We start from the raw sequence: 72,089 nt of genomic DNA on the forward strand, positions 1-72,089 counted from the left end.
TGACAACAGGCACTCTGTCATACAGCAATATTTCCAGTGACACACAGGTGAGAACAATTTTTTACTATTACATTTACTTTCACACTTCTACCTCTATCCTGTCTGTCAATTTGAAGCAGTATTTGCTAACTGAGTGGTACATTTCCATTACGGTTTCACAGGTGTGGTTACCAACGTGTGTCATCTGCTTGCATCCTTCATGGGCTTGTGATGTGTGTCATAGGTATGTTGACATTACATTTTCGAACGGATTTTGTCATTGTCATAGATAATACACATTTTCAAAATCACAGATTGATTTGTGGGTCAAGGGTGTTTATTGAAGTGCTAATTATTGGAGGGGTGGCAAAATGGTGATGGTGGAGGAATGTCCATGGCAGAGTCCAGTCTATTAGTCTCATAGGTTCACTGCCCATATGGGCATAGGAAGTGGAGCTGGGGCAGTTCCAATCTGGACAGGGTAACAAAGTGGGACAGTGGGATGACAATCAGGGTGGTCTCATTTCCTGGCGGGGTCTTGCCATCTTGCTCTGTCCTGTTCCTGGATCTCAGGGACCGCTTGCTGGGTGGTTCTCCGTCTGCAGGGGGTGGGGTGCTGGTGTGGTGGTCCTGTGGCGGGGCATCCTGTCCACTAGTGCCAGCGGAGGTGGTGGGCAGTTCATCGTCCAGGCTAGTGTCAGGGGCCCCTTGGAGTGCCACGGTGTCCCTCATGGTGTTCTGTATGTCCTTCAGCACCCCTACGATGGTGCCCAGGGCGGAGCTGTTGGTTCTGAGCTCCTCCCTGAATCCCAAATACTGTTCCTCCTGCAGGCGCTGGGTCTCCTGAAACTTGGCCAGTACTGTAGCCATCGTCTCCTGGGAGTGGTGGTATGCTCCCATGATGGAGGAGAGGGCCTCGTGAAGAGTGGGTTCCCTTGGCCTGTCCGCCCCCTGTTGCACAGCAGCCCTCCCAGTTCCCCTGTGTTCCTGGTCCTCCGTCCCCTGGACCGTGTGCCCACTACCACTGCCCCCAGGTCTCTGTTGTTGTTGGGGTGGTGGGTTATCCTGGGTTCCCTGTAGTGGTGGACACACAGCTGATTGACGTGTCCTGGGTACGGAGGTATGGGCCCACTGGGTGGGTGCTGTGCTGGTATTACCAGAGGGTGGAAGGTCAGTGTTGGGCTGTGCCTGTGCGAGTGGAAGCGACTGTCCTGAGGCCCACGATGGTCCGGGCTGGTCATCTGGATCCAGTTGGCCAGAGCTGCTGTCATCACTGTGGGCCTCTTCTGTGGGTGGGGCAGAGATATCTGGACCCTCCTGTCTGGTGACGTTACGTAGTGGTCCTGCAGGGGTATAAAAGCATGATTATTGCATGTGTGTGTCATGGTGTGCAATGGGCGTGTACCCCAGGGCTAGCATTCCTGTGTGGTGGCTTGTGTGATGATGGTTAGGGGTTGTTATGGGTATGTGCAGTGGGCATGTTTTAGTGATAGGTGTCCATGCTTTGTTGTGTCATGCAGGGCTTGGTGTTGGGATGGGTGGTTTGTGTTATTAGTACATTAGTGAGGAATTGGAGTGATAGGGGAGGGGGTGAGGGTGGGGTGTGTGATAGCATGCAGGTAGGGTGGGGGATATGATAGTTAAGATTTGACTTACCAGTGTCCATTCCTCCACCGACTCCTCCGAGGCCCTCTGGATGCATAATGGTCAAGACCTGCTCCTCCCATGTTGTTAGTTGTGGGGGAGGAGGTGGGGGTCCGCCGCCAGTCCGCTGAATCGCGATGTTGTGCCTGGAGACCACGGAACGCACCTTTCCCCGTAGGTCGTTCCACCTCTTCCTGATGTCGTCCCTATTTATTGGGTGCTGTCCCACTGCGTTGACCCTGTCGACTATTCTTCACCATAGCTCCATCTTCCTAGCTATAGAGGTGTGCTGCACCTGTGATCCAAATAGCTGTGGCTCTACCCGTGAGATTTCCTCCACCATAACCCTGACCTCCTCCTCCGAAAACCTGGGGTGTCTTTGGCGTGCCATGGGGTGGTGTAGGTGATGTGTGGGGTGGTGTATGTGGTGATGAGTGTGGTGATGTGTAGTGGTGTGGGGTGTTTTGTGCATGGATGTTGTGTGGGTGATGATGTTGTGTGCCTCTGTGTGGTGGGGTTGTCTATTGCTGTGCTCTCTCTCTGTCGCCTTCGTCTCTAGTTTTTGGTCGTAGGGGTTTGTGGGTGATGTGGGTGTGTGTTTTATATTGTGTTGGGTGTGTGGGAGTGGTGTTTGTATGTGTATCAGGTGTGTGTATTTGGAATTGTCCAATGTGGCGGTGTTTTGGAGATGTGTGTGTATTTTGAGTGCGGCGGTGTGTACCGCCAATGGAATACCGCGGTTGAAAGACCGCTGCATGGATTCGTGGGTCGTAATAACATGGACGTGTTTCTGTTGGCGTGACGGTGGAGGATTTGTTTTCGCCAGTTTATCACTGACCTTTGGTGTGGCGGACTTGTGTGGGTGTCTGAATTTCGACGGATTCCGAGATGTGGGTCATAATAGCTGTGGCGGAATTCCGCAGCCGCGGCGGTGTATTGGCGGTCTTCTGCACGGGAGTAAGCGGCTTTTACTGCCAATGTTGTAATGACGCCCTTTATCTCTACAAGAAGGACTCCTTGTGATGCGAAAATCGACACACAGCCTGCCAGAAATGACGCACATCCTGCACCACAGTGAAAAATTCACCTCATGCCGAACCGGAACGATGCAGCCCAACTCCGCAACAAGAAGATTGATGCAGTATAGCGACTGGAAATTCGATGCACGGCCCAGTGGATCAACGCACAGCTAAGCCGGACTAACGCCGCCTGACTTCCATAGAGGAATCGACGCAGCGCCTGCCGTGCGGAGAAATTTCCACGCAACTCCCACCGGATTGATGCAGCCCCTCTGACTTCGTCCTGTCAGCACCGGAATCCCATAGATCATCCCCAGGGCATCCGAAAACCCTGCAACCCAAAGAGGATCCATGACCGAGCACTGGAAATCGACGCACAACCATTCCTGCGTGAAAACTAAAAGACGCATTGCCGTGTGCGGCCTGAGAAATTGATGCACACACCCTTGTTTTCCACGCATCTCCTCCTCTGTGGTTCTTTGCAGAGATTTTGAACGCAAACCAGGTACTTGGTGCTTGAAAGAGACATTTATTGCTTTTAAAAGACTAAAGACACTTTCTATCACTTTTACAGTGATATCTCAACTTATAATTTGTGGTGCTATCCTGTGTTATTGCATGATGTATTGCACAAATACTTTACACATTCCCTTCTAAGTTAAGCCTGACTGCCAAGTGTCAAGCTACCAGAGGGTGGGGACAGGATAATTTGGATTGTGTGTGGCTTACCCTGACTAGAGTGAGAGTCCTTGCTTGGACAGGGGGCAACCTGACTGCCAAACAAAGACCACATTTCTAACAGTGCTGTTGCACACCCCAACATTGCCTCTGGCTCGATTACGAGCCCGTATCCATATTATGGTGAGTTTCCCACTGGGCTGGCAGATAGAAATGTTGTTCCCACCCTCTGGCCCAGCTGGAAACTCTTTATAGGGCCCGGGGAGGGACGGCCGCCTAGGTGGTCAACCCAACACTGGACTTTGGTGGGCGGCGTCCGCTTCCTGCCAAAGTCAAAATGAGCCTCTTAGTCTCAGATAATGGAGCCCCTGGCACCTACAAACCATCACTTTCCCTGAGACTCCTGTTGTGCATTTCATTGTGCCATATGTACATGGAATGTTCATGCAGGTGTTTTGTTGCTTTAAACCTCATTGACTATATGGGGCTGCATGACACTGTATTCTGTATCTGAGGGACATGCAATGGTTGTTGCAGTGGCCATCACATAGCTTTTGAGCCTGCCTCAGATTTTGAAGACATCTAACTTATTGTCACCACAAAAAGACGGACAACTGTCCAGAGGTTGTGTGAGTATTCCAAAGTGTTGAGGAATGCTTTGCTACATCCTTGTTTCTAGTTACTAATATGTGTGTACCATTACAAGGCACACACACCTGAGCTATAATGACATGGCAGTGTACTTATGTTTATTTCGTTGTTCTTACCGGCACATTAACTGATTGAAATTATGGATGTGTTGTTAATGCTGTGTCGCCAGCCATTGTTGCCATAGTATTGCATTAATTGTCCAGGAAGAAATACCAACCTTGCACGCAGACATATGCCTCAACACAGACACACTTGCTCTGTGGTCCAAGAGTGCCTGTGTTGGTGCAGGTTTCTGAGTAATGTGGTAGTGCTGGTGAAGATGCAGGCCTGCCCCATACTGCGAGTAAGATGCGGCATGCCTGTGGTGCAAAGCATGACGAGGAGGCTGATTAAAGCGCTCTCTATGAGCACGCACTGGTAATGGGTGATTTGCACCCAACCAAAGCTTGATCATCGCAACTTTGCACCCAAATATTTGTGAAGAAATAAGTTCTTACCAAAGAGAGAAGTGAGGTCGTATTCTTTAATAAGGATTGACTTTCCAACCTGAGAGATTTACTCATATGTTCAACTCATATTGCATGCAGCTACGAATAAAGGCTTATGGAGGAACGGTTGATGTTAACTGGGAATAGAAACAGTTTAAAGAAAGTCACACTAAAATCGTTAGCATTATTTGATCGGTGGGTGCTTCCCAAGAAAAGATTTTCTTAGAAAATTATTGATTTGTTCTTTTATGCCGGGTCGAAACGTCGACATAATTTGCTGTGATTATTGTTGACATGAATAGTGACTTCTAGACACCTGGATTGAAGGGGTCTCTTTGAAGATCATTAACCTTATTAACCACACCGCTGTATGTATTGTATATAACACTTTGGCACTTTATCATGTTATCACTGTCACTACACCGTCACTTTAGGAGCACCTGTATATTTGAGTCTTATTTTTAATTTGTAATTAATATGAAACTGCTAATTTAATTAAAGGTACAAATAATATGATAACCTAATTGAAACAAAAAGGTTTCTAAAATTATTATGTTGTTGCTGTTGAAGTCAAAGGCTACACTTCCCCCTTGGGGCAAAATAGTTTTCCGATTTATATATATATATATATATATATATATATATATATATATATATATATATATATATATACATATATATGTATATATATATATATATATATATATATATATATATATATATATATATATATATATATATATATACTATAAAATCAGGACATGTGTGTGGGGTAATAGACATATTTTGGGGTATATGTTATACACAATGGACAGAAAGATGTTAGTGCTAGTGGTCTGGACCTAGGGAATACTCAAGATCCATTAAATGGTGTTGGCCAATGACATAAAGGGACAGATTAAAGGAAAGTGGTGCTGCACCAAGTACATCACTACAGTTCTTGTGGCCTTTAGTGCACCCCTTTCCTCTGCCAGTACAGTGACAGATACAATACAAATACACTACAAAAGACTAATTAAAAGACTAGCACTCCAAAAACTCCAATCCACCAACAACACCAGCTCTACACACCCTCAAACAGTCACAGAAAATAAGACTGTGAAGTGAAAGTGCAAGTGAACTGATTGTACCATGTATGCAGGCAGTTTGTCATGTTTCATCACTTCCTTGGCCTGTGCATCACATTTTCAGTTATGCGTCTTTTCTTTGATGCATAAAGGTCATGCGTTGATTGTTTCCCATTGTGTCTGTGTAGGAGGTTGGCCTGTTTTGTAGTGGGTACCTTGGGTACTTACACCTTATACCAGGTCCAGTTATCCCTTATTAGTGAAGTAGTAGTGTTCTAGCAGCTTAGGCTGATAGAGGTAGCTATAGCATTGCAGCTTAGGCTGAACTAGGAGACATGCAAATCTTATGCAATACCACTTATAGTGACACAGTACTTATACACAAGTAAAAACAATACTCAGGGCCTGATTCTTACCTTGGCGGGCGGCGGAGGCCGCCCGCCAAAGTACCCCCGCCAGAACACCGCACCGCGGTCGTCAGACCGCTGCGGTGATTCTGGGATTTCCACTGGGCTGGCGGGCGACCGCCAGCCCAGTGGAAATCAACCTTCCCACGAGGACGCTGGCTCTGAATGGAGCCGGCGGAGTGGGAAGGTGCGACGGGTGCTGCAGACACTGAAATACAAAGTGGGGCCCTCTTACGGGGGCCCCTGCAGTGCCCATGCCATTGGGGCCCACGACACCCCATACCGCCATCTAGGATTCTTATGGGCAGCGGAAAACCGGCGGGAGACCGCCGGTTTTCCTCTTCTGACCGCGGCCAAAGCGCTGCGGTCAGAATGCCCTGCGGGGCACCGCCAGCCTGTTGGCGGTGCTCCCGCCAACCCTGGCCCAGGCGGTCCATGACCGCCGGGGTCAGAATGACCCCCTCAGTGTTACCAAAAATATCTTAAAGACAACACTCCTTCTGGAGGTAAGGATTATATACAATATATACACTAAACACCAAATTAGAAAAGTAATTAGTCATAGGATAGTGCAAACAACAGGAAATGCTATAGAATGAAATCAGAGAAAATAGGTCTAGGGGCAACACAAACCATATACTAAGAAAGTGGAATGCGAATCACAAATTCCCCCCTAGACAAGTGTAGTGTGTGCAGAATTGCTGGAAGAGTAAGAATACAGTAAAGGTAAGTAAATTACCCCACCTCAGAGCTCAGAAAAGCAGGAGTAAAGTACTGAAGGTTTCCTTAGGACACACTACACCTCGTGATATGGATTATTGCAGTAACCAACCAAGTCTGCAAACAACAACTGCAGGATTCCTGGACCTGAAGTCCTGCAAAAGAAGGGGACCAAGTCCAGAAGTCGAAAGAAGCTCCAGGAAGGACTGGAGCCCCTGCCAACCTAGAAGAGGGTGCAAAAGAAGATACCCTGGTTAAATGAAGACTTGCAGAAGACTGGCGGAATGCACCCTAGGAAGAGGCCAGTGGGTTGCTGCATGATGCAAAAGATCTCCCACGACGTGAAAATGGATGCAGACGTGATTTTGTCTTGGAAGTTGCCAACAAGCCTTGGGTACGACAAATGTGCGTTTTGCATCAAAATGGTGCTAGTTGGACCCAGGAGGGACCTGGGGGCTACAACTCTGTGTGAGGAGGAAGACGGGCCTCTCAGCACTTTAGAGAGCCCTCAGGATGCCAGACAGCACCCAGGGGAGTCCCAGGACACGGGGACAAAGGAGGTGCAAAACGCTGTTGGTGTAGCACCACAAAGAAGTTTCCCACACTACCGGAGGTCAACAACAGCGAGCTGAGCATTGCAGGATAGAGTGCTGGGGACCTGGGCCAGGATGTGCACAATGGAATTTGCAAACAGTGCACAGTTGCCTCAGGAGGTGAAGAAGACACAGTGCATAGGGGTACTGTGCCTCTCAGGGAAGACAAATTGCATCAGCAGGACCTCAGGACAGTCTATGCCAATGGAGTCCACCCTCTGTGTGTCTAGGAGCAGGCTCGTAGCTGCGAGACGAGTCCAGGTGTACTGGTCGTCGACTTGGAAGGTGCCTGCGTAAGCAGGGGAGTGACTCCATCCCCCCACGGGAGATTTCTTCTGTCCTTCTGGTGCAGGGTGAAGACAGGGAGACCCCAGGGCATGCACACTGTGGATACTGTTGCAGTTGCTGGCTGGAGCTGAAGTTGCAGATGAAAACTATCCCTTGTGGATACACTTTCTCTAAGGCAAGTCGTTGTAATGACTTGAGTGGTAAAGGAATGTGTTATAAAGATGCATTTGTGGTTCAGGACGCGTATAAAGGCAAAACTAAACTTGAGCCGCGTTGCTAAGGGTGTTTCCCCTTTGTTGCTATTACAGCATTTCCTGGAGCAGGCTGCGGTTGATCCGAGGTCAGAGGATGAAGTAGTAGTTGCAGAGGATTCCTCCTGGAAACTTGCAAGTAGAATTTGACGAGAACCTACAGCAAAGACCCTAAATAGCCCTGAGAGGGGGATTGGCTACCTTATCAGGTATGGACCTATCAGGAGGGGTCTCTGACGACACCGGCTGGCACTGGCCGCGCAGAGCCCTCCAAAGTGCACCCACAACTTGCAAAGCAAGATGGCTGAAGTCTGGTGCATACAGGAGGAGCTCTCTGCACCACCCCTAGGGAGGTGATGGACAGGGGAGTGGTCACTCCCCTTTCCTTTGTCCAGTTTCACTCCAGAGCAGAGGACAAGGGGTCCCTGAACTGGTGTAGACTGGCTTATGCAAGGAGGGCACCATCTATGCCCTTCAAAGCATTTTCAGAGACTGGGGGAACTACACCTCCCCAGCCTGTAACACCTATTTCCAAAGGGAGAGGGTGTAACAACCTGCTCCCAAAGGAGAGGGTTCCAGTGTGCCATTTCAAATTGGTAAATGAAGTCACTAGACTTCAGTGACAAATTTAAAAGCATAGAGAGCATAAACAATCAGGTTCTGATTAGCGGACCCTCAGTGACACAGTCGAGCACTATACAGACACACACATTAGGCCATAAACTATGAGCACTGGGGTCCTGACCAGCAGGATCCTAGTGAGACAGGCAAAAACATACTGACATACAGATAAAAATGGGGGTAACATGCCAAGAAAGATGTGTAGTGACTAACTGTGTCACTGAGGCTCTGCTAATCAGAACCTCAGTGCTTGTGCTCTCTCTGCCTTTACATTTGACATTATAGGCTAGTGACTACTTTTACCAATTTCAATTGGCACACTGGAACACCCTTATAATTCCCTAGTATATGGTACCAAGGTACGCAGGGTATTGGGGTTCCAGGAGATCCCTACGGGATGCAGCATTCCTTTTGCCACCCATAGGGAGCTCAGACAAACCTTAACACATGACCGCCACTGCAACCTGAATGAAATAACGCACACGTTATTTCACAGCCATTCTCACTGCACTGAAGTAACTTATAAGTCACCTATATGTCTAACCTTCACTTGCTGAAGGTTAGGTGCAAAGTTACTAAGTGTGAGGGCACCCTTGCACTAGCAAAGGTGTCCTCACATAGTTCAGGGCCAATTCCCCAGACTTTGTGAGTGCGGGGACACCATTACACACGTGCACCACATATATGTCAATACCTATATGTAGCTTCACAATGGTAACCCCGAATATGGCCATGTAACATGTCTAAGATCATGGAATTGTTCCTCCATTCCAAATCTGGTATTGGGGAGCCAATTCCATGTTCCACTATGGACCCCTGGAACTGCCAAAGCAGCTCGCTGGGGTTTTCTCTGCAGCTACCACTGCTGCCACCCCACAGACATGGTTCTGCCATCCTGGGGTCTGGGCAGCCCAGTCCCAGAAGGCAGAACAAAGAATTTACTCTGAGAGAGGGTGTTACACCCTCTCCCTTTGGAAATAGGCGTTAAAGGCTGGGGAGGGGTAGCCTCTCCCAGCATCTCGAAATGCTTTGAAGGGCACAGACGGTGTCCTCCTTGCATAAGCCTGTCTACACTGGTTCAGGGAACACCCAGTCCCTGCTCTGACGCGAAACTGGACAAAGGAAAGGGGAGCGACCTGTCTCCTGTCCATCACCACCTCAGGGGTGGTGAATAGAGCTCCTCCAGTGTCTCTTAGACTTCTGACATCTTGAATCCAGAGGTGTGAGGGCACTCTAGAGGCCTCTGAGTGGCCAGTGCCAACAGGTGACGTCAGAGACCCCTCCTGATAGGTGCTTACCTGACTAGGTGGCCAATCCTCCTCTGAGGGCTATTTAGGGTCTCTCCTGTGGGCTTTTCCTCAGATAACGACTTGCAAGAATTCACCAGAGTTCCTCTGCACCTTTCTCTTCAACTTCTGCCAAGGATCGACCGCTAACTGCTCCAGGATGCCTGCAAAACTGCAAAAAAGTAGCAAGAAGACTACCAGCAACATTGTAGCACCTAATCCTGCCGGCTTTTTCGACTGTTTCCTGGTGGTGCATGCTTTGGGGGCTGCCTGCCTTCATCCTGCACTGGAAGCCATGGAGAAGTCTCCCGTGGGTTGACAGAATCTTCCCCCTGCTCCAGCAGGCACCAATCCAGCGTCACCGGTACTCTGGGACCCCTCTCATCCTGATGAGCGTGGCCCCTGGAACACAGGTAGTGGACCCAAGTGAACCAGACTGTCCAGTGGTCCAACTTTCCAAATTTGGAGGAGGTAAGTCCTTGCCTCCCGTCTCCAGACAGTAATCGTGTGCACCGCATGATCTGCAGCTACGAGGGCTTCTGTGCACATTTCCATGAAATCCTGCATGCACAGCCAAGCCTACGACCCCAGCACTCTGTCCTGCAATGCTCAGCTCCCTGAGTTGATCTCTGTCTTCGTGGGACTCTCTTTTGTAGTGTTGAGATGATCACAGTGTTAAGATTTCTTGAACCCATGTTCAAGGACTTCTGTGGCTGCTTTCTTCTTGTGCGTGGTTTCTCTACGCCCCCTCTGTCTCCTCTCCCAATTGGCGACTTCCTGGTCCTTACTGGGCCCGGACAGCACCCTTTTTCTTCAACCACGGCTCTTGCAGCTAGCTAGGCTTGTTTGCAGTATTTTGCCAAGGAAACAACTCTGTTTCCTCCAGCACTCCGTGGTACATCTTCTGCATGAAGGAGAAGTTCCTAGCACCCTTCGTCGTTGCAGAATCTTCAGCTTTTTCCATCCAGAGGCACCCATTTTGCACCTTCATCCGGGGTTTAGTGGGCTCCTGCCTCCCCTGTACACTTTTGCGACTCTTTGACTTGGTCCCATGCTTTGCAGGTCCTCAGGTCCAGGAATCCATCTTCAGTGCTTTGCAGTCTGTTGTGGTCTTTGCAAAATCCTTTATCACGAATTTAGTGTGTTTCTAGGGAAATAGTAGTACTTTACTCCTACTTTCCAGGGTCTTGGGGTGGGGTATCTTGGACACCCTTAGTGTTTTCCTTCACTCCCAGCGACCTTATATACACTACACTAGCCTAGGGGTCCATTTGTGGTTTGCATTCTACTTTCTTAGTATATGGTTTGTGTTGCCTCTAGGACAATTGCATCATATGGTATTCTACAGTGTTTGCACTACTTTCTGACTGTTTTACTTACCTGATTTTGGTTTGTGTGCATATTTTGTGTATTTTACTTACCTCCTAAGGGAGTATATCCTCTGAGATATTTTTGGCACATTGTCACTAAGATAAAGTACCTTTATTTTTAGTACCTCTGAGTATTGTCTTTCTTATGATACAGGCCCTCATTACAACATTGGCGGTAAATCCTGCTAAATGCCGTGCAGAACACCGCCAACACACCGCTGCAGCGGCGGAATTCCGCTACAGCTATTACGACCCACAACTCGGAATTCGCCAAAATCTAGCCACCCACACAAGTCCGCCACACCAAAGGTCAGTGAAAAACTGGCGATAACAAAACCTCCACAGTCACGCCAACAGGAATACGGCCACACTATCACGACCCACGAATCCACACGGCGGTCTTTCAACCGCGGTATTCCATTGGCGGTACACACCGCTGCACTCAAAATATACACACATTTACAAAACACAACCACATTGGACAAATCGAAATACACACACCTGATACACATACGCACTCCACTCCCACACACCCAATACAATATAAAACACACACCCACAAACCCCTACGACAAAAATTGAGAACGAAGCACAGAGAGAGACACCACCATCAACAAACAAGCATGCACAGGCACACAACACCATCACTCACACAACATCACGCACCTCACACAACAAACACATCCCCTCACACATCACAACACACACCACCTCACACATCACCCACACCACCCCATGGCACTCCAAAGACTCCCCAGGTTCTCTGAGGAGGAGCTCAGGGTCATGGTGGAGGAAATCATCCGGGTAGAGCCATAGCTATTCGGATCACAGGTGCAGCACACCTCCATTGCTAGAAAGATGGAGCTATGGGGCAGAATCGTAGACAGGGTCAACGCAGCATCCAAGAACACGGGATGACATCAGGAAGAGGTGGAACGACCTACGTGGGAAGGTGCGTTCCGTGGTCTCAAGATACCAGATTGCAGTTCAGAGGACTGGCGGTGGACCCCCACCTCCTCCCCCACAACTAACAACATGGGATGTGCAGGTCTTGGCTATACTGCATCCTGAGGGCCTCCCAGGAGTAGTTGGAGGATTGGACTCTGGTAAGTCAAATCTTAACTATTACATCCCCACACTACCTGCATGTTATCACATACCCCCACCCTCACCCCCATCACCCCAACACCTCACATATGTCCCATTATCACAAACCACCCATCCCAACACCAAGCCCTGCATGCAACACCAAAGCATGGACACCCATCACCAAAGCATTTCCACTACAGATACCCACACAGATCCCCAAACCAAATATCACACAAGGTCCTAGACAAGAATGTAAGCACTGGGGTACAGGGTCACCCACCCATTGCACACGATGGCACACACAGATGCAATAATCATGCCTTTACACCCCTGCAGGACCCCTACCCAATGTCATCAGACAGGAGGTTCCAGACATGTCCACCCCCCCACAGAAAAGGCCCACAGTGCTGACTGCAGCTCTGTCCAACTGGATCTAGATGACCAGCCAGGTCCATCTGGGACCTCGGGACAGTCGGTTCCCCACACACTGGCACATGCGACCACGGAGCCTCCCCCCTCATGAAACACCAGCACAGCACCCACCCAGCGGGCCCATACCTCTGTCCCCAGGAAACGTCAAGCAGCAGTGTGTCCACCACTACAGGGAGCCCAGGCAAACCCACAAACCCAAGAACATCAGGGACCTGGGGGCAGTGGCAGTGGGCACATGGTTCAGGGGACAGAGGCACAGAAAAACAGGGGAACTGGGAGGACTGCTGTGCGACAGGGGGAGGACAGGCCCAGGGAACCCACTCTCCACGAGGCCCTCTCCAACATCATGGGAGCTTACCATCATTCCCAGGAGACGATGGCAACGGTACTGGTCAAGTTTCAGGAGACCCAGCAGCTGCAGGAGGAACAGTATTTGGGGATCAGGGAGGAACTCAAGTCCATAACACCACCTTGGTCACCATTGTAGGGGTGCTGAAGGACCTTGTCAATACCAGGAGGGACACTGTGGCACAACAAGGGGCCCCTGACACTAGCCTCGATGGTGAACTGCCCACCACCTCCGCCAGTGCTAGTGGACAGGAGGCACCACCACAGGACCACAACACCAGCACCCCACCCCCTGCAGATGGAGAACCACCCGCAAACAGTCCCTGAGATCCAGGCACAAGACAGAGAACAATGCCAAGACCCCCACCAAGAAATGAGACCATCCTGAATGTCATCCTTCTGTCCCACTTCTTCACCCTGTCGATCCTTAAACTGCCCTAGCTCCACCTCCCATGCCCCTTTGGACAATGCACCTGTGAGACAAATAACTGGACTCTGGCATGGACATTCCTCCACCATCACCCCTGACCATTTTACAACCCCCTCCACTAATTTGCACTTAAATAAACACCCTTGAATCACAAAACAATCTGGAGTCAGTCTGTGCTTTCACAAATGTGTATTTGCAATAACGGAGGAAAATAGCAATGTCCATTGTATTGTCAACATACCCATGTCACACAGCTCTAGTCCATGAGTTAACATAGCAGAGGTCACACAGTGGGACCCACATCTGTGAAATGGAAAGGCAAAGTGACAGGTCAGGGTCCATACACTGGGTGAAAGTGATAGACATATGATAGGTCTAACAATTGTATGAGATGTAGGAGGCAGTGATGTCTTCTTACCTGTGTCTCACTGGAAGTATTGCCGGATCACGTTGTTTCTGTTGTCGATATCCTCTTCTTCTGCCTCCTCTTCTTCAGTGTCCACAGGCTCCACAGCTGCCACAAGACCTCCTTCTGGACCATCCTCCTGCAGAAAAGGCACCTGTCGTCGCAAAGCCAAGTTGTGCAGAATACAGCAGGCCACGATGATCTGGCACACCTTCTTTGGTGAGTAGTGCAGAGAACCACCTGTCATATGGAGGCAACGGAACCTGGCTTTCAGGAGGCCAAAGGTTCTTTCTATAATCCTCCTAGTTCGCCCATGTGCCTCATTGTAGCGTTCCTCTGCCCTTGTCCTGGGATTTCTCACTGGGGTCAGTAGCCATGACAGGTTGGGGTACCCCGAGTCACCTGCAAATGTCGAGGGACAACTGTTAAACACACACTAACCCGTAGGGACAACCCCAGACCCAGACAACTATTCACAGGGTATAGGGTCCTTGACCTCACCTATTAGCCACACACGGTGCCTCTGGAGTTGCCCCATCACATAAGGGATGCTACTATTCCTCAGAATGTAAGCATCATGTGCTGAGCCAGGAAACGTGGCGTTCACATGGGAGATGTACTGGTCGGCCAAACACACCATCTGCACATTCATTGAATGGTAGCTCTTCCGGTTTCTGTACACCTGTTCACTCCTGTAGGGGGGTACCAAGGCCACATGTGTCCCATCAGTGGAACCTATGATGCTGGGGATATGTCCCAGGGCATAGAAGTCACCTTTCACTGTCGGCAAATCCTCCACCTGAGGGAAACCGATGTAGCTGCGCATGTGTTTCAGCAGGGCAGAAAACACTCTGGACAACACGTTTGAGAACATAGGCTGGGACATCCCTGATGCAATGGCCACTGTTGTTTGAAAAGACCCACTTGCCAGGAAATGGAGTACTGACAGGACCTGCACTAGAGGGGGGATTCCTGTGGGATGGCGGATAGCTGAAATCAGGTCTGGCTCCAAGTGGGCACACAGTTCCTGGAAGCCTGTAGGTTACATGTCTCTCTTCCATTATCGACAGGTCCACCAGCGGTCTGTACACCGGAGGATGCCGCCATCTCCTCACCTGCCCCAGCAGACGTGCCCTATGGACGCGAAAAGCGAGCACGGAGTCAGCCAACACTGAGGTAGTAAAAAAAGAATTTATTACACACATTTGTCAATCCGTTATGTGCCTGTCTCTGTGTGTATGCAAGGCCTAGATATGTGTGACGCATTTAAAAATAATGCCATGTGGCCCCCTGAAATGGCGGCTGCCTGACCTGTAATGTGGGACAAGGGGATATGAGGTAACTGCGCTGGCGTTGCACACCGTCGTGGTAGGCGGATGAAGACCGCACCGCAATCCTGCATTGGTTAACATTGGGCCCTATGGGTCCCAGGAGCCAATGACAATGTACGCTGGCGGTGACGGTATGCACCGCCACGGACGTGACCGCCATTTTCTGTCTGTTCACTCACTTGATACCTGACCTTCGACAGTAGAGGACCTACACTGCAAGTGCTGCTGTGACCTGTGTCTCAAAGCGACAATGGCTCATGTGTCTGGGGAAAGGGCCCCTGCCTTCACTACGGAGGAGTTGGGGAAGTTAGTGGATCTGGTCCTCCCCAGTACACGCTACTCTACGGTCCTCCAGACAAACAGGTGAGTACACTGTGAGCATGCTGTATGGGCAATGCCTGTTTGGAGTGGTGTGGATGGAAGATACGGGGGGGACTGAGGCCTGCATGAGTGGAGGGTGAGTGTCTGTGCATCAGGGCAAGGGTGGGAACGTGGGACAATGACTGTGATGGTCCAGATGGTTAAAGTTTTTCCTTTTCCCCTGTACTATTCCTCTAGGTCAGCGCCCACCAGAAGAAGGATGTTTGGCGTGCCATCGCCAAGGACGTCCGGACCCTGGGGGTCCACCACAGACGGAGCACCCACTGTCGTAAAAGATGGGAGGACATTTGCCGCTGGAGCAAGAAGACGGCGGAGGCCCAACTGGGGATGGCCTCATAACGTGGGAGGGGTGCCTGTCGCACCATGACCCCCCTGATGTTCCGGGTCCTGGCGGTGGCATATCCGGAGTTGGATGGGCGCTTGAGGGCATCACAGCAACCAAAAGGGGGTGAGTACAGTCACATCCATCTGACTCTGCACGCATTACGAGGTATCTGGTTGGGGGAGGTGGGCAGTGGGTTACCCTAGGCCAGGGCGAGCTTTGTAGGTAAGGAACCTTTGTGAGGCAGGCTATGTGGCACCCCAATCCCACCAGTGGTGAGAGCCATCTATACCTAGTCAGGCTCCTGTGACCTCCATGTGTGCAGCAATCGGACATAGGCCTTGTACCCCATGTCCCTGTGATTAATTAGGGAACTCTAGGTGCATGGCATAGTGCAGAGGGCTGCTGTGTCTGTAGTGTCCGCCAACGGTAGCGGTACTGCATGCACTGAACATGTCTTTCTTCTTTCTCCACCCCCTTTTTTGTGGTCTCCCTGTTCTTGTGTGCATTAGCATAATCAGGCGGAGAAGCAGTGCCAACAGAGCAGGAGGAAGCTGCATCCCACATGGCCCTGGAGGGCGAGACAACGGAGTCTGAAGTCACCAGTGGGACGGAGGGCCAGGGTAGCTCCACGGTGGGGACAGGAGCAGAGACCAGCGACACCGACTCCTCCTCTGATGGAAGCTCCCTTGCGGTGGCGGTCCCCTCTGTGCCCACCGCATCTACAGGTACAGCCGCCACCCTCCTACCATCACCGCCCTCCCAGCAGCCCCTCAGCGTGTGTCCCGTGGCCGCTCACCCAGGAGGGTGGACATCTCCTTCGCCCCAGGCACCTCAGTGAGGAGGCCATTGACCTCCTGAGATCCCTCACTGTTGGGCAGTCTACCATTCTGAATGCCATCCAGGGTGTAGAGAGGCAGTTGCAACAAACAAATGCATACCTGGAGGGCATTAATTCTGGTCAAGCAGCCCAACAGCGAGGATTTCAGGCACTGATGTCAGCCATTGTCCCTGTGCCCAGCCTCCCCCCTCCAACGTCCTCCACCCAGACCCAATCCCCTGTACCTCAGCCTTTCCCAAGCACACCATCAGACCAGCATGCACACACATCAACACACAAGGGTGGCTCAGGCAAACATAAGCACCACACATCCCACAGGCACTCACACAAGCATCATACCCATGCACACATACCATCATCCACTGCCTCCACTGTGTCCCCCTCCTCCACGTCTCCCTCCTCCCTCCCTGTCTCGTCTTCACTCACACCTGCAGGCACTACATCCTCAGCCACTACCTCCATCATCAGCACGCCCATCACCACACACCAGTCATGTGCACTCACCACCCCCACTACCATTCACACATCCCCTGTGTCCTCTACTAGTGTGTCTGTGAGGCCTCCTCCCAAAGTACACAAATGCAGTCACACACCCACCCAACAGCCATCCACCTCACAACAGCCTACAGCCCATCCACCTTCACCTAAACTCACCAAATGAACACCTCCTACAACCACTACCTCTTCCTCCACTCCCAAACCCCCTCCATCTACCCGTCCCAGGTTGTCTAAAAAACTTTTCCTATCAAATGTTGACCTCTTCCCTACACCTCCCCCCCGTTCGTTCCCTAGGGCCCGCCTTTCCAGGTCCCAACCCAGCACCTCAGCCACCACATCACCGGGCACAGTGGTTCCAGCAAAAGCGGAATTTTGGAGTGCGCCAAGCAATAGGGCTGCCAGTGTCCCAAGGAGCGAGGGCAAGGACATTCCGCCACCTCCAAAACTGAAAAAGTTGCCCACATCCCGGAGGGAGAAGGCGAAAAAACACCTGCCACCAAGGGCTCAGGCAAGGCAAAAGTTGAAAGTGGCAAGACAGCTGTGCCACCATCCAAGGTGGGAAGGGCCTGAAAATCAAAGGCAGGTCCACGTCGATGCCAACCTGCATGACACTGAGCCCTTCACCAGCAGCGCAGACACTCTTCCCTTCACCAGCACCGCAGACACTGTGCCTTTACCTGCACCGCAGTCAGGGAGCCCGCCACCAGCACCGCCGCTACTGACACCGCCGCCAGCACCGCAGTCAGTGAGCCCGCCGCAAACACCGCTGCTATTGACACTGCCGCCAGCACCGCAGTCAGTGAGGCCGCCACCAGCACCGCCGCCACAAAGACCTCCGCCAGCACCAATGCCACAGAGCCTGTCGCAAGCACCGCTGCTACTGACCCTGCCGCCAGCACCACCAGCGGCCCGGCAACATCCTGAGCCAGTGGCACCACCGCAGACATGGCTGCCATCCCCAGTGGTCAGTCGTACAAGGCTGGTGGTCAGTTCCAGGAGCCTGGGAGCTTGCATGTTGCACCACCATCAGTGGAGTGTCAAATCCACTACCTCAGTCCTTGGCAGGATGAAGCACTCTGGGCACCAAGCCCCCTCCAGAACCAGTGGAGAGATACATCCACTACCTCAGTCCTTGGCAGGATGAAGCACTCTGGGCACAAAGTCCCCTCCAGAACCAGTGGAGAGATACATCCACTACCTCAGTCCTTGGCAGGATGAAGCACTCTGGGCACAAAGTCCCCTCCAGACCAGTGGAGAGATACATCCACTACCTCAGTCCTTGGCAGGATGAAGCACTCTGGGCACAACGCCCCCCCACAACCAGTGGAGTGTCACATCCACTACCTCAGTCCTTGGCAGGATGAAGCACTCTGGGCACAAAGCCCCCTCAGAACCAGTGGAGAAAGACATCCACTTGAGAGACTGTGGCTTTGCACTCCCCAGGATAAAGCAGTGGGCAACCCACCCACTGAAAATACTTGAGAGACTGTGCCTTTGCACTCCCCAGGATAAAGCAGTGGGCAACCCACCCACTGAAAACACTTGAGAGACTGTGGCTTTGCACTCCCCAGGACAAAGCAGTGGGCAACCCACTCACTTGAGAGACTTGAGAGACTGCGGTTTTGCACTCCCCAGGATAAAGCAGTGGGCAACCCACCCACTGAAAAAACTTCAGAGACTGTAGCTTTGCACTCCCCAGGATACATCAATGGGCATGAAGCCCCCTCTTGTAGCTGGAGTCGTGCACTCATCCGGCTGAGGTGCCCCCCTTCCCTTCCACCTGAGGTGCCTGTTTAATTTCGATCTGGTGCCCCAGCAGTGTTCTCTCTGTTTCGAGTCTGGTTTTGAGTGTGGGCCTCGCCCATGCATTTTGGGCCTAGTTGTCCACGGACTATGAATGGTGCACTACCCGGACTTGAATAGTTGGTGTACTTAATTGTTTATACTGTATTTAAAGTTTTGACTAATGGATTTTTATTGATTACAATCGTTACAATAATTTCCTTTTGTCCTTGCGTTCTTCCAGGGGAGGTTGAGGGGTGTAAATGTAATGTTGCAGCATGTATTTGTGTGTATGTTGTTTTGGGTGAGAGTGAGGGTGGGGGTGTTGCGTGTTGCGTGTGTGTGTCACTCTCTTTTCCCTCCCCTGTGTTGTAGGTGCAGTACTCACCGTGGTTGTCGCCGCCGTCTTTGGTGCTCCTGGTAGAGGAGCAGGAATACTATCACATGGAGTATTTGGAGTTCTGGCTCCATGTGTCCTGGTTCCTCGTGGGTTGTGTAGAGGTCAGTGTTTCCCCTTCCAAGTCCTGTTTCCGCTGTGTTTTTGTTCACGTTGAATCCGCCCCGGAAAAGGTGGCAGATTGGCCTCTCATAATAGTGTGGGCTGTACATTGTCTTTCGCCTGTCTGTTGGCGGTGACCGCCATGCTGTTTGTTTGTACCACCGTGGCGGTCGGAGTGTTAAAGTGGCTGTCTATGTTGGCAGTTTCCGCCATGGTCGTGATTCCATTTTTTTTACCGCCGGCCTGTTGGCGGTCTTACCGCCGCTTTAATACCGACCGCCAGGGTTGTAATGAGGGCCCTAGTACCTATATGATATAAGTGGTATAGTATGAACTTTGCATGTCTCCTAGTTCAGCCTAAGCTGCTCTACTATAGCTACCTCTATCAGCCTAAGCTGCTAGAACACTACTACTCTACTAATAAGGGATAACTGGACCTAGCACAAGGTGTAAGTATCATTGGTACCTACTATAAGCCAGGCCAGCCTCCTACACTGTCTTTTTCAGGGCCTCTAAAACTTTCCAGAGGTGGACCAGGTGATCATCCCATGCTGGAGCTAAAGACAGCAATATCATCCAAATATGCTTCACTAAAGGTTTCCAAACCTCAGAGGGCTGTATTCACCAGCCTCTCAAAAGTAGCATGTGCATTTTTCAAACCAAAGGGCATAACTGTGAATTGATAATGCCCTCCTATGGTAGAAAATGCAGTTTTTGGTTTAGCATCTTCTGACATTTTGACCTGCCAATTCCCTGCAGTCAAGTCAAAAGTGCTTAGATACTTGGCAGATGCCAGTGTTTCTATTAGCTCATCTGCCCTGGGAATAGGGTGAGCATCTGTTTTGGATACTTTATTGAGACTCCTATAGTCCACATAAAACCGCATTTCTCTCTTTCCTTCTTTGCTATGTGGTTTGGGGACAAGCACCACTGGGCTGGCCCAGGGGCTATGAGAATGCTCAACAACTCCAAGGTCTTAAATTTTCTGAACTTCAGCTTTTATGAAATCTCTGACATGGTCAGGTTGCCTGTAAATTTTACTTTTAACAGATAAACTGTCTCCAGTGTCAATTGTATGTTCCCACCAAGTAGTTGTATCAGGTGTGAGGGAGATGAGGTCAGAAAACCCATCAAAGAGAATTTTACAGTCTTCCTTCTGCTCAGCAGTAAGGCAATCTGCTAAAACTACTCCTTCCACTAAGCCATCAGCTTCAGTGTTGGAGAAGAGATCAGGGAGAGGGGCACTCTCTCCTTCCTGTCCCTCATCTGTAGCCATGAACAGGGTTAAGTCAGGCCTATTACAGTAAGGCTTTAGGCGATTGACATGAAGCACTCTAAGGGGGCTTCTGGCAGTGCCTAGGTCCACCAGATAGGTGACCTCATATTTCTTTTCTACAATTAGATGGGGTCCACTACATTTGTCCTGGAGTGCTTTTGGGGCCACAGGCTCCAATACCCACACCTTCTGTCCTGGATGGTACTCTGTCAGGACAGCCTTCTGGTCAAACCATTGCTTTTTGGGCTCTTGGCTGGCCTGAAGGTTTTTAGTGGCCTTTTTCATGTACTCAACCGTTCTGGATCTTAGGCCACGTACATAGTCCACAGTATCTTGTTTTGGAGCTTTTAAAGGTTGTTCCCAACCCTCCTTAACAAGAGCAAGGGGACCCCTGACAGGGTGACCAAATAGGAGTTCAAAGGGGCTTTAGCCCACTCCTTTTTGGGGTACCTCCCTGTAGGCAAAAAGGAGGCATGGTAATAGGAAATCCCATCTCCTTCTGAGTTTTTCAGAGAGTCCCATAATTATGCCTTTGAGAGTTTTATTAAACCTCTCAACCAATCCATTAGTTTGTGGATGATAAGGGGTGGTGAACTTGTAGGTACCACCACACTCCTTCCACATTGCTTTTAGGTATGCAGACATGAAGTTACTACCTGTCTGACACCTCTTCCTAAGGGAAACGCACCCTGGAAAGGATTCCCAGGAGGGCTTTTTCCACTGCAGGTGCTGTAGTGGTCCTTAAGTGGATAGCTTCTGGATACCTTGTGGCATGGTCCACCACCACAAGGATGAATCTATTGCGAGAAGCTGTTGGAGGGTCAAGGTGGCCAACGATATCAACCCCTACCCTTTCAAAGGGCACCCCAACCTCTGGCAGTGGAATTAAGGGGGCCTTTTGGGAGCCACCAGTCTTGCCACTGGCTTGGCAGGTGACACAGGAGCGACAGAACTCCTTTGTGTCTTCTGACATCACAGGCCAGTGAAAATGTGGAACAAGTCTGTCCCATGTTTTACTCTGGCCTAAATGCCCAGCTAAAGAGATGTCACGAGCCAGAGTTAGGAGGAATTCCCTGTACTGAAGGGGGATGACCAATCTCCTGGTGGCACCAGGTTTAGGGTCCCTTGCTTCAGTATAAAGGAGATTGTTCTCCCAATAAACTCTGTGGGTGTCAGTGACATCACCATTTTGCTGCCTGACAGCTTGCTGTCTGAGGCCCTCCAATGTGGGACAGGTTTGCTGTGCCACACTCAGATCTTCCCTGGCAGCCTCCCTTGCACCCAAAAGCTTAGCTGTATCAGCTTCCAGCTCCTCTGGTGTAGGTTCTGCACAGGGAGAGAATTCCTCTTCCTCAAAAGGAGATTCAGCTGTGGAGGGAATGATAATGGACAAGGGTTTGCCCTTCTTACCCCTAGTTTTTGGGGGCACTTGGTCCATTATTCCAGGATCCAAGTTTCCCTGTCCTCTTTGCTTCTTGGCCTGAGCACTGGTAAGAGCAGAGATATGCCTAGGAATGCCCAGCATTCCTGGGCCTTCAACTGGTCCTCCAACTCCACTTCAGCCCAAGCTGAAGTCTCCAAATCTTTGCCTAGCAGACATTCTACAGGTAAATCAGTGGCTACTACAACTTTCTTTGTACCAGTAACCCCCCCAGTTGAGATTCACAACAGCCAAGGGGTGGCTTACAGTGTTGCTATGGGCATCTGTCACTTGGTACTGGTGACCAAGTAGGTGCTGCTCAGGGGCAACCACTTTGTCTATCGCCATTGTAACACCGACACCTGTGTCCCTGTAGGTCTCAACCTGAACACCATTAATCAGGGGCAGCTGCTTGTAGGTATCCATATTAAGAGGGCAAGCAACTAAAGTTGCTAGGTCAATGCCACCATCAGAGACTAAAACAGCCTCAGTGAGCTCCCTAATTAGACCGACCCCAACTACATTACCAATGGTGAGCCCAGCTACACCCTTTGATTGGCTATTAGTAGTGCTTTTCCCACCACCACTGCTTTTACTAGGGACACTAGTGATTGCAGTTGGGTTGTGGTGGTGGGAGGTTTGGTGTTTCTTTTTGGACAATGACTGCCAGTTGCCCAATGCCTTTGGGTTTACACAAATAACACCAAGGTTTCCTATCTTTGTGAGAAGAGGATTATAACCCACCACCCTCAGAGTTTTTTTGTGGGCCTGATGAATTTTTTGTCTTTGTCCCCACCCTTGTCATGTGACTTACCATCCTTCTTCTTGCCATCCTTGTCACCCCTTGTATGAGCTTTTCTGCTCACCATTGTTCTGACCCATTTGTCTACCTTATTTCTCAATTCTTGGGGAGAGTTCAGATCTGAGTCCACGAGATTCTGATGCAACAAGTCAGACACACAGTTATTCAAAACATGCCCTCTCAGAATCAAGTTATGCAGGCTTTCATAGTCCGTCACCTTACTGCCATTTAACCAAACTTCTAGGGCCTTCACAGAACAGTCTACAAAGTCTGTCCCGTCCTGAGATGATTCCTTTTTGGTCTCTCTGAACTTAAGTCTGTACTGTTTAGTGGTTAAGACCAGACCATCCAAGAGTGCATTTTTAAGAATTTGATAGTTATCTGCATCATCCTCTCTGACAATGAGGAGTCTGTCTCTCCCCTTACCAGAGAAGGAAAATCAAAGTATAGCAGCCACTGTACACGAGGGACACTCTGAACTTTACAGGCCCTCTCAAGTGCAGCAAACAACTTGTAGATGTCATCACCATCCTTGTAAGGAGGGACAACTTTGTGCAGATTTCTACAGTCAAATGAAGGTTCCCTAACATTTGAATTTCTAAAACTGCTGCTGCCACCATGGGGATCTAACCCCAAACCCTGCCTTACTTTTTCCACAGCCAGGGATTCCCTGTCTAAGGCCAAATGTTGCTGCATTAGCCTCAGTCTATCCTCCTCTAACCTCAGCTTTCTGAGTTCCCTATATAGGGACTGGTCCTCAGGGTTAGATGTGTGGGATGCCTCTGAAACAAAGATAACATGTGAATGTGCAAATATAGATCTATCTCTAACAGGGGCCACTCTAGTGACCTGGCCTCTAGGGGTGAAGGGAGCCCTACTTGTGTGTGAACCCTTCCCACTACCAGTTGTATTAAGTGACATTGACAGATAGATCTGTGGAAATACCCTCCCCAGGATTGTCTGTCTGATCTGGACCAGTGCTGAGTCCCTGGTCATCTTGCAAGAGAAGATTTAAGAGGAACTCCTTTTTGGGGTTCTTCCCAATCCCCAAACTTCTTTCAATACAGAGACCCCTCAGACGTATAAAGTTAAGATTCTCATATGTTGTTTTCACATCTCTAGGGGTAGCATCTACAGAAGACATATTGAAAGAGAAAAAAAAAGTTTGGAAAAGTGAGTAAAAAGTTAGCAGAATAACAGAGCTAACATTTTAGAAAAGAAAAGGAGAGAACTTTTAAGAACTTTGTAAAAACATTTGCAAAGTTTAAAGAATGTTTAATAAAGTTAGAAAATTACTTCTATGTACATATTATATATGCTCTAAGTATTGGAGCAAGCTTTTCTTGTGAAAAGCAACAGTAACAAAAGTGGTACAACAATTGCAAGTACTTATTCCACCGCTGCACCACCAATGTAGGAGGCTAGCCTGGTTTGTAGTGGGTACCTTGGGTACTTACACTTATACCAGGCCCAGTTATCCCTTACTAGTAAAGGAGTAGTGTTCCAGCAGCTTAGGCTGATAGAGGTAGCTACAGCAGAGCAGCTGAGACTGAACTAAGAGACATGTAAAGCTTATGCAATACCACTTGTAGTTACACAGTACTTATACACAAGTAAAGACAATACCCAGTGCTACCAAAAGTAAAGGTATTTATTTGGGTGACACAGTACCAAAAATATCTTAGAGACAATACTGAAGGTATTATATACAATATATACACTAGACACCAAATTAGACAAGTAATTAGTCATAGGATAGTGCAAACAATAGGAAATGCTATAGAATGCAAAGTGAGAAAATAGGTTTAGGGGCAACATAAACTATATACTAAGAAAGTGGAATATGAATCACAAATTCCCCCCTAGACAAGTGTAGTGTGTGCAGAATCGCTGGGATAGTAAGAATACAGAAAAGGTAAGTAAATTACCCCACCCTAGAGCCCAGAAAAGCAGGAGTAAAGTACTGCAAGTTTCCTTAGGACACACTACACCTTTTGATATGGATTATTGCAGTAACCAACCAAGTCTGCAAACAACAACTGCAGGATTCCTGGACCTGAAGACCTGCAAAAGAAGGGGACCAAGTCCTGAAGTCAAATGAAGATCCAGAAAGGTCAGGAGCCCCTGCAAACCTAGAAGAGGGTGCAAAAGAAGAGTCCCCAGTTGGATGAAGACTGCAGGAATGCACCCTAGGAAGATGCCAGTGGGTTGTTGCATGATTCAAAAGATGTCCCACGATGTGAAGATGGATGCAGACATGATTTTGTGTTGGAAGTTGCCAACAAGCGTTGGTTACGACAAATGTGCTTTTTTACTTCAAAATGGTGCTGGCTGGACCCAGGACGGACCTGGGGGCCTCAACTCTGTGTGAGAAGAAAGAGGGGGCTCCCAGCACGTTAGAGAGCCCTCAGGATGCCAGGCAGCACCCACGGGAGTCCCAGGACATGGAAACAAAGGAGGTGCAAAATGCAGTTGGTGCAGCACTACAAAGAAGGGTCTCACGCCACTGGAGGTCAACTCAGCGAGTTGAGCATCACAGGATAGAGTGTTGGGCACCTGGCCCAGGATGTGCACAAAGCAATTTTTCAAATAGTGCACAGAGGCCTCAGGAGGTGAAGAAGACATGGTGCACAGGGGTACTGTCGCTCTCATGGAAGGCAAGGTCTTACCTCCTCCAAATTGCGTCAGCCGGACCTCAGGACAGTCTAGGTCATTGGAGTCTACCCTTTGTGTTTCTAGGAGCACGCTTGTCGCTGTGAGAGGAGCCCATGGGTACGAGTCGTCGACTTGGAAGGTGCCTGCATGAGCAGGGGAGTAACTCCATTATGCCACGTGAGATTTCTTCGATCCTTCTGCTGCAGGGTGAAGACAGAGAGTCCCCAGAGTGTGCACACAGTGGAAACTGTTGAAGTTGCTGGCTGGAGCTGAAGTTGCAGGAGAAAAGTATCCCTTGTGGATACTTTGTTGCTGTTACAGCGGTTCCTGTAGCAGACTGGGGTTGATCCGAGGTCAGAGGATGAAGTAGTAGTTGCAGAGGATTCCTGCTGGAAACTTGAAAGTAGAATCTGAAGAGAACCTACAGGAGAGACCCTAAATAGCCCTAAGAGGGGGATTGGCTACCTCATCAGGTATGGACCCATCAGGAGGGGTCTCTGGTGATACTGGGTGGCACTGGCCACTCAGAACCCTCCAGAGTGCCCCCAAACCTTGCAAAACAAGATGGTTGAAGTCTGGGACACACTGGAGGAGCTCTGGGCACCACCCCTAGGGAGGTGATGGACAGGGGAGTGGTCACCCCCTTTCCTTCATCCAGTTTCACTCTAGAGCAGAGAACAAGGGGTCCCTGAACCGGTGTAGACTGGCTTATGCAAGGAGGGCCCTTCAAAGCATTTCCAGAGGCTGCGGTGGCTACCCCTCCCCAGCCTGTAACACATATTTCCAAAGGGAGAGGGTGTAACACCCTGCTCCTAAAGGAAATGCTTTGTTCTGCCTTCCTTTGACTGAGCTGCTCAGAGCCCAGGAGGGCAGAACCCTGTCTGCGGGGTGACAGTAGCTGTAGCTGTAGTGCAAGCCTCAGAGAGTTGGTTTGGCAGTACTGAGTGTCCATGGTGGAGCCCGCAGGATGCATGGAATTGGCTCCCCAAAACCAGATTTGAAATTGGGGGACAATTATATGATCTTAGACACCTTACATGGCCATATTCGGAGTTACCATTGTGAAGCTACATATAGGTATTGACCTATATCTAGTGCACACGTGTAATGGCGTCCTCGCACTCACAAAGTCCCGGGAAATGGCCCTGAACAATGTGGGGGCACCTTTGCTAGTGTAAGGGTGCCCTCACACTTAGTATCTCTGCACCTAAGCTTCAGCAAGTGAAGGTTAGAAAGATAGTTGACTTATAAGTTACTTATGTGCAGTGAAAATGGCTTTGAAATAGTGGGTGCACTATTTCAATCAGGCTGCAAAGGCAAGTCTGTAGAAGTGTTTGTCTGAGCTCCTTGTGGGTGGCAAAAGAAATGCTGCACCCTATAAGGATCTCCTGGAACCTCAATGCCCTGGGTACCTAGGTACCATATACTAGGGACTTATAAGGGGGGTCCAGTGTGCCAAGTGAAATTGGTAAATTAAGTCACTAGCCTACAGTGACAAATTTAAAAGCAGAGAGAGAATAATCACTGAGGTTATGATTAGCAGAGCCTCAGTGACACAGGCAAGCAATATAACAGCAGGATCCCAGCGAGACAGGCAAAAACATACTGAGATACAGGTAGAAATGGTGTAACATGCCAAGAAATAATGTACTTTCCTACAGCCTAACAAGGCCTTTGGACTTGCATTTGACGCTCAGGGGCCAGGTGTCTTTTTCTGTGTAGAAAAGTATCAAGTTTAGACGTTTGCGTCCAAATTTTTGATGCATGATAGCCTGTAACCGTACAACTGAGGCGCAAGGGCCAGGCATCATTTTTCTGGTCTTGTAGAGTATGGAATTTAGTTGTTTGAGTCAAAGAATTTTAGCGCATGAAGAGAATGCTTGGAAATTGATTATGAAGGCTTACAGTGCACCCAGAGTCATATGTCATGTCACAGGGCCTATGTAATTATGTTGTCAGTATGGTATGGCTACATGTGTGTGCATGTCCATTCATACCTTGAGGATGACATTGGTATTTTCAACCAAAATGTGTATGTGTGTGATGCATGCGATGACTGATACCGTGTGCATATGTGCATGTGTAGCTAGACTGTTCCCACATATATGTTAGCACATGTGTACTATGAGTGTACATATGTTTTCTAGCACATATTTGTGGGTGTACCACATTGTTATGTCTGATATACAAATGTACTCATACCAACAACACAATAGATATGAAGGCTATGTCCAATATATGGTAAGGTATGTGACAGCTATAACAAATTGTACTCAGAGGATGCAGGGGGCTATGGCTGGGTTGAAATCACGTTACCCCTGGCATTTTGTGTGCATGTGTGTCTACTCTGTGATGTGTTGTTGGTTTAGCCTTCATGATGCTCTTCTACACGTGTGACATATAATTCCCCATGCATCATAGTTGCAGGAGATGGTGTATACACATGTGTCAATGAAGGTTGCTATGTGCCGTGTATGTGTAAAGATATGTGTATTGTTGTTTTTGTAACATATGACCAGAGGGGTGTGTTCATGAGATATGAAACCTCACATATCTATCTTCCTGCATTGACACATGTTGGACTTTGGCAAATGCCTGTGTAGTCATATCAGTGCCACCTATGTTTCCATATGTCAGAACACATGTGAAGGTCATTTATTTCTGTCAATGATCTGGTGATACATATGCACTTACATTGCGGTAAGTTGCCTTTTGTTCAGACTGCAGTACACACTACCAGGTCTGTGCCATTTAAGTGATACATGTGTGCTGAGATATCTGGCATCTGTGTGCATGCCACCAACTATGTACTCACAATTGTCCACATCATGGTTGTTATGACTGCCTTCCCCTATCAGGTACTGAGGACTGGCTACTTGCAAGTGTAGGACATGTCTCATCATTTGGCATAGTCTAAAAGACATGATTAGATGTCCTTAGTAATTTCCATTGGCAGCTTGGTTAGAGGTTGTGTCTCTGTTGTGACTTCTATTTTGGGAATGTGCCAGGGGACAGATGGTGTTATCTGTCACTGTCTCCTGTCATGTTGGTATGCTATGGGCAACTACCAGGTTATAGTAGTGGCAATCATGAGTGGGTTATGTCCTGGCCTAGCAACTCTCTCTCTACATATGTAGGGTGATCACATGTAGACGTTGATGTGTTGCACAGTCAGTATTAGTCTATGTGTGTTCCTTCTCTATGTTTTACCACATTACTTGTTAGGAATATTTTGTGTTCTACATTGCTGCCAATCTTTAGGCTGCTTATACGTTGTACACATATTCTACAGCAACATTGTCTGGTCATACATGGACATGATGTAATGTGTGGCTTGTGTAAATTGTAGATGAACACATCTTCTACTACTGGCTACATGATAGTTAACGTCCCATTGCCTGGCTTTGCGAGATTTAATGAGTACCACACACACATGACATTACACCTGCTACAGCACTTGTGTTGTCTCCAAGTGACCTACCATTTTGTATTTTCAAGTATCTGTGGGTATCTCTCAACTGTCCATCCACATTCTTCGGTGAACGTGGATATGCATTTATTCCTGCATTCCACAACCCATGTCACTCTTACCATGACTGTATGATAATGATGTGTGAAATCATCTCAGTGCTGCTTTTTTATTAGCCACATGCAACATATCAGTCTACTCCCAATAAAAGTTTTATGGGTCTGTGACATGTATGGACATTGATGGACACACCTGCACATCTCACACCTGATTGGCATGTTGGAGACCTAAACCTATTAGGAAATGTTGTCTCTGCTGTTACCTTGCTCTTTGACTGCCATGTGAGTGACAATGAATAGTGTGTATTGCTCTGTGCTGTGTGATGGTGTACAGGCCATACTAGGTTACCTTGCTGAAACATGTTAACTATTTTTGGTACTTGCAAACCCCTTGCTAATAAAGCCATACACTCGTACATCCGTCTTCACATGTATATCTGGATTTGCTGTAGGCATGTGACAAGACAGCAGATTTGCGTGACAAGTGTGTATAGAATGTACATAGGGAGTGGAACACACTCTGCCTACATTCCGCCCAGACAATAACTAGGTGGTGCATTGTTCCATTTTCTTCTTAGATCCTGACAAGGGTCCATATGTTTGGATGGTGATTCCGCACCAATTACTGCTTCATTTGTCTGGCAACTCATAGGGCACTCCACAGCCAACGTGGGTGTGCTATAAGAAAGGTACAGCACACTATGTGTCAGGGATGTGCCCAATGGCAGTGCCAGGACTTAAGACCATGGATACACAGTGCAGGCTCTGCCTCTGACATTGGTTACAAACCCTGTACAGCAACTGAAGGTCCATAGCCACCAATGATGTCCCACCTTGTCACACATGCATAGTGCTGGTGAAGTAGCAATCCACCTGAGATGTGACACTGTCCAGTTCCTACATTACTTAAACACCATTTGATAAAAGCCCCTACCTTATGCGTACCCCCCTTGTCTGCATCCTGCCAAGTGTGGTGATGATGTGGGGAAAGGGCTAGGAATTTGCACATTGGTCACTTAACAGCACATTATGGGGGTCATTCAGACCTTGGCGGACGGCGGAGGCCGTCCGCCAAGGTACCGTCGACAAATGACCGCACCGCGGTCAAAAGACCGCGGCGGCCATTCAAACATTTCCGCTGGGCCGGCGGGCGCTCTCCAAAAGAGCGCCCGCCGGCCCAGCGGAAATGCCCCTGCAACGAGGACGCCGGCTCAGAATTGAGCCGGCGTAGTTGCAGGGGTGCGACGGGTGCAGTTGCACCTGTCGCGTATTTCAGTGTCTGCAAAGCACACACTGAAATACTTTGTGGGGCCCTCTTACGGGGGCCCCTGCAGTGCCCATGCCATTGGCATGGGCACTGCAGGGGCCCCCAGGGGCCCCGCGGCACCCCCTACCACCATCCTGTTCATGGCGGGTTTCCCGCCATGAACAGGATGGTGGTAGGGGGTGTCTGAATCCCCATGGCGGCGGAGCGCGCTCCGCCGCCATGGAGGATTCAATGGGGCAGCGGTAAACCGGCGGGAGACCGCCGGTTTACCCTTTCTGACCGCGGCTGAACCGCCGCGGTCAGAATGCCCTTGGGAGCACCGCCAGCCTGTTGGCGGTGCTCCCGTGGTCGGTGACCCTGGCGGTCACCGGCCGCCAGGGTCAGAATGACCCCCTATATGTTGTGGTGCATGGATCTAGGCTTTCAAAAGCCACATGCTCATGGGTTATGTGACACTGATGTGTGACATGAAGGCACTAGATCCTCTTAGATCACAAACTATGTTGCTACCATTCTTGTAACTGTGTGTTTCTTTCCTTTTCTCTGAGGTATAAGTTACATTCCATTGTATGTAGAGGAGAATGAGTAGATCGTGGTGGTTCAGGTTCAAAGTGATTTATTGGTGATATTTACAAAGTGATAATATTTTTCAGTGACTATGGGATCTATTACGACCTTGACGGAGGGGTTTCCTGCATCACAGATATGGCGGGTATCCTGTCCGCCGTATTATGATTCCATTATATTCAATGGAGATTGTAATTCGAGGGACGCGATATCTGTAACATTTGTGACAGAGAAAACCCCTCCATCACGGTCGTAATAAGGCCCTATGTGTAGAAGTTCTGTACAATTTGCAGTCTCCTGTGAACCTCTGCAGCAGTGTTTTATAGTGCCCCCTCCAAATGTGCTGCACCATTGTCATCCTCCTCCTCATTGAGGACATCTACCTGTTCATTCCTGGGAAAAATGGTCCTTATACATATATTATGCAGGATTGCACATACCAGTATCATCTTACATTCCAGTGTTAGAGCATACAAAAGGCTTCCTCCTGCCAGGGCCAGGCACCTGAAACTTGACTTCAGAAGCCCAAATGTCCTCTCCACCACATTTTGTGTTCTTTTGTGCCCTTCATTATATGCATGCTCTTCCACCATTGTGGGATTGCGAAATGGAGTCGTGACTCATGGTTGTATGCTGCAACCTTGGTCAGCTGCAAAGGAGTGAGAGAAGATGTGTTGGTTAGGCTTGATCGTGGTTTGGTATGTACTTTGGCAGTTGTTAATTTTAAGTGGAGTGGTGAGTCAGATTTGCTTTTGGTATTGTGCATTTCCTGTTTTGTGAAATGGTTTCATAAGTCTGTGTTGATGGACATGACAATCTTGGGTTTTGGCTCAGAAGCAAGGGGATTGTAATATTCAATCCAAACAGATGGTTCTGCCCTTGCAAATATGTGTTGTGTTGTACATGTTTGTGCCAGTGTCCTATAATTGGTGCAACCTTTCACCTCCTTGCACCACAGTGGTGTCATATGAAGAGACACCATGGTAGCCCTACAAAGCCAAACTCTGGCCTCCATGTTACCATGTGGCACTATACATGCAGTGCAACACATAGTGACTCTTTGTAGCAGGTGATGGCTGTGCCAGCCATCAAAAGTACTAGGGTGTGAATCACACATTTGTAGGTTGATCAAAATGGGTACATTGAAATCTCCAAAGTTTCTATACATTATTTATCACAGACACTTTCAACACATACACAGTGCTAGTGTTGGGAGGGTGCACACCATTCTTTTACATGGGTCCCTGTGCAAGGTGCATGAAATGTCAGGTATGTCCTCTATACTCCTACAGAGTTCTTCAATGGCATCCATGATCTTTACATTATTGCACAAACTCTGCGCCGTGGTGGACAGTTTATTGTAAACAGCATACACAAAATGGTGGTGTTAGGGGGTGCTAAGTGGCACATATGAGGCGGCACTGGACTAGTTGCTTCACGACCTCTCGTCATTCTGCCCCATGGTCATTAATAGCAGGTAATGTTGTCTTCCTATGCATGCGTCACAATGCAGCATACAAAAATGCACACTACAGGTATGTCAAGTATGCATAGGTGATATTTAGTTGGTCAAGGCAACACTTGGGTGGCATTTGATAATCGTGTCACAAGATGTTTGAACCCCATGACTGATGTGGGGCTGATGAAGATACGGCCCACCTAAAAGACACAGGTGCTACATTTGAAGGTATTTTAATATATGTGTTACTTGAGTCATTCAGCACGTCAAACCGCTAATATCATTCGAAAATGTAAAACGGAGTTATTTTTAGAACTCAGTAACTGAACTCGTAGATTTGCATATATCAGAAACCTTTGCAAAATATTTTGACTAAGATCTCAGACGAATATCATTGTTAAAAATGTTGCATGAAATGCATATTCATATCATCCATACACTATGCCCGAAAGCAGATGTCTTATTATTTTTTTGGGCACTGACAAACGATATATCACTCGACTAAATTAGCATGTTCCCAGTGTCCCGGGTGTACATCTGGTCTCATAAGTATTGAATCGACAGTCACACAATCGATTGCATTTCTTAAATGAGAACATTTGATAAGGGCGATACACTATTTTGAAAGCTAAGTGCAAAAGAGATGCTGTTTGCTTTGTTTTATGGGCCTTAGTCATGCACATTTAAGGATTCAGCAAGCATGGAAGAAGAACTAATCAAAAGCATGTTTAAGACAAGAACATACCGACAAGGGCCTCTTCAGCCTTGTCGGAATTTTAACTTCACGAGCACCTTTTTAAAACTTTCCAGCACTAGGTGCACTTCGTTCCCTGTCTGGGAAAAGAAGCAACTATTTATATCCACCAGCATAGTGCTTTTACCTGGTGGCGGCTGCCTTTGCCTGCCTCATCATCAGTGCTTTATATCACAAAAGAAGACAAGACCTGCTTTCGTAATACATGAAGATATACTTTTTTTCAGAGGCAGCGCAGGGCCTGAAAAGTACAGGGCCTGGGAAAGACCTTCCAAGAAGCCATTTCCTTGTGATGGTCCTGGCCCTTTTTAAAGAACATGAAAATTGATTCTTTCATAAGGCTGGCAATGTGTAGTACTTGAAAAATAGGATTCCTGAATCGATATATACTGACATAGTTGCTCAAGGAGTTATTTAGAAGCTATAAAGAGGATGATACAACGTCGAGGGGCACAACTTCAAATATTGTACGCAACACATGGCAGGTCCTATGCAAAGATGCTGGCTGAGTTGCGTGAAAAGCATAGAGCAGGAATACTCCCTATTTTCAAAGATACCGAGCATTTCTGATCTCCTTGTGCTGGTGCACTATGTGTTGACTAGAGCCAAAGTAGGCACCCTTGCACAATAGTGCAAGGGTGCTTGTATTACAGGCAGGATGGTTTTGTGCAGAAAGGGGTACCTTCCTGCACAAAAACAATCCTTGATGTCATTTTTCTCTTTGGAATGCAGCACACATGGAAAGAGGAAATAATGAGGAAAAATAAAGACATGGGGGTCATTATGACCCCGGCGGTCGGTGGTAATATGGAGGAAAGAACTGCCAACAGGCTGGCGGTACTTTTCTCCATATTATGACATTGGCGGTTTGGCTAAAGCCAAACCGCCAATGTACCACACAGACCGCCACAGCGGTAAAGACCGTTGGGCTGGAGACTTCACTCTCTAGCCTGGCTGCCGTCACTTGCCCGCCTGCGGGAATATGACCCCGCCTACCACTATGGTTTTCGTGGCATCTTTACTGCCATGAAAACCATGGTGGTAGGCACTATCAGTGACAAGGAATCCCTTCCCTGTCACTGATAGGGGTCTTCTCCGCCCCTCCCCCTCACCGTCCTCCTCCCCGGGTTTCCCCCAGATCCCCCCTTCTGCTCCATCCCCCCTTCATAAACACCCCTCCCTTCACACATGCATACACACACCCATTCCAACATTCATCCACTCATACATACATCTATTCACGCACACATCCGCACACACATACATACATGCACACACGCATCCACACAACTCAACATACACACACTCACACCCCCAAACATGCACACACATACAAAACGCAACACCCACCCACATTCACACATGCGCTGAAATACACACACACCCCAAACACACACAAAACACCCCCACCTCTTCCCCTGTCGGAGCACCCAACTTAACTGTAGTCAGGGGGTCCTCCAGCAGGAGACAGGAGGGGGCACTGCTGCCAGTAGCATTGTCCGCCAGCAGAACACCACCAGGCCGTAATATTCTTATAATACGGGGGACGGCAGTCTAGTGGTGTGGCGTTGTTCCTGGCAGCAGCTCCACCTTACTGTCATCCACCGGCATGGCCACAGCCAGATTTCCACCATCCATCTGGCGGAAATTCGCCTGTGGTCATAATCCGGCGGATGGCTGGTAGCTGTGGTGATGGTCTTTTGGCGCCCGTTGCCACGGTGGAAGGCGGTTTTTACCACCAGGGTCTTAATGACTCCTTGTTACACATCACTGAGGAAGGTGTAGCATATTGACTTATTCCCTGGCTTATTACCTTTAGTTAATCTGGGAATGTGCCAACATCCATGAATGGATGCATGGGGACACCCATGCTCCATCCATGGAACGGTTCCCAATTTGAAATGTAGTGTAACATAGCCCAAGCAGCTGTGCTGTATTACATTTCTTTACTAAGCCACGCAAGGCAGCACAATTCCGCCCCTTGCATGGTTCTGTACATTTTACTGAAGCCATTGCCTTGTCCTTGCGTCACCTTGTATAATGCAAGGACATTGTAAAGGTTTCATAAACCTGGGCCCAAGTCTTAATAAAAATGAGACATATGTAAGGCTCCAGGTGAGGACTGCCTAGCTGTCAATATTTTCATAGCTATCAATAGCACTATCAGTCTTCTACCATGCATGTGTAAAACATAGAAAATATATGAAACAGACACAAATTCGATTCACTGTCTTAATTCTGCAATAAGTGAAAGGCTTGTACAAAGCTTTAAAAGTAAAATGGTTGTTTTCAACAAGTGATAGGAGAGGAAGCTGAGTTGTCGACAGGTAATGCATAATTATGTAGTGTTCTTTAAAGAAGTGAGCCTTCAACCCTTTCCTAAACTGGAACAGCAAGAGGACAGTTCTGATGGATACAGCAGTGTTGTTCCTGGGTGCATAGATAGAAAAAGGCTTTCTGTTTTTTTTTTTCTTTTTTATATGTGTGTTCTATGGTCAGATGGTGTCCTGGCTGTGGGTATTTCAACAACATCTAGAGATGGTGAGCTTGTCTGCAAAATAAGCGGGATGCTTGTCATGACATTAGAAATGATGCAGATAGTTTCAAAGAGGGTGCAGACTGACAAGGAGAACCACTGGCGTTCAATCAGAATTGGGAGTCATGTGATCATGATTTTCCCACCCTAGATGAGACATGCAATGGCATGTAGAGTGCCCAATGGAACTGGGTGTTACCACCATCCACAAGTGACACTCTCACAACACTGCCAAAAATGTATATAGATATGCATGGCAATGTTTAAAACCCCACTTTATGAAACACTAGGGGCAAGATTTATATTTTAGCGCTGACTAGTGTAATTTCTTAATGCCACCAGTGAGTCATATTTTGAGGCATGGTGGCGCTAAGAACCGATTAGAGTCCTTTTTCCTGGCACTAACCATTGCGCCTTGTCGTAAGGCAAAATGACGTTAGCGCAGGAAAAATGACTCTAATCTGGTTTGCGACATGGAAAAATGTTGCAAAACGGATATGCTCCATTTTTCACCAAAGTGCTAAGGAGCCCCAAAATGGATCACAGAAGCCAGGGAGACTCCACACGACCAGGAACCAGCCAGGCAGACACAGACAAGACCCAGGGGAGAGACAAGAAGAAAGGGAAGTGTTGCTTCAGTGCAGAGGAGCCCGAAATCCTGGTCAGAGAGGTGAGGGAGCATCAGCATCAACTATTCATCACCTCTAAATAGCCAATTGGGAGGAGCGAGGCAATTAGGCAAAAGATTGTGGACAAGATTAACAGTGTGGCAGAGGTCAGGAGAAATGTCACTGAGTGCAAGAAACCCTGGCCTGACTGCAAGCGCAGGACAAAGAAGAAAATAGCAAGGAGCAGGAAGGCAGCATTGCAGACCGGAGGTGGGATTCCAGCACCACAAGAGGACCTGGACGAGATGAAGGAGATGGTTGCAGCCGTCATAACAGAGGAAATCGTCACTGGTATCGCAGGACAGCGCAGACTACCAGGAAACAACACATATGCAGGGTAAGTTTCATGGGGAACAAAAATGCCTAAATGTCAAGTGCAAGAAGTGGGAGGCACATACCTACTACACAATGCATCTCAGCCCTGCAAATCAGGCAGGGGAAAGGGCAAAGAGGCACGGTACAGGTACATGGGCTTTGCAGGGGCATCCAGGGGCACAGTACAACACCAAGAACCTTTATATGGGGTTTCCTCGCCATGTCAAGGCTGCTGGAAATGCTGAAGCAGATCAGGAGGGAAGGGTAGAACGTAAAACGTTTCTGGCATCACAGAACAGCTGGTATTGTCAGAATGTAAACTAGATGACAATGCTCAGTCTCAGGCCATTGGCTCAAGAGGCATTTAGCATTGACAACACTTGCCACTACTACCTGTGCTGTGTGTGCTGGTCAATTAAGAAAACTGCAGTTAGGTATCCCTGGCACAAACACAGTCAAAATGAGGGATCAGTATGACTATATGATCAATCCCCATCAATCCCTATCCAAGTGCAACTCCTGTCAACTGTTTATGTCCATAGACTCAAAAACATCAGGCACTATCACATACATTATGAAGTAAACATCAGTAATCTCATACCCATGCTGCCCATTCCAGGGTCTACCCCTGTGCCTGTGTCACAATAGCTGCAATGCCACCATGCCACATCTCAGGTGTCATAGTGCCAAGATAACAGCATTGAGGGGGAAGACATATGTGCGTAGCTAGGCAAACACACACACACACACACACACACACACAGTCATAAGAGGAAATGGAACTCTGCCAGGCCCATCACTGCAATACAATGTAGCACACATACTCAAACATCAACATGAGAGACTACCAATGGTGACACCTGTATTGTTTCATGGAAATGCAATACATGGTATGGTGCTAGGTCTCAGCACCGTATAGGTGTATGTGAAAAATGATAGACTGGGAATAGGCCATATTGTTATGTGTGGTGCATGTGGCATCAGCACACCAACAATCATTGCAAGGCCTGACCATGTTAATGGAAGCAGAGGCAGGGTTGATTAGGACAAGAAGGTGGCAAGCCTCAATTTGGCCAGAACCCACACCTAGAAGATGTGACGCAGACAATTACCCAAACTGCCCACACTACATGTGACATACAGGTGGGACATAGGCCTGAGAAACTGCAAACATTAATGACAGGAACACTGCATGTGAACCAAGATGACAAAGTACCACCAATAGGAAGTCAGTGACGTCACATTACAACTGCCCAAACACAGACACACTAATTGTACAATATCTCATTGCAGAGGAGGATGGCTCTCCTGTGGATCTGTCTGTCCTGGACTACCCTGATGACCTTGACAACCAGCTGACAACCATCAGCCATGAAACCCTCCAAAATATCCTGGGAACCCTCCAGAAACCACCTCCAGTCACAAGAAGGAGCACACATGTAGCAGCCATCCCAGAGGACCCATCCACCACCCCAGTAGTATGATCTGCCAGTTCAAACACAGTTGAGGACTCTAATGACACTGGGACCATCTTTAAGAGGACAGTATTGGGAGTATAGCAGGAGCCGGCCAAGGAGGTGCAGGTGGGGACGCAAACTATGGCAGCCAGCCTTGAGGGGATGCCCATGTGCATGATGACATCTGCAGAACAGTCAGCAGCCATACAAGTCATGCAATCCCTACTGCAAGGAGTCCAACAGTGTGTGAGGGACCTCACTACTGCTGTGAGGGAGTTGCCACAACACCTGCCCTCCCAATCTTGCAGCTGCATGCATGACAACAAGCTGTCTTATCCACTTCTCCAACCACTGAAGTATGTGTTGCCAACTCAAACCCACCACCACCACCAAGGGCAGAGGAGACGACACACACATCAGAGGATGAAGATGTGGAACAGATCATATTCACCCGTAGGAGTACCCAGTAGCACCAGCGTATGCCAGTGTTGCAAACTGTTAACCTTACCACTATGGACTGCAATTTGTTTCTCACTACTCAATTGGCAATTCATGTTCCTCTGCACTGAATGACACTTCATCTCAGCATGTCCAATGACATGCCTCTCAACCTTGCACTTGTGTTGCGTCACAATAGAGTGCTTTACACTAATGGGCTCACAAACCTGGACTATGTAAATATTGCACTTGAGCACTTTAAAATCAACAGCACCCACACAACCACTTTGTCTCTGTGTAATGTGACACCTCTACTTTGCTGGAGATTTGTGATGCATGTATCATGTCAATGATCACTGAGTGTCAATACCAGAGTGCAGAAATAATGTGGGCAGATATTTACACACAAGGGCCATGACTTCTAATTCTTCTGTGCTGCTTTTGCCTAATTGTGAAGTAAAAGCAGCACAAACGTACAAAATATTGTTGTAATTTGTAAGGTTGTGCTGCTGGTGCGTTAAAAAATTAGGCAAATGCAGTGTAATAATAGTATATTTCTGACCCAAGGTATCTACAAGATGAAACTCAATGCTGACCACATCCCCTACAAGAAAGTCATTGTGTATGTGACATTTGCTTCAAAACATACATGCCTCACCCACAACATACAGCAGGAATGGTTGTGTAAGAGTGTTTGGCCAAAAACGTCAGCTGGGAGTACAATTAAAACACACAGGCATTAATTTTGTATACTTGATCTCATCAGAAATTGACACTACTATGTTTAGCAGTGTTCACATGAACATCAGGCTGCAGGCAGATGTCTCACAGTGCGCAACATTCCAACATAGGACCCAAACAATGACAGCTTTAAAACCACACCTACCTGTCCAATAAATGGGAACCATAGTCATGTTGAGTGGTGGGTACAACGGATGGCAGATGCATTGAGATTTAGATTTGTTGTAGCTGCCAATGTGACAGCTCAGTTGGAGTAGAAATTAACATGTCAAGTGTGGGATGTGGATGTAGGATGGACTACACAGGCCAACAGAAAAGTGACACTCAACACTCATGCAAAGACCCAGTTCCCCAAGCATATGACGCATGCTGTAAGTGAGTACCTACAACTTTAATAACTATGTACAAAACAAAACTTAATATTAGTCACACACCTATACTAACCTAATCTATCCTAACTATTCATTACCCACAACTGGCCCTCACTACCCTATGATAAGCTTACTTACCACATTTAACCACACACTCTAATCATTTGCCCTCCACCCCCCTTATATGATGAGACACATGTAGGACAACATGTACTAACCTAAACAGATACTAACTAATACTATATACATATATAGTTTTTTCTATTTTTTAAAAGTTTTATATACATATGTTTTTTTTATTAACATACACAGAAGCCCCAACATTAACATCCACACACCCACCCACAAACTAGCATGTAATAATATGCAACACTATCCTATCTAAACTACTACCTTATCTAACCTATCACTAAACCCCCTAAACCCACAAAAAAACTGGATAAGGAAAGAGGAGGGAGGGGGTGGAATTAGGGGTGAGGGAAGGCAGGAGTTCAGAGGTTTGCCCTCTTCAGAGTTTTCTTAATAGATTTCAGCCTTTGGCTATTTCTGTCCACATCTCGAAGGAGAGTGTCAAGCTTTTATATGACTTTCCGCATGTCCCTCTGGTGCTGGGATATGGCGGCCATGTCCAAAGCAGCAGATGTGGTGGTCTGTGTTCCAGAGATAGTTGCTCTTGTAGGTCTGGTTGTCGGTGGTGCTGAAATGGAAGGTGTAGCAGGCGTGGTGGGTGTTGGTCCCGAGCTTGAGGGTGCAGCAGGTGGGGCTGATGTACTGGTGGCTGCCGTGCTAATGGCTGCAGTTGTGATGGTGGCCCACCTGTTGTGGCCAATGCCGGTCCTCCTTGGCTGAAATCCCACCATTCTCCTGTGGCTCTCTCTCTCCGATAGCATCTTCCCATCCTCCGGAACCCAGACTCAACATCCAAGATGTACCTGTACCTCACTGCCTGTCTCTGGAAATCCCTGATCTCCGCTGCATTCATGTTGGCAGCTGTACAAATGAGACAGGCAACCATCAGTGTCATCATTGTTTGATGCATGTACAGATGATAATCTAACACTCTCCCTTGAATTGCACATGCAGTCCAAATCACAGTACATATGATATATTGCCCTGAGGAATGAATTGGCAACGCTGCCTAACCATCAAGCATTTAACAGCACAGCAAAGCACAACAAGACGTGTACCAAATAAAGTGATCTGTGCATTGATGTAGTGCAATGTGTCACAATGCAAATGCAAGAAGAACTTTACATGGGCTAGGCCAACTAATCCTTATCATCTGAGTCAACTTCAAGGCACCCAAGACCAGTGATTTGCATATGTAATTGGCAAGATGGAAATGCCGTTGCTAATCATAAGGGGTCAGTGTTGCTTGGTACACATGCATGCTTGAATGAAATGATTGTCATCTACACTGTGACCATCACATCTACCTACAATATATGTTCTTCCCCTACCCTTGTGTCACAGGGGGATGGGCATTCAATACATCATCACAACTGTCGAGGACAACCACAAAGCCATGTCCACCTGTACATGGATTTAGTGAGTGAACACATGTGAGGAGGGCTGCCACCTTAGAATGAGGTATCCATTGGTCAATTACATCTACATTCATGTTTCCATCTGTGGACAACCATCAACACCTGATCTGCCAACACATTTCCAAAATCATCCACATTGATGACAGCACACATCTGGCCTTGACCTGCATGCACGCCTATTACATACCACATAAGTGTCACGTAAACGGAGTACAAAATATGGGGCTAGATGCTGGGGAATAGTTACAAATACAGTCACACATGTACATTACAATACAGGGATGCACAATTTTGTGTGGAAAACTGATGCATCACTGTCCAGTGAAAATGAGGGTATGACTTGCTGACAATATTCTGACACAGGAGCGCTTCCAAGTCAAATGTGGGCCTACTTGTGGCTACAAATCACCTTGTTCACATGCTGCTGCCTATTGTGCAGCACTAAAACCCAAGATATGACTCTCTGCCTGTGAATCTCTAACCCTTGCCTGGAATACTATGTCAACCTCCAGTCAAGTAATATATCAGATCACGTACCAGCTCATCATATCTTGCAATGAGTGCAACACACAAGAGTCACTCACACAACAGCTGCAATCACTACACAGGACACACATTTTCACACTTACTGGATACATCTGGGTCCTCAAATCGAGCCACTTCCCCGATGGTATAGGGAGCCGGTCCACCTGTAAGTCATCAAAAGGAAATATATGCTCAATGTTTGATCACTGTACAAATGTGTGGACAACATATCACAGTGTGTGTCATTTTATATGAATGAGCTGCTGATCCTGCATGTAGACACTCCAACAGACATACCACTGCAAACTTGCATTGACACTGACACTCCAGTGAGTGATAGACACACATATGCACACATGCACTGGGCCTAACAATCATGTGCCTCTAAACCTGACTACAAAGATTTGTGGCTAATCCATTTCAGATAGTACTCCATGTCATGATTTGTAACTGGGTGACTATTTCAATGGCTCTTCCCTGGCACTCTGCAATACAAGTGACTCAGGTTTTGAGGCTTGTGCATCAAGGGACAATGATTAACTGTGTGATGGACATGTGGGTCCATTTTCATTCAGCAATTATCGTGCATTCAGTGGTCCATAACAGATGTGGCACAGTTATATGTAAATAACAAATACCCCATTGGCAGTGTCCCCTAAGCCGTATATGCCCCCTTTGCAAACATGATGGTAGGGATCATGTGTGTATGATGATGAAAATGTAGCGCTAAATATGGATAGCCCACATTGCTGTCCCAAAACAGTGAAATGCGGTATGCTGACAGTGTCTTAGCTGATCATTGACAGAATGCATGGGCACAGGTGTTATCATTGCACCTGAAATGTGTTACTCTGGGCCACATGTACCAAGATTAAGATTTTGTAAGTCACACATTGCAAGACTTGGCAACTACCAATTTGCAAGAAGAATGATTTAAGGTACAACACTGTCAATGACACTGTTTGCCAATTCACAAATGGGATAGCAAATGACCTACCTCATGAATTTTGATGAGGTAGGTCTCATTTTGCAAACCCCTTGGGAATGGCGGCACTCACAGGGATACTGGCCTGCTGGGCTCAGCAGACCACCATGTCTGTGACTGCTTTCAAATAGGGATGTACATTTTTGTTTAATTGCAGCCTTATTTCAGCAGGGGTAAACAGAAAGTATTTCAAAAAACAATATTATGACAGAAATAATTTTTGGGAAACAGTCAGTGGTCCGTGGGACAACTTCCTGCTCAGAAGCATTTTTTGGGCATGCATTCACCAAGGGGAAAGAATCAATCAGCGGACTGTGACGCGATAATAGGATAGGGACGACTCCTTCCTAAATGCTACTAGCAAACTCTGTTTTGTGATTGGGCAATGTGACGGCAGAATGGCAAAATTGGGGGGGTGCATTTGAATTAATATTTGTCCTGATGTAAAAAAAAAAAATCTGAAAACTACACCATTTGTGAGAATTATAAATTGCTTGGTACATGTGGCCCTAAGTAATAGTTGGACATGACTCAACAAAGCTCAGGACTGCATTGTTAACATGTATAAACATGTGGAATACATCTCAGTACTGGTACACTAACAGTTTGTTCTACTTGCATTCAACCTGGCCACAAACATTGCATGCAGCACGTCAAGACATTTGCTACTGTCACTCAGGAGCATTCTACTGAACCCATTTGTCAATGTGATACTCACCAACAGGGCCACAGATCACCACACCCAGGTGGTCCAGCAGGTCCTGTTCTCGGGCCACCATGTCAGCCTAGCGATGCTTCAGCTGGTGCTCATTCCTTGATGTGTTGAAGACACGTTTGAGGTAGTAGAGCACCTTGCCCCAACGCAGCCGCCTTGCCTGTGTGTGATACCCCTGTATCACATGCCCACCCAACTCCAGCATCATCAGAAGAAAGAGGCACACCAGCCACACAAAGGCCCCAAGCTCCTCCTCACCCATGCAGGTCAGCTTCACCCTTCCTGACATGTTGGTGCACAACAATTTAAACAAAAAAAATAAGGGGAAAAAGGAAGGAAAATAAATCTGAAAAAAGGAAACTTACAACCCAAAATACAAACCCCAACTAACCCAACAAATCTAACCCCCAAAACAGACACCCAACAAATACAATCCAAAAAACACTAAACTACACAAAAACACTTAAACAGGTGCAATATACAAATAGAATACACAAAAAGACACAAGAGAGACACCGCAAGATACAATATACGCAATCCAAACACAAGCAACACCAATACACAGCCACACAGTCAAGAAATAGCACAGACTGTAAAGTGAAAGTGAAAGTACACCCACAGTACCATGTCTGTAAACAGGATTTCCTATTACATCACTTCCTGTCCCTATTGCGGCCCGTTTTCCGTCTTGTGTGTATTTTCTTTTTACGCATACGAAGTTTGCGTGAATATATTCGACGCATAAGCTATATGTGTGGCAAAATACCACGTGTTACTGGGAACCTTCTATTTTGATGGATATTCGTATGCGTGGGGTGAGCTGGTGAAATTAACGCTAAGGGCCCATGAATGTTTAGTTAGCGTTTGCTTTGTTTTTTGACGCATTTGCGTCAAAATGTTTGACTCAAACTGTGTTTGCGTGTTTTTTAATTATTTAACAGGCATGCATCCTGTATCAATGTGAAGATTGGATGGTATGGCCTGCAGTGTGTGGTATAGTGGTTGGCCCCATGTGGTTGGCCACATGTGGTAGAGCATGCAACAGCGGCCCACATTTATACTATCTTTGCACCACATTTCCTTCATTTTCTGACACAAAAGTGGCACAAAGTTACAAAATACAATTGTATTTTGTAGGTTTGAGCTGCTTTTGCATCAATAAATGATGGCAACGCGGTGCTACAAAAGTATAAATCATGCCTGTGTGTTTTGTGTGTGAATGAACTGTAACAACGATATGTGTGCTTCTGATGAACAGCATGCAACACATTCAACATAATTCTCATGTATGAATGTGTTACAAATGGGCATCTACATCAGATGGCAATCAGTGATGTACAACAGTCATGATATGTGTTTGTAATATGTGTTGACTCATTTGATGTGTGTAGTTGTTTGACTTTGGGGACATTACATTTCCCACGACAAACAAAACACATGGATGATTGAGGATCACTGATGAGGGCTATGTCAGATATGTTACCCCTCATATGTCATTAATTGTTGACTATGACTTCTTGGTGACTTGTGTGAACTACCCATATGTGGGCCATTTGTACATGTTTGGTAGGTACAGTGTTGGCGGCACTATGCTTTAATTCCACTCATAAAATTGTAATGTACACGTCAGTTTGACTAATGAAAATTACCTATGGTACTCATGTTGCTGTGGTAGACCTGCTGCCTTGGATGCATGAGTTCACATATTTTCAGATGTGCATTCCACAAAAGTGTCCCATTCAAGTGTGTGGGCATATGTACCCTGTGTCAGTACTGGGCTCCATAGTGTTACGGTTTGATGCATGTCTAGTCAGGAGTCTATTGGGGCAACCCTTGAGTTCACAGAGTATCTTGCAAGGAATAAGTGTACCAAAGCAGAAGAGCAGCTACATGCATACAAGGGGACAGGGCAGCTATGCTGAGGCAGATAATACAGAAGAGTGAATACAGAGCAACTTTAGTGTGGACAAATATGGAACGGGTCAGTAATGGACAAACATTCAGGGCTTATCACTAAGATTGTACACAGGGCAGGGCTCAAAACTTCACACAGCAAAAGAGAACATCAGTGCCTCTGTGCAGATTAATCTCACAGCTAGTCACCATGCAAGCTCCATGGAAGGGTGACAGCAGAAATGAATCTGTGTCTGGACCCTTGGGGCACAAACAAGGATTGTCCTTACATACACAAAACTAGCCCTTGTTTGTCAGGCTGCAGACACAGTAACAAATCCTGGAATACAGCATAGCACACTGTCACTGTTAGGCACTAATGACTACATGCAAAACTAGACAAAGGATGGGGGCTGAATTAGCCTCCTGGAAACCAGGTCCCAGAATAAATACAAAGTTAAACACTTCTAGACAGGTGAGGACTGATAGTACACTTACCAGACACGATACCCCAAAAGGAAACAGAAGGCAAGGGAACCAAGTAGGAGGCAAAGCCAGGCACAGGGAACAGGCTCTGGTTGAAGCAAAGGCTGGAGCAGGTCTGGGTAACAGAAAGCAGGCTCTGGCAGAAACAAACATGAACAAGGCTTAGAAACAGGGAGCTGAGTCTGACTGGAACAAGCAGGAACAGCACTGTATAAACAGAGAGCAGTTTGAGGCATAATCAGGACTGTAACACAATCCAACAAGGACTCTGGTACACAAATTAACTGTACTCCAATGCACGACGAGGCACTTCTGGGAATGGCAGCTTCTCAGGCCAGGGCAGACTCACATGGCTGGGCTGCACGAGAGAGGTCACAGGTGTGTTCAGCTTCAGTCTCTCACAAGTCCTAGAGGAGAGAATGGACTTTTGCCATATGAAGCAATGGACAGAAAATTACAGGTCTTACCGACTAGCAGGCAGTGCATTATGGGACCTGAAGTCTATGCAGGATAATGCAATACTTCTATAGCATGCCATCTGGAAATGGGAAGCAAACAGGAGTCAGACTGGGAGTCTGGGTGACTGTTAATGATGATTCCCAGGGTACAGATAGTCCATATACAGCGCCCCCTAGAGATGGGAGGGCAGAAACTGAACACATGGCAGTGGCAGGACTTATTACCAGGGATGGACTGCGCAGAGCATGTGTTGTGACCATTGCTTGTCATACCTGGGACACTCATGCTATCCTTTTTCAGAAATGATGCACTTCTTGTCACACAAGCTCCATGCAGAGATAGCAAATGTCACACTTACAAATGTCAGGGATCTGTTCATACATTCCTGTGACCACTTTGACCTGCACATTTATGGAATGGGTGTGCTTTCTGTTCCGGTATAGATGCCCCATTGCTGCAGGTGGTACAATCCGGACATGAGTGCAGTCAATTGCACCAAGCACATGCGGGAAGCCATGTATTTGGTAAAACCTCTGTTTGATCTGCTGCTTCTGCTTTGTGTTGGGGAAGCTGATGTGACAGGGTGTGAGGGAGATGATTGCATCTAGGACCTTGGGAAGGAAGGTGGAGAATGAGGGCTGTGATACCTCAGTGACCAGGGCACCCGTTGTTTGGAAAGAGCCACTTGCCAACATGTGCAGGACAGCTAGCAGCTTGGTCACCAGTGGTATATTGTGTGGTGTCTGCAAGCTGGCTGTTCTATGTGGCTCAGTTTGGTGCAGCAGCTGCTGGATGGCTTGCCAGTTGAGGCTATACCTCCGGATGATATTGTGTTCCCTGAGGCCCTGGGGAGTTGTCCTGGGCCTGAAGACCCTCTCCTGCCTTCTACGTTGCCTTTGGGGGGCCACGTTGGGATGGTGGTGGCTGCTGCTGTTGGTCATGTACTCTGCATCGTCTGGCATGCTGCATCAGTAGCCCCTCCATGTTGTCCTTATTGAGTAATGATGTTGCTTGTGTGTGTTTTCCTTAAGTAGTGGTGTTAAAATGTGATGCAAATAGGGCTTTGCATCATTATTCAGGTCCGCCTCACACCCGTGTGTCATTTTTGCCCTGTTGGATAAATAGGGCCCTAAGGTGTTTCAGTCATTTTTTGGACGGGAACGCCTACCTTGCATATCATTGACGCAAGGCAGTTTCACACATCCTTGAAATGATGCAAACTCCATATTTTTGATGCTAGGCATGTCTAGCATCAAAATATAAATATGGGGTTAAGTTTTGCACCATATTTGCGTTAAAAAGAAATGACACTAATCCTGCCCAAACAGAGTATAAATATGCCCCTTGGTGACCAGGAGAAGTTACACTGAGGTCGCCTTTTACTAAGCATTGGCTTGGGCTTTTGATATTGCTGGTTCTGAGTTGGGTTAAATTACCATTGTATTGATATTGTTTTCCCGTTCCCCCTTCCATCCTGTAGGTCAGGCAGCAGCTATGTTACCAGCTTGGAGGATTGCATCAAACTGGGACATGAAGTGAGGTATCATTTTTATCAGGAGACTGAGGGAAATGTTGGGTGGTAGGAAATGCATGCCAGTGCAGTGATCCCACACAGAAATGAGAGTAAAATGTGATTTTTTAGCTAAGTTTGAGGTTTGCTGAGGATTATGGTAAGAAAACACTGGGGAATCCACGCAAGTCACATCTCCCTGGACTCCCTCGAATGTCTACTTTTCAGAAAAGTCTGGGTTTGGTAGGTTTCCCCAGATGGCTGCTGAGCCCAGGACCAAAAACGTAGATGCCCCCGCAAAAACAGGTAGTTTTGTATTTGATAATATTGATGAGTCCACGTAGTGTTTTGGGGCATTTCCTGTTGCGAACACTAGGCCTACTCACACAAGTGAGGTACCATTTTTATCTAGAGACCTGGGGGAATGCGGGGTGGAAGGAAGTTTGTGGCTCCCCTCAGATTCCAGAAGTTTCGATCACCAAAATGTGAGAAAAAAGTACCTTTGTTTGCCAAATTTTGAGGTTTGCTAAGGATTCTCTGTAACAGAACCTGGTGGGAGCGACATAAGTTACCCCATCCTGGGTTTCCCTAGGTGTCTAGTTTTCAGAAATGTACAGATTTGCTAGGTTTTTCCAGGTGCCGGATGAGCTAGAGGCCAAAATCCCCAGCAAGGCAATTTGCAAAAAACTGTTCAGTTTTCTTTGGGAAAATGTGATGTGTCCATGTTGTGTTTTGGGGCATTTCCTGTCTTGGGCAAGAGGCCTACCCACACAAGTGAGGTACCATTTTTATCGGAAGACTTGGGAGAATGCTGGGTGCTTTGTGACTCCAGAACAGTCTATCACCGAAATGTGAGGAAAAAAGTATTTTGAGGTTTGTGAAGGATTCTGGGTAACAGAACCTGGCGAGAGTCCCACAAGTCACCCCATCCTGAATTTCCCTAGGTGTCTAGTTTTGAAAAATGCACAAGTGTGGTACGTTCCCATAGGTGCCGGCTGAGCTAGAGGCCAAAATCCACAGCTGTGCACCTTATAAAAAACATGTCAGATTTCAATGAAAAATGTGATGTGTCCATGTTGCGTTTCCTGTTGCAGGCATTAGGCCTACCAACCCAAGTGAGGTGCCATTTGTATTGGGAGGCTTGGGGGAACACAGAAAAGAAGAACAAGTGATATTGCCCCTTGTCTTTCTCTACATTTTTTTCTTCCAAATGTAAGATAGTGTGTAAAAAAGACGAGTATTTGAGAAATGCCCTGTAATTCAAATGCTAATATGGGGACCCTGGAAGTCAAAGATGTGCAAATAACCACTGTTTCTCAACACCTTATCTTGTGCCCATTGTGGAAATACAAAGGTTTCCTTGATGCCTATTTTTCACTCTTCATATTTCACCAATTGAATTGCTGTATACACGGTATTCAATAAAAACCCTTTGCAAGGTGCAGCTGCTTTATTGGCTCTGGGTACCTAGGGTTCTTGATGAACCTACAAGCCCTATATATCACCACAACCAGAAGTATCCAGCAGATGTAACAGTATATTGCTTTTGAAAATCTGACATTTCAGGAAAAAGTTACAGAGTAAAACGTGGCAAGAAATAGCAGTTTTTTTCACCTCAAGTTCAATATTTTTTTATTTCTACTGTTATTGTCTATAGGAAAACCTTGTAGGATCAACTCAAATGACCCCTTGCTGAATTAAGAATGTTGTCTAGTTTTCAGAAATATTTTGCTGTCTGGAAGCCAGCATTGGTCTCACACATATTTCTGTCACTAACTTGAAGGAGGCTAAAATCACGGAAAATATAAAAAATGCTACATGTCCTAGTAAAATGTCAGAATTGTGTTGAAAAATGTGGTTTTCAGATTCAAGACTGCTTGTTCCTGAAAGCTAGGAAGATGGTGATTGTAGCACAGCAAACCCTTTGTTGATGACATTTTCAGGGGAAAAAAAACACATGCTTTCTTCTGCAGCCATTTGTACTGCTACACTCCCTAGGATGTTGGAAAAAAGGACGCAAATTTGGCATGGGTAGCTTATGTGGACAAAAAGTTATGAGGGCCTAAGCGCAAACTGCCCCAAATAGCCCAAAAAAAGGCTTGACACATGAGGGGGAAAAAGGCCTGGCAGCAAAGGGGTTAAAAGAATTTGCCATTTTCAATGATTCACATATGTGTGCATTTATAAACATCCAATGAAAGCTGTTGCCTGTACATAAAATTATCACCTGTTCACTACTATGTGTTTTTTCACCTTCAGACACTATGCAGCTCATTGATTTGTCTGCTTATTATAACATGTATGTGACATTTGTAGAATGTATGTATGGTCCACAAACTACAACACTGCATGTGTAATTACCATGCTTGTTTAGTTTAATTAAAAGCACCCATAAGACTAGAGAATATTAGTGGTTTACTATATCAGTTGCATGCTTAGAATATATTTATGTGCCTATGGACAAAGTTCATATAAATGAATTCTAGGTGAACCATTATTTGAGTACTATGCCATGCTTCTGTCATATATCATAAGTGAGTATTGTAAAGAGAGCAGCGGGAACAATCCACTGACTGGTGTCTGCTAATGTTTTTGGACCTTGAAAGGAAGATATTGGGAAGGCTCAAGTTGAACAAAATAAAGTAGTTGTTGGCATCCAAATAGATCTTGGTTGATATACAGCCTGAATTCCTCCGTGGCACTGGGATAATTGATCAATGCTTTGGTATTTACAATTTGTACAAAATATGCCATTAGAAAAAGTATTACATTACTTTTAACATTTATAGATTTTAAAGTGGATTTTGTGAACTTGACTGCTAAGGGCACTGGACAGGACTTGAAAAAGAAAGCACACCACCTAATATACTTCATCCTTTAATGACATGACAAAAACATTGCGCTGGGCAGCTATGATAAAAAAGTAAAATATGGCTAAGCCCATACTTATGACAATGAGGGCCAGGCAATAGTGAGCAATAATTCTCTTCTATTTAGAGCCTTCCTGAATGATACTGAAGTCTTCTGAGTTATATTATGTTGTTTTATTCTGTTATGTTATGTTATGGCACAATGGAGGCGGAACAATGCACTTATTCAATGATTTCTGCTTTTAGTAATGTTTATTTTAAGCGTGTACTAGGGGACTCATTTATTTGAAAGATGATGAACTAATTTCCTCCAGGAGTGTAATTTACTACTGAGGACCACCAACACTGTATCCTGTAGCATCTTCCCCAGCCCGGGAGAATGCAGACAAATTACACCACAAGGGAGCTGCAGTTAAACACTACTTTATTCCTCAGCATACACTCACACACTGTTCATTATATCATAATTTCCATTAACCACATTCTAACACCTCCCAACACATTGAGTACTTCCCGTTCAGAATCCACTCAGAACTACTAGTATTCTAGTGTGCAAAACATCAGTATGATACATATTACATGGTTGTTCATTCACCAAAACACCGGGGTGTGTGAAGTGGCAATGCATACCCACTGACCTCAACCCCTCAACAAATCTATAATGACGTCAGAAAAACTGACTTCAGATGTCCTTTGAATAGCAGTCATAGCAAAACAGCATTAAATATTAATTGAGATTTGATCCTCGCGTCATCGCATGATTCAACATAACTGAAGTGAAACAAATGGAGAAGATGAATAAAATAGAAAGAAATGGGAAACTAAGATAGACATCTACCTTTGTTACCATACAAATGTAAACGTTAATTACGTGCTTCTTGTTCAGAGTCAGCCCAGAACCACAAGGATTCTAGTGCTCATAACATCAATAAGCTACACCTCCCCCTTTGTTAAATAAAAAGGTAGTAGACATCACCAAGATCACATTTCCTCAATTAGTCAGCGACAAGCTCTCACTTGTCTGCTGGCTTGGGTGATCCAAGATGATCCAGGTTCACCCTGATTGGGCAACAATGACATAGTCTCAGGTGCTTGACTGAGACCTGCTGTCGGGGACATTTCCTGTATGATTTCAGGACTCAACAAAAGTTGTGGTGAAGTTGAAGTGGGCCTTTATCAGATTTGAGGATTTTGGGGAAGCCCGAAGTTGCAAAGAGGTCATCAAGCCATTATGGGGGTCATTCTGACCCTGGCCGGCGGTGGAAGCCGCCGGCCTGGCTGGAACCGCCAGAATACCGCTGCGCGGTCAAAAGACCGCTGCGGGTATTCTAGGTTTCCCGCTGGGCTGGCGGGCGACCGCCAGAAGGCCGCCTGCCAGCCCAGCGGGAAACACCCTTCCATGAGGATGCCGGCTCCGAATGGAGCCGGCGGAGAGGAAGGGGTGCGACGGGTGCAGTTGCACCCGTCGCAATTTTCAATGTCTGCATGGCAGACACTGAAAATCATGGTGGGGCCCTGTTACTGGGGCCCCTGCAGTGCCCATGCCATTGGCATGGGCACTGCAGGGGCCCCCAGGGGCCCCACGACACCCCTTACCGCCATCCTGTTCCTGGCGGCCACGACCGCCAGGAACAGGATGGCGGTAATGGGGGTCGGAATCCCCATGGCGGCGCAGCAAGCTGCGCCGCCATGGAGGATTCCCCAGGGCAGCGGGAAACCGGCGGTACACCGCCGGTTTTCCGTTTCTGACAGCGGCTGTACCGCTGCGGTCAGAATGCCCATGGGAGCACCGCCAGCCTGTTGGCGGTGCTCCCGCGGTCGTTGGCCCTGGCGGATTTTACCGCCAGGGTCAGAATGACCCCCTATATGTCTTTGTCATGGGCTGTCGAAGATAGGTCTTTCACCAAAGGAAAACAGGAATATTCACCTATGACTGCCATGAGATGGTTTCCATTTCCTAGTGGCCCAAGAAAGGTAACTGCAATTTTCTCCCAGGCATGGACAGGAAGATCAGACATCATTACTGGGAGTTGCATCACCTTGGGGGACACATTGGGGGTCAATCTGACCCTGGCGGTAAAATCCGCCAGGGCCAACGACCGCGGGAGCACCGCCAACAGGCTGGCGGTGCTCCCATGGGCATTCTGACCGCGGCGGTATAGCCGCGGTCAGAAACGGAAAACCGGCGGTGTACCGCCGGTTTCCCGCTGCCCTGAGGAATCCTCCATGCGCCGCCATGGGGATTCCGACCCCTATTACCGCCATCCTGTTCCTGGCAGTCGTGGCCTCTAGAAACAGGATGGCGGTAAGGGGTGTCGTGGGGCCCCTGGGGGCCCCTGCAGTGCCCATGCCAATGGCATGGGCACTGCAGGGGCCCCAGTAACAGGGCCCCACCATGATTTTCAGTGTCTGCCATGCAGACACTGAAAATCGTGACGGGTGCAACTGCACCCGTCGCACCCCTTCCACTCCGCCGGCTCAATTCGGAGCCGGCATCCTCATGGAAGGGTGTTTCCCGCTGGGCTGGCGGGCGGCCTTCTGGCGGTCGCCCGCCAGCCCAGCGGGAAACCCAGAATACCCGTGGCGGTCTTTTGACCGTGCAGCGGTATTCTGGCGGTTCCAGCCAGGCCGGCGGCTTCTGCCGCCGGCCAGGGTCAGAATGACCCCCATTATTGCAAATATGGCATGCCTTCAGCTCCTTCTCGACCCGTTCATCTGGCTGAGGGAGCAACGCTCAATCTCTTTATGCTATTTTGGTGGCTACAACACTACAGTGTCGTTCATGAGCCAGCTCAATGACCACCTGTCTTAGGCATCCAGGTATGACAATTCTTGAGCCTCACAGTATTATGCATTCTTGGGTGACTGCTAGCTCATCCTGTACATTTTTGAACTTTTAGAATTCAACATCGTTGGCAAAGGCCCGAGTACTTCCTCTCCATGATTGCTTGGTAACCAGTTCTTTGATTATGTTCAGGCCTTGAGACCCTCCGGGTGATAAACCATGCTTTATAAATACCTTATTGGTTGGTTTGATGCCTTTATCCATGATGGTGGCAGCAATGACTTATTCCGTGGATTGAGCCGCTGGTGTGCTCAATTTCACAATAAAGTTGAGATATGGTTCAGCTGTTTTAGATGACTAACTGTGATGATGCAGAGGTACTCGTGAAAGTACTCTGCTGGGTTTGAATCCTTCCCCAGTTTGTGCACAATCTCATAGTTATATTCTTATACTCTTAACCCCCACCTCTTGATGCGAGGGGACAGCATGGCATTTGGGTTTAAATAAACAGTAAACAACAGCTGGGGATCTTTGATGGTGAATCTTTTTCTATAGAAGAATACATGAAAGTGTTTGCAGGCCCACACCACAGCCAGACTCTCTTTCTCCAGCTGACAGTAAGCATGTTTCGTATTGGACATCCTTCAACTGGCATATGCTACAATGTGTCTCTGAGCATGTGCATGGCCATTTTGCTGAGCAAGGATTGCCCCTAGCCCTACCGGTCTAGCGCCAACCATTATTTCGGTATGTAACTTGGAGTTAAAGTAGGCCATTTCCGTAGCATTCTCAATCACATATTTAATGTCTTTGAAATTCTGGTCATGTTCCAGAGACCAATGGAATGGTAGATTTTGCTGTGGTGAAGTCTTTCAATGGGGCATTCACTCTAGCAAAAGTGCGAATGTATCTTGAACAATAACTGGCCATGCCCTGAAAGGATCCCGGCATGGCAAAATCTTGGGGGCTGGGAGGCAAGATAATTATAGTACTTACTACATGTCTGGGTCGGGAGTCATTCCCCCACACAAAATATGTGTCTGAAAAAATTTAGTTTTGTTTGTGAAACACACACTTTTTAGCATTCAGAGTGAGACATGCATTGGCAAGTAGCGAGGACACTTGGGTAAGGGCTTTGTTGTGTTCTTTTTTTGGTCTCTCAAAAACCAGTATGTCATCACTGTCATTTAAAGCATTTGTAACAGGTCAAACTATTCAGCCACTAACATTCTGAAATGTCTCAGCAGTGAAAGATAGTCCAAAACTCAGTCTCTCATATAAACAAATCAATATGAGTTGAAAAGTTAGTAATGTATCAGCAGTTCTTCTCCAATTCAAGTTGATGGTTTCCTTAATTTAGGTCAAGGTGAGAAAACACTTTGGCCCTGATTTAAGAGGGCCTTGTGTCTTCTTGCACCACATTAGCATCATTTTCTTCAATGCTAATGTGGCCCAAAGATGTAAAATTCTATCACAGGACCGGAGGCGAGGATTATGCAGATCTTTCTTCACTTTTTATTAAACAGCAAGTTCAAAGTCAAACAGAACAAAAAACTACAAGTTCCATGAGCCCGCCGCCATGGTAACGAGTATCCAATGAGGTGCACTCCTTCATGTTGGTATAAATATCCCGAAATGCGTCACACTTCCTCTTTCTTCACTGCTGCGAGTCAGATAAGTGCCTTTTTCTGCCTCCGGTTAGAAGTTTGTTTGTTGGCTCGCGTTACTGCTTCAATTGTGTTTTCCGTGTATTTAATTGTTATAGCAACGTTCGTTGCTACGAGCGGTCCGGAACAGACGTTTCCGCTCGAGCGTTTCATTTTCTGTTTCGCCCTCGGCGTGTTTAAATACGCGTCGGACCCACCAGAGGGCGCGCGCGCTGCGTTTTTCAGCGTCAGAGAGCGTGTTACTCTCAGCTCTCGGCGCTCGCACCTCGCGTTTGTTATTTTCTTTAAGAATTGAGGGTTTTTACCTCAGTAGCACGTTTTCGTGCCTCTGGTGCAGTTTTTTCCCTACCTGTGACACCCGTTTGGGTAAGGATTACCCCATTGGGAAGGCATTATTTCTTGACTTTACTTGAGTGACAGAGAGGGTAGGGATTTACCCTATATATTATATATATTTTTGTTGGGTGTATACTCTGTCCAGTCCTCATTATGCAATCCTCTCAAGTGAATGAACCTTTTACCAACATGTCCCCAGGTGAGGGTCCCTCTCACCGTACCCTTCCCCCTGGGGTGGACGCTTTATTTTCACAGGCTATTTCTCACGCTTTAGCCCCTCTTAGGGATACTGTAGCTAAACTTACTGAACAGGTGTCCAGGGGTACGGGCATGTTTGGTGTGACGGGAGCGGAGGGTGATTCCTCTACCCTTTCGGCTCCCAGGAAAATGCGCAAGCGTGACGCGGGGCACCTGGAGGATGGTGAGTTTTTATCCAACCCCAAGTGTGCGCGCGCGCATAAGCGCTTACCCTCCCGGGAGGGCCGTTTGCCCGGGGTAATGGGTGACATGCTTCACCACCTATGGAACCCTGATTTGGGATCCCCTAAAGGCTTCATGGGAGGTTCAGATGAGGACTCATCATCTTTGGATGACGACTCAGGTCGCCCTTGGCGTCCTGGTGCTACCCTACCAGATCCTTCGGATCACGGCGATTCTGACTCCGATATGTTTGAACCGGAGGGTATCTACCATCCGCGTTCCTCGGAGTGACGTCCAGACCACAAGGTAGCTGAATATGTCGCCAGCAAAATTAGGCAACCTCTGGACAAAGAGGTGCGAGCTCGTCTACGGGCGGAGTGCCCACGCCCGTCTTTATCGGATAAGGTCGCTTTTACGCCTGACATTGACCCTAAAATGTGTACGTTTTTTGCCAAGTATACCAAGGATCCCAAAAAAAGGGATTGATCGCTCCTGGAGGGCATGCCAAGATAAACTTCTTGATGTGTTAGGTCCCCTCACACAGATTATTCAATTAGCGGAGCGTGCCAAGCAAGCAAACACTCTCCTTCAGACAGACATCATAGCAGGATGGGCTCAGAGAGCTGTTTGTCTCCGGGGCAACGCGAACTGTGCCATCTCTGCAGAAAGACGCAGGTCTTTATTGATCAAAATCGACCCCAAGTTAGGGGAACTGTCTAACTCAGAGGCAGGGGCTGTTGCCCAAGGCAATTTATTTGGCGTCCCTTTTGTGAAAGAGTTAGGAAAATTTGTGGCTACTTTTTCAGCTTTGGATAAAAGCACAATCTTTAATCTTCCTAGGGTTTCTAGTGGATTCCCGATCGGCGTCTCTCAGTCTCCCGACGACGAAGATTTCCAAGATAAAGAAGGAACTGAGAAAAGTCCTTCGACGAGACCAGATTTCACTACGTCAGTTAGCCAGAGTGGTCGGCCTGCTTTCCTCTTCGATTCAGGCCATTTTTCCTGGTCCCCTACACTACAAAGCCCTGCAACGCTTGAAAGCGTTTCACCTTCGCCGAGGGGTGACGTACTCCGAGCTGATCTCCCTGTCTCAGGAGGCAAGGACGGAGTTGTTTTGGTGGCTGGACCACATGGAGGCATGGAATGGCAGGGCCATTTTTGGAGCAGCCCCGGATCTGGTGATCGAGTCAGACGCCAGTCGCCAGGGATGGGGGGCTCGTTGCGGGGACATCTCGTTCGGGGGTCGCTGTACCCCGCAGGAACTAACCATGCATATCAACTGCCTGAAGCTCCTGCGGGATCATTTGCGATCAAATCTCTCACGAGAGACAAAGTCTCATGTGTAGTTCTACGGATGGACAATGTATCGGCAGTACAATACATAAATCGTGTAGGGGGGACAAGATCAAGAGCCCTAGCGGAACTAGCGAAAGATTTTTGGCATTTTTGCCTTCAACACCAAATCTCAGTCACAGCAGAGTATCTTCCGGGTTCCCAGAATATCTGGGCAGACTGGAATTCTCGGTTTCTCCAGGATCCCAGCGATTGGCGACTACATCACTCGGTTTTTCAGGCGATCATGGATCGTTGGGGTCCCTGCTCAGTGGATCTCTTTGCGTCTCGTTGGAATGCTCAGCTTCCCCTATACTTCAGCTGGCGTCCGGATCCGGGAGCGGCGGCAGTAGATGCGTTTCTCCAACATTGGGGGACCCTTCAGGGTTATGCTTTTCCCCCGTTTCTTCTTATCCCGTGGGTTGCTGCTCAAGTTCGCCGCCAAGAGGCGACGGTGATTCTAATAACCCCCTGGTGGAGGTCACAGGCGTGGTTCCCGACTCTGCTGGAACTCTCGTGCGAATGTCCTCTTCGCCTCCCGGATTTTCCCTCAATACTCCTGGATCCGTCGGGTTTCTGTCACCCTCTAGTCCTTCTAGGTCATCTTTCCCTCATACCTTGGAAGATTTCCGGCATCGTTGGCAAGACAACCGACTTTTGCAGGAAGCTAATAACTTCATCGCACAGGCCTGGGCCCCTGGTACATGCAAACGATATAGATCAGCATGGAATAGATGGTCTCGTTGGTGTGTGGGCAAACACTGCGATCCCATGGGGGCCAGTATTACCGACATCATCAATTTCCTTGCAGAATTAGCAAAATCCGGCTAGGCTTATCGCACGATCAATTCTTTTCGTTCGGCCATCTCCGCGGGCCACCCTCGCCTGAACAATCTCCCGATCGGGGAGCATCCCTGGATATGTAAACTTCTTAAGGGTATTAGACTCTCCAGACCTCCACAACCCAGATATTCGGAGCTCTGGGATGTGGACTTAGTTCTTAATCTTTTATCCTCTTGGCGGGACAACCAGTATTTGTCGACGAAAGAATTGTCGGCCAAATTAGCCATGCTTCTCTGCCGCATTTCCTGTAAGCGAGTGTCAGATATCAGAGCACTGGATGTTTCCGCTCGAGTCTTTACTCCAGAAGGAGTCACGTTTACTATTGCAAGGAGGACAAAGACTAATACCAGGTCGGTATCCTATCCCGCTTTTCCTGATTCCCCGAAACTATCTGTGTTTAGATGTCTCAAAGTCTATGAGGAAGTGACCAGTTCTTGTAGACCTCCAGGTGAGAATCAATTGTTGATTTCTATAAAGAGACCGTTCAAGGCGGTTTCTTCTCCTTCCATTGCCAGATGGATTCAATGGATTCTCTCTGAGGCAGGAATAGATATTCAAGTTTTTGGCGCCCATTCTACTCGGGGAGATATGGCTTCCAAAGCCATACAAGTGGGGGGCGGATTAGAGGACATCATGCATGCTGCTGATTGGTCTTCAGATTCTACTTTTAAGAAGTTTTACTTTAAACCAATTCATGAAGCAGCCGCACTAGTGGTGAGTAAGCTTTGAACTTGCATAATCCTCGCCTCCGGTCCTGTGATAGAATACGAAATTTCCTAGCTATCGTGAAGGAAAGTTTCAATTCTATTAAGGACACGGAGGCGAGGATTATCCCACCCACATACATTACGCTGGTATGTTCCCTCCCGATTACATCTATCTGCGTAGCAAGGTAGTATACTTGCGTTTATACCTTTATTTATTGTTATTCTGCTCATATTCTAATTTACATTAGGCAGCACTTGATTCAGATGTATTTACATTTTATATTTAAATGTATGTTAAGGTTCATGACTTCATTGCCTTCGGTATGTTTCTGTGTTCTATTGGATTAGCATCTAATTATACCTCTTTTGTAGGTTTCGAAACTACAACCAATTGACTCTACCAGGATTCCTTCCGCAGTGAAGTCGAGGAAGTGTGACGCATTTCGGGATATTTATACCAACATGAAGGAGTGCACCTCATTGGATACTCGTTACCATGGCGGCGGGCTCATGGAACTTGTAGTTTTTTGTTCTGTTTGACTTTGAACTTGCTGTTTAATAAAAAGTGAAGAAAGATCTGCATAATCCTCGCCTCCGTGTCCTTAATAGAATTGAAACTTTCCTTCACGATAGCTAGGAAATTTCGTATTTGTCGCTCCATATTTACAAAGTGGTGCAATGCATGCATTGTGCCACTTTGTAACTCCTTGCACCACATTATGCCTGCACCAGGCATAATGTGTGCAAGGGGATGTTCCTTTGTGCCATTTTTTTGGCATTGTTAATGCCTTCTCTGAGCTGGCATTAAAGGGGGGCACACCCTTGGTTACAATGGGCCCCTATATACTGTTGAGGGTTTGCACCCACGTTTTTTTCACTAACCCTGAACAGTACATCAATAGTGTCCAAAATTCTGATGCTATTGCCCCCTACCCTGTGCCATGGTGTGCCGTATTTTAAATATGGCACTCATATGGTAGTGGTAGTGGGGTACTAAATAGCTCAAGGAAATGGCACTGCACTGGGTGCAGCACATCCATTCTTAACTCTACCGCTTTGTCTCCATTCGATTGCATGATCATGTCCTATATGTGAACACCAGGGAGTCTCTCCTCTTCAATGGCTTTATTTTGTGTGCCACACATCAATGCAAATGCACAACAATATCCTTTTTTGCACTACTACTATGGGCAAAACCCATGGTGTGGGCCCTGTGGAGCATTCAATGAGGTCTAGTTTTAAGAGGGCTTCCAACTCTTTCTCTACAGCTTCTAGTAGATGAAAAGCAACTCTAAAGTGTAATTGAGCAACAGGGTGAATGTCTTCATAGATATGAAGCTGTACTTTCATTTTTTTCATTTTCCCAGGCCATGGAGCAATGATGGGAATCGAAGGTTGTAGTTGAGGGATATCAGTCCGATGCCGGCAGGTGTGGCAAAACTGAGTAAACAGGCACTCAACAATGTACCTTATAGAACTTGAATAGTGGCTTGTACCAAAGTCATTTTTGGTTGCATTGTCACTATGAACGACCGTTGACTTTGCACTTTCTCAGAAGCAGCCCAGGTATACACCTTCATCCCGATGGAGTGAAGCGAGACACAGGTAACATTTCTATTGGTATGATGTTGATTGACGCACCACTGTCTATGATCAAAGTTATTAGATGATTGTTCACTTTCAATTTGATTTTGGGACAGTGTCCAAAGTATATTTATTGCTCTGTTTGGTGAACTTTCTTTCAACTGTGAACTTCTTTACAGGTAGCCAACCCCACATGTGCACACCATTTATTGGTAGAAATCATCATTGCACATTAATCTTCTTTTGCTGGTATTTGATAGTGATGTTGAAGAACCTTTGTATGATGAGCTTGATGACAACTGATTTTGCCTGGTTTCTACTTGTGATGTTGATTTTTGGATATAGAGGCATGGCATGAATGTTTCTGGAATGTTCTTGCGGTCATTTTCGATTGCAGTCATGATGAATTTAAGTTCTCTTTGATTTGGCACACAGTTATGAAATGGCTCTCTTTCCCACCAGAGGCATAGCCTTATTTTCTTTGAAGATGTTGACATACATGTATTTTGTTTGTGCTTGTGCTTGCTCTTTGCGGTCAATGCTGATTCATGGTGTGCCGTTCCTGCTTCCATGTCAGCAGCCTGTTGATCAGCTCATTCTTCTGCTCATACAGCCATCAGCATTCTCTCAAGAAGTTGTGTCTCTCTTAGCATGCTCCTTCTAAATCAGTTTGAAAGACAGCCATCAATGATGAGGTGCATGGCTTCTTTGTCAGTGAAATAACAGAACTTGCTATGTTTAATGAGTGTATTAAGTCTTTGATGAAACTCATCCATTATTTCACCAACCTGTTCCCTCACTTGGTTGAAGATAAACCTTTCATAGTTGACATTTGGCATTGGATTGAATTTGGTCTCTAATGCTTCTTTTATCTTTTGGTGTGATTTTACATTAGTCTGTGATATTTTCTTTAGCACTTCTTTCACTCCATCACCTGCAAAGTTTTTAAAATATTAGATGATCTTCTTGCCATCTTCTTCTTCTAATGCATCTATGAAGTCATCAAATGTTTTGACCTATATAGCCCACCTGGCATTACTGTTTTTCTTCTTAGAAGTGTCAAAAGGCGGAGTTGGCTTCAGGAATACAGCTGCATTGTATTCCGTGTTCCATACTGCTTCTATCAAGAGCACCTGCTGTTAAGACAGCTTTCACCATGCAAGGTGGCACCAACAACTCCTGCAAGTAAAGGCCACTGTCCTGGTATGCTCTGCCATATACTTCAATCACCCTTGCTGGTAAGTAAGTTCTCTGCTTCTCATACCTTGCTGCCATGATTGTTATTTCTTGCTTCGTCTGAATAATTGTTTTGTATTTGGGGTACAGTGCAGCGTCTCTGTCAACCACTGCTTCAGTGGTTTTGGCACATATTTTGAATGTGCTCCTTTGCAAGGCATTCAATCACTTCTGTAGCTATACGCAGTCTGGAGAAGGGCTTTGACTCCACATGTGCCATTCACAGACTGTTCTGTATTTTTCTGTGCACACATGGAACACACAAGCAATTTACAGTTTGTTGCAAACTCTCAGGGAGAGCAGTCTTGCCTTCCCAGACCTGTGTCCCCTACTCTTTGCCAGTCATAGCGTCTTCCCCAGCCTAGGAGCATTCAGATGAATTATGCAACACAGGAGCTGTGGTCAAACATGACTCTTTTCCCCAGAATACACTTAAACACTGTTCATTATATCATACTTTCCATTAACCATGCCCTAAGACCTCCCTGCATATTATGTACTTCCTGTTCAAAGTCTGCCCAGAACCACAAGGATCCTAGTGTGCAGAACATCAATATGCTACATATCGCATGGATGTTCATTCACCAAAACACTAGGGTGGGTGAAGGGGCAGTGCATACCCTGTGACGCCCAACCCCTCAACAAATCTACAATGACATTAGACAAAGAAACCTCAGATGTTCTTTGAAAAGCACCCTTGCAACAGAGCATTTAACATTAAATGAGATTTGATCTTCACAACATCACATAATTTGGCAAAACTGGAGTGAAAAAAACATCAAGAAGAAGATGAATAAGATAGAAAGAAATGGAAAACTAAGATGCACGTCTACCTAAGTTACCATACAAATATGTTACCATACAAATATTAATGAACAGCAAAAAATAGGGATCTCTACAAATGAATAAGTTTGCACTTTGCATTGTACAAGAAATGTATTGACTCCATAGTTCAATTTTATTTTCAGGAAGAAAGTGTGTAGCTGAGACATAAAGTACTTTAGGCTACACAACAGGATAAACCATCATCCATCAGAGTCTTAAAATGTTCACAGGCATTGACATTTTAGTCCCCTTTTAATTTTTCATTTAAAGTCTTTGGGCTGTATGAATAGTGGTAGGTATGTTAGGAGACTGTCCATTTGTGGATCACAAAGAATAGTAAAATGGGACTCACTACACAGTTATGAAATATGTCACATAGACCTCACATTTATTTTGAACTTAGAAGTATTTTCCACAATCATCTTTTGAAAAAAAAAATAAGTCGCAAGTCTAGGGAGAAGACAGAATAATTTCAGTAGCTTGAACGAGCTAATACTGGAGTTGAAATAAAACAAAATATGTTGTCTTATAGAAGGACATCAATAAAATGTAAGTTCCCCAGAATACAAGTTACCTCAGCATGTTCTGATGGTATGGGTGTGACCAGTAGTAAGGTTCACAATGTTAAAAACAATGAGGGCCTAATTAACAGTTTGGCAGATGGGGTTATTCCATCATGACCGTGATGGATATAGGCCCATGTTTATACTTTTTGGCGCAAACCTGCACTAACGCAGGTTTGCATCAAAAAGTATAGCAACGGCTAGCGCCATTGCTAGATGCTGGCTGGGTGCCATATTTATGGAATGGTGCTAGCGGGCACTAAGGCCCTGTTAGCGTCCTTGGAAAGGACGCTAACAGGGCCGGGGTGGTGTAGGGAGAACCAGGGCTTGTGCGGGAAAATATGGAGCCACAGTTTAGAGGCAAAAAATTGCCTCTAGGCAGTGTAGCCCCATTTCTGATGCACAAGCCCCATATACATGGCTCCTGTCTCAGTAAAGACAGGAGGCATGCCCACCACCCCAGTGGCCATGCCCAGGGGCCAAATGTCCCCTAGGAGTAGCCACTAGAGCCAGCACCATACAGGGGACCCCAAGTCAGGGCCCCTGAGTGGTGTTGTACAAACAAAAGAAGATACTCACCCGGAATTATCTTGGAAGGGTCCTCCATCCTTAGGTGACCTCCTGGTGTGGGTAGGGGTGGTTGGGGGTGTCCCTGGGGACAGGGAAGGGCACCTGTGGGCAAGTTCCATGGTCTTTGACCATGGAAATCTGCCTACAGGTCCCCTTATGCCTGCCAGACCCAGACGTTACATCATGGCGCTAAGCAAGGTTAGATCCATTATTTAAGGCCCCCATCCCCACGTGCTGGATTTTAGCACTTGGGGATAAATATGGCACAAAGGCCATATTGTCCTTTTCTGGACGGGAGCGCCTACTTTGCATCGCATTGATGCAAGGTAGGTTTTCCCCCCCAGAAAATGACGTAAACTCCAGAACTTTGGCTATAAATTTAGCTGAATTAGCATAAAAAAAATGATGCTAATTCAGCGCAAACCGAGTATAAATATTGGCCATTCTGTCTGCCATATTATGATCTCATATTCTATGGGAAGTTTAATATGGCGGACAGGATATTCATCCTGTTTGTGATTGAGTAACCTGTCCATCTAACTTTAAATCAGGCCCTAATTTGTGAAAAGATAAGTAAAGCACAGCAGTTCTGCCACTTTTGTTGGTCATACATAAGCATGCTAAGAAATGACTGTTGGGGGTAGTGTTCTTGATGATTCCTAATTATAAAGAAATGACATCAGAACTTAACTGATTCAGAAAGGTAAACGTACACTTTTGTGTAAGTTTACAATTTTTTGCAATTCACAAAGCAATGTTACGAGTAGTATGTTTACGATTCCTGATCTTTTTATTTGCTGAGTCTCCACCAAGAATGCAGACCCTGAGTTCTGACATCACAACATTTGCCGCCAGAGCAGGGGAAACAGCAGGTCAGGTCAGGGAGCATAATTAAAGTAGCTGTTTAAAGAACAAAAACAAAATGTTGCTTTTCTTTCTTCTGCTCTGTTTCACTAGCTGTATTGTGAAAAGTAGAAAGGGGATATTTACAAGAACGTTTTTGTTTTTTGCACTCCTAAGTTAGTTTTGGAAAGTCATGAATCTTTCTGTATTTTGCTACTGAGCTTTTCTGTGTTTAATTGATTCTAATATGTTTTGAAACAAATATCTAGCAGCTTTTTGATGTGTTAAATTTAGCACTAAAGATTACACTTTTAATCTAAATGTTTGTAAACATGCGGTCTCTTTCACATGAAAAAGCTATGCATCAAGGATTTAAGTGGTTTGGGAATGGTGATGGTGATGGTGTGATCATGTATTATAATGAAAAATGTATTTCCTACTTTGTATGATGAGGATCTGCAAGTCACCTCGGTGTTCCATAACCATATAAAGGAACTCAGTCTTCGGCCTTGTTTCTCTATATGATCATAGAACTCCATGCTGACTTATACATATTGCCCTCCTGTTTCTTATCTGTCTGCACATTATAAAAACAAACATTACAGTATAATCTCTGTTAGGAATGAACTGGATGACCTATGCTTGACATCTTTGCTCCTCTGTCTGTTTTTGACTTGCCTACTACCATTCCATGCCCGAACCACAGGTCAGTGCCAGTTGTAGCAAAGAGTTGTCCATGGGTAGCAGGAAGGTGCCCCATGGGTAGCATATGCTACCTTAAGCAACCTCTATATACCATCTCTGTCAAGTCGTAAAGATGGTGATTGCTGTTTTGAAGACAGTGAAAAATGAAGATAGAAATGGCACGGTATATATGAGAGTATGAGGAAGAAGGAAGAAAGTCGTACAGTTGTAGTAAGCAGGGATAAAAAAGTGAAAGAACCCTATAATGCCACACTAACCACAAAGATCCATAATGCTCCAACACGCATTTCCTTGAACGTAGTGGAGCTGTTGTTTGACAGCAGAGTGGAAAGTTTGTAATGTGACTCTTTAGATCCTAATCCTGTAGAAAATGTTGCCAAAGAACTAAACTCCAAGAGAAGGAATTGGAACACTGCTGTTTATTGTTTCCATTACAATGAATACCAACCCAATGAAGGCCAACGACAATTCAGAGTGAGTCATGAAAAAAGAAGATGACCGTGGGACCTTGTTCAATTCATAAAACTCTTCCATGCCAATTTTAAGTAGTTATTTTTAGTTCACTCTACAGATATAAACACTTCTCCAACCACCCTTTGCTCCCAGAAGTCAGTCATGGAAAACACTAATGCTGATACAGCACTTTTTAAAGTGACTTCTGAACAAGATCATTCAGTTTTCATATTTCCGAGCACAGAGAAGATGAAAGAAATGTGACCCAAAATACATCTACATGTATTCTTTAACAGAGTTACTGCCAACCAGTAACACAGTCTACTAACAAAAATTAATTAATAAGTAACTTTCCGCTAGAGTAAAAACTGGATGCATCTAATTTGTATATCAACACTAATATTGTTGCATAATATAGGACTAAATGCATCATTTACACTACTTTACGAACCCAATACTTTAACTTTGAGCTCAGTGGTGAATGTGGTAACCGTCCACAAATTAGGGGTACTAAGCACTATATCATTCTACAATATACTACAACATTATTAAACTGTAGAACTATTAGAAGTGCATGACATTTTTTAAAACATCCTTCTGAGTTGGCATTTTCTATTACTCTGCAATGGAAACGACAAATCTTGGCCTCACTCTTCCCAGCTGGATTTGATTTCAGGCATTTTAAAACAGACACCCAAACACCTACATTGTGATTTATAAGTATCTTAAATTGTCCTGTTATGTTTTGCCATAGGATTCCCTTGATAGAAAACCAACAAGGTTCACAAAGGGAAAAGTATATGATGAGGAAGCAAATATAGTGCTTCAAAAAATGTTGTAGGACATCATGGTGAGCTCTTTGGTCTATCTCACTACACCCTCAATTATGTGAAGAGGAAAGCCACGTAAAGGCCTACACAAATCATACAAATGCCATTAGGATGCAGCAAGAGATTATCAGGGAAACCAAGTAGAAATAGTTGACAATAAAAAGAATGAGAAGTAGAAGGACACCAAATTCTGGTGATACCTTCAGTGCCTGGGGATGAATCTCCAGCATCTCTTTGTCTCAGATCCCAAAATCAACCGTTTTGACCATCATTCATTCAAACATCTGGATTCTAAAATTCACATCACTCTGGTTGGGTATGTACACTAAAATAATTTGAACACATCCTCACCCAACTCACTATCAATAACCTTATAGAACCTTATTTTGTCTGGTTTCCGTTCCCTTCCCTATATTCTTTACTTGTACTTTTTAGATTTAATATGATTAATTTTAGAGTGGCGTTTCCAACAAAATGCATGTGGGAAAAAATATTACCGCCATGCCCTGGCGACAATTTCTCGAAACAAAGCACTTGTCACTTTATTTTATTCTGTTCACCTTATTCAGTTCCTAGGAAAACTTTTATATTACCAATTTTGCACAATTTACACACTTTTTCTTATAAGGAAGGATTGATTGGCATCCAAGGCCTTTCATCCAAACAAATGTGCAGCTCTATTTTAAGTTTTATCAAATCAGCTATTACCATCAGAAATCGATATGAATCAGTTGATGTGACTGTTAATGTAATTTTAAATACTGTTTTATTGTTGTATATGATTTTATAAGTATTAACCATTATATACTGACTTAGAAAGGTTAAGGGACACGCTCAGATTTTTTTTTTTCTTTTAGTTTTGCAGATCGAACAAGCTCGCTTTCTGAATTAAGTAATAAGTATTGTATTTTATGGTGATTTATATGTATGCATGTGCACTTTTATGGCAATATGCCGAATAAAGTTTTTTGACTGACTGACTGACTGACACTACCATTGGTGTTCCTCCGAATGTGGAGGTCGGACTGCCACTTTGTCAGTGGTCCGACAGCCACAGCAGGTGTGGCGGTCTTAAAACTGCCACACTCATAATGAGGGCCTTAGTAATTTACACTCTTCTTATAGATGGATTAAGAAGGGCATGAGTTTATAAACCATACATATGCAATGCTTGTACATTAATATGTTATGAAATATACAGCAAGCTTTCTGGGATCCGAGACCTGTTCTATGTAATAGGAATGTAAAATGCTGTCTTCTACATTCATGTACTTTGAGAATAACAAACATGCTTTATTTAATAAACGTGGTGGCTTGCTTTTATTCAATTGCTAAATCATCTATATCTGGTTAGAAGTCATAGGTATAGTAAACCAACATGATTCTTCATCCTGTGAAATCTCATATGAAATCCCTGGTATTATGTTTTACTGCCTAGAACATTCTGTCAAACACTAGAGGTTATTTCAATTTAGTGGGTATACTAGTTTATTGAAATAATCATCTATCAAGAATGAGTTATCTCATAGGGTTATAATAAGGAATATGCTTATTGCTCAGCTAGATAAGATCAAGTAAGGTAGTTATTACCTTTAGTGAGATAATGTAATACCCTGAATCAAGTTAAACCAATACAAATTATTATTATTATTATTATTATTATTATTTTTATTGTTGTTGGTGTTATTATTATTATTATTATTATTATTATTATTATTATTATTATTATTATTATTATTATTATTATTATTATTCATCTACATGTTTTACCTTAATTTTTTCATTAAAGATTGAAAAAATAATTTCATGCAATTCACTATACAAAGGAATTATGGATGTGAGCCCTGTGAGCTGCACTATTCAGTATGAAGAACCTCCAGCGGATTCTTGGGTTGCACTCAGGGTTAAATGTTTATGACTGTCTTTTGTGGAATTGCTCTGTTCATGTTGCTTTCTTTGTTATATTCTGTAGTACCACCTCAAAGTTTTCCCTTAATTGAGAATTAAAAAAAGGTTGTGAATTTAAATTGACAAAACAGAGTATAATATGGAAATAGGCTATAACTTTGGTCATGTACGTCTAGGAGGCCAATTCACAAGGAATTTGCTGTGACACATTTTTGAGGACTCATGCCTTCTACCTGGTTTTCGGGGGCAAATTAGGGGTACAAAAAGGTTAAATCACACTTGCTCGGAAAAAGATTTGTGTATCTTGCCCTCAGACTTTAAAATTCCTATACATAAGACAGCAAATGACTATAATCATATTTCAGCATTTTTCTCACATTCAATGGAATAGAGGTTTATAGGATCTTTCTTATTTAAAGACAAAGTATTTGGTGATGATATTTTCCTATTCAAAAAAATTATACTTTTCAAATGTATGCTGAGTTCTGGGTTCATCTTTGGATACCTATCAAGTTACTATGCATGAAGAAATAATTTATTGTGTATCAAAAAAACGAATAATACAAAATATATGGTTATTAGAGGGAATGTTATATGAAAATACATTTATTGTCTAAAACAAGTGGGTGGGTTTTAATAAAATACTTTGGAGGAATGTTTCTAGAATAAAATGGATATGGAACAGCATGTTGATTGAGTGAGAAAATCAAATATGCATTCTGTAGTAACAAAGCAGGTAGCAATATTTGTTAACTACATAATAATAAAGACATGGCACACTAAAATTACAAAGTAACCTTTGTAGTTCTAAGATAAATATATCACAGATTGTGCCCCTGCTGTTTATGCAAAAGTAGTAAAGTCTGTGCTAACATTGATCATCTATATTCACACAGTTTTATTTAAGATATTCCACGTCCATGGAATGGTAAATTAAGGAGGTCTGCATTAAGTAAGCCGTTGTATTAGTTCTGAAATGTGCTACCTGAATAAGAAATCCTTTCATTTTCTGTTGAAGTCTACAATTATTCCAAGGACTTACTTGCACCAAAAATAAATAATTATTTTCAAAATTGGATCACATAAAGTGCTGGTGAACGTTTGTCGAAGGTGAACATAACAATATTACTTCCAAATGCTGACAGTGCTCCAACCCACATGTGTGGTCACGGCCAGCATCTTCACTATTTGTGAAATGTTTGCAAATGTCTTAAACGTGCATTCGAAAATGCAACCCTCTGTTAAATAAGTATGATGTGAATGTATTTGTTACAGGGAAATATCTGACTACAAATTTAAGGCAGATCTGCAATGTTCTCTGGAAATTAGAGAAATATGTATACCCCTATTGCATATGTTGTATATGTTAGTCATGTTGGAATATTAAAATGGCATTTCAAAAGACATGAACATGATTATGATTGTGTATCCTAAAACATTTCTAGTAATGTGTTTGTAAATATATCATTGAATATGTCCTACATGTCATGGCATATGAAAGGGTTGTCCTTTGTTCCCTGCAGGGTTTACCCTGTCCTTGGAGTACTTGTTAGAAATCCTGAAAATGCTCCTGATATTATTGAAGTGCATGATATCCTTTGACTCTATGAAACCATTTCAATTCATGAAATTCTCTGGTAAGCATTATTGATCATTACATATGTTATACTGGGCATGTGTTAAACTTGGATAAAAGTTTTAAAAAATCCATCATATTGACGGATATGTTAAATACCAAGGTTTTCATACTGCTACCGCTGTTACAAAGACTGTCTCAAAATATATTGGAAAGCTATCATGGTAAATCACATCTTTGTTTAAGTTATGGTTAATGTTGAGTTTATGCTGGAGGGGACTCCTGAACACAGTCAACATAGTGATTTCACTGTTAGTGCTGCATTTCCTGTTCATGATTTTGGTTGGAATTCATGGTATTCAAGTGAAGCACTACTGAGGAACAAAAGCAGTGACGCACACTTTAAGTGCTCTTGAACAACCACTTTACCACTAGTATTCTTTGTTTTTAGAAATCCATGAATGTTTTAGAAGCCTGTGAAAATAAGTCTTGATAAATATTCACTGTACTTTTTATTGGATATGTGATTTCTGTGCATTTTACAAGAGATACGTACACTGAAATATACATTTTATACTCTAAAAAAAGTAAGATTTTTATTTCACTATGAAGCAATCAAATTGTGGCAGCGCATTCTGATTTTAATTATTAGTGAATAAGAATGAGTATAGAATTTACTAATACAAGTTAAAGTGAATATTTATCAAAAAGCCCTTTCAAGTACCATCGCAATGTTTATGAATGCTTAGCATTCACTGGTAAATTTAATAAATTAGACATTTAAATTTTAGGTTGACTTTCTCTGGGACAAAACATGCTTAAAACCACTATTGTGATTTGCAAGGCTTACAAATGAAGAGAACACCCAGTGGTTGAAAGATGAGGTGGGCTTGGCTTAGCTATATTTGGTTTGAAATTTTAAGTTCCAAGGATTTGGGGTGCCATAAATTTGACTTTAGTGTGCTTTAATAGGACTATCACACTAAAAGTTTCTACCTTCAAAAGATGTTCTAACTACAAATATTATCTAATATGTTAAGAAAATAAATATTGATTTGATCCTTCCCGTAGCAGAATAGTATTAACTAACATGTCACGTTTTTCCACCAAATCACAAAACAATGGCAGTTTAAAACAATTGGATCAGTTAGGAATTATTTTTGCATAGACCAATGATGGTAATAAACATATGGGGCATATTTAACCCCTTGCTGCCAGGCTATTTGGGGCAGTTCGCGCTTAGGCCCTCATACCCTTTTGTCCACATAAGCTACCCACGCCAAATTTGCATCCATTTTTCCACCATCCTAGGGATTCTAGAGGTACCCAGACTTTGTGGGTTCCCCTGAAGGAGACCAAGAAATTAGCTAAAAATTCAGCAACAATTTTGTTTAAAAAAATGGGGAAAAAGGGCTGTAGAAGAAGGATTATGTTTTGTCCCTGAAAATGGCATCAACACAGGGTTTGCGGTGCTAAAATCACCAGTGTCCAAGCTTTCAGGAACAGGAGGACTTGAAGCAAGAAAACCCAATTTTTCAACACAATATTGAAAACTAGACACCTAGGGGAATCCAGGATGGGGTGACTTGTGGGGCTCTCACCAGGTTCTGTTACCCAGAACCCTTCGCAAAACCTCAAAATTTGGGCCAAAAAAACTTCTTCCTCACATTTCGGTAACAGAAAGTTCTGGAATCTGAGAGGAGCCATACATTTCCTTTCACCCAAGGTCCCCCCAAGTCTCCCAATAAAAATGGTACCTTACTTGAGTGGGTAGGCCTAGCACCTGTAACAGGAAATGCCCCAAAACACAACATGGACACATCACATTTTCAAAAGAAAAGAGACCTGCTTTTTGCAAAGTGCCTAGCTGTGGATTTTGCCTCTAGTTCAGCTGGCACCTAGGAAACCTACCAAACCTGCACATTTTTTAAAACTGGACACCTAGGGTAATCCAGGATAGGGTCTCTTGTGGGGCTCTAGTCAGGTCCTGTAGTCCAGAATCCTTTGCAAACCTCCAACTTTGGCCAAAAATACACTTTTTCCTCACATTTCGGTGACAGATAGTTCTGGAATCTGAGAGGAGACACAAATTTACTTCCACCTAGCGTTCTCCCACATCTCCTGATAAAAATGGTACCTCACTTGTGTGAGTAGGCCTAGCGCCCTTGATAGGAAATGCCCCAAAACACAACATGGACACATCACATTTTCCCAAAGAAACCAGAGCTGTTTTTTGCAAAG

This window comes from Pleurodeles waltl, chromosome 2_1, assembly GCF_031143425.1.
Source record: "Pleurodeles waltl isolate 20211129_DDA chromosome 2_1, aPleWal1.hap1.20221129, whole genome shotgun sequence".
NCBI lineage: Eukaryota > Metazoa > Chordata > Amphibia > Caudata > Salamandridae > Pleurodeles > Pleurodeles waltl.